General features: G+C 36.0%; 2 long non-coding RNA genes across 4 annotated transcripts; both read left to right on the top strand.

Moving 5' to 3' along the window:
* Positions 1-38,738: 38,738 nt before the first annotated feature.
* LOC141621616 (uncharacterized) lies at positions 38,739-41,548 on the top strand. 3 transcript variants are annotated; one of them, XR_012532501.1, is made up of 5 exons: positions 38,739-38,918; positions 39,029-39,113; positions 39,203-39,909; positions 40,037-40,159; positions 41,476-41,548. It is a non-coding gene; the product is annotated as an uncharacterized LOC141621616 (long non-coding RNA). The 3 variants fall into 3 exon arrangements; XR_012532502.1 differs by having other exon boundaries at positions 39,235-39,909; positions 41,088-41,532; XR_012532500.1 differs by having other exon boundaries at positions 41,088-41,532.
* A 4-nt stretch (positions 41,549-41,552) lies between these two features.
* Positions 41,553-42,353, top strand: LOC141621617 (uncharacterized). Its single transcript, XR_012532503.1, has 2 exons — positions 41,553-41,589; positions 42,156-42,353. It is a non-coding gene; the product is annotated as an uncharacterized LOC141621617 (long non-coding RNA).
* Positions 42,354-72,089: the final 29,736 nt, after the last annotated feature.

Raw genomic sequence — 72,089 nt, 5'->3', positions numbered from 1 at the left:
ACATAAACTGTGGGCTAACCCGCGCCTAAACAGGTCTTCCATTTCTAATTTTCAAAACCAGATGGAGGCTCTTTGTATCGCCGGCTGGCTCGCGCCTCATATAGCCACCTGATACAGGGTCTGTTCCCTTCCAGCGTTAGTCTAGGACGATCCCGACTCCGGTTAACCCGGATATAGGACGGATCAGATGACTATTCAAAATCATATTTGCGAAATGCCTTACTACGACAAATGGATCTTGTTATGCACCCTAAACCTAATACGGTAAATGGATGTTTAATTTCCGTCTTGCATGCAAATCAATCATTAATCCAACTCGACATCTTATACTTGATACTTGGATTAAATCAACCGACTTAGAAAGCTCTCACATGTTAGGTTTAAATTATTGGATGCGCATTCATGCATTTAAACCGTTTTATCAACTTTTGCATTCAACCAACCAAGATCGATCAGTAGAGGCCGCTAACGCGGGCGGGATCGGGTGTCTGATTAAAGGGCTTCCCAATACGTACCTTCACCTCTTACTCAGAAACTTTGGATAGTGGACGACCTTATCCAGGGCGTACGAGAGTCATTCTAGAGATAGGATGCTAAAGAGGGATGATTTCCTTATCTTTAGTACCTATGTCAAACGCTGCTTTGTGCTTCGATTTGACCAAGGTATAAAGTGGATTTCGAACGGGTTCCAGGCATCCCACAAATGCTTGGTGGCGACTCCGAACATCTCTAATCGTTTCGAGACCCTTACCGAGACGAAACCGACCGATCTAAAACGATCTGGTCGAAAGCATTTTTTAACGCCGCCGAGCGTGGCTTTCAAAAAGACCGATGTGCATCCACGGATCGAGGTGGGCACGCAGGTGGGCCATGTCCACAAACGTCATCACGACCATTGGGAGTGAATTTCCCTTCTTCTACCTCCTGCAATACCTTCTCATATAATATATTAAATAAACTTTAAATTATATTTGTGACTAAAATAATAAAGTTATTAATGAACTCGTCTTAATAAAATAATGCTTACTATGTTGGCCAACACTTCCTGATCATATTTGTCAGACGGCCAGGATCCTTTAGGCGTTTGCCCTTCTTTATAAGTTACATGCCGATCCAAGTCGGTCACTCCCTTTGCCACCTACACATTAACATGGTAACAGTTATATTTAAATGTGTATCAAGTCCAAGTGTGATTAAAAAAATCAAATAAACAGGGGGATAATGCATGCTACTTACGAGGTTGTTTTTTATCAATCTGTAACCGCCTCGAGAACCATACCATTTACCCTTCTTGCATGAAATGTTAGCACAATTTCTTTTGCTAACGGCCTTTAAATTATATAAAAGTGCAAGTAGATGAGATAGTAAAAAAATTACAGAGAACTCATTAATTAAAAAAATGATAGGTAAATCATTAAAAGGCGAGGATATTTAACCTGAAACTTCTCACTAGTTTGAACCGCTTTGAAAAGATCCCATTGTTCCTGACTGATGGTGGGACACTTTTTTCCGGTGGGCTCTTACGCATCTCCCCCGTTGCCTTGTCCACATACAACCAATACTTAGCAACCTCAAACTTCCACTGCCTTAAGACACTCCATGCCTTCTGTATTAAATACTTATCATAGCATTCGGCAATATCAAAGGCTCCCTTTATACGATCCAAGTATAACTTCGCCAATTTTGGATTCAAATTCCTAATTTTATCTAAATGGATTGGCACAAACTGTCTTGTGCAACATCCAATCCAAGTGGATAAATGCCCCGCATTTGGACCAGTAGGGAAACCCTTCGCGTTCCATTTTATTTTAAGCGGCTTTTTAGCCGCTATAGCTGCAAGGGCTGCAGGGCACTTCGTAGCATCCCTCTCACCAGGCTTATTATCCCTAGGCTTATTATTCTTTTGACTTCTTTTCCATTTTTCACCCATGATAATCCTAAAATCCAAATATGAATGAAATAGGAAATGAACAACTTAACAATGTCATGCAAAGTATTATCTAAAACCTAAAGAGGAATGAAAATTTAAAATAACAGTTTGAGCTTCTAAAATCCTAAAACCCTAATAAGAGGAATGAAGTAGATGATGCGGGACGATAAAGATAACAAAGACGACGAAAAACAAAAAGATGATCTTAAAACCCTAATGACGAAACACAAAAGTGAACATACCTGATGATGATGATGATGATAAAGAGAACAAGCAGGATGATAAAGGAAGGCAACAAAATCTGGGCGTCAAAAAATGGGCGACAGCCGGCAACGAGAATGTAGAAAGCGGGGGAGAGAGAATAAACTTAGGATACCAACGGTTGAACTGATGTTGTGTGTGTTTGTGTGGTATGCTGTATGTGTTTGTAAATTAGTTTTTTATTAAGACAAACTATTGACAACGGGTCCTTAAAATAAAACCGTTGTGATATGTTAATAACAACGGGTCAATAAAAGTCAACCGTTGTCATAACGTTATTATAACGGTTAAAATATACCCGTTGTAATATATTTTCACCCAATTTGCGCCAAAATGAAATATGTCTAAAAAAGCAATGACAACGGGTAGAAGTACTACACCTTTTATTGAAAATAATAACAACGGGTAGTGTCACTATAACCGTTGTTGATAGTAATAGCAACAGGTAATTTCAATGTAACCGTTGTTGAAAGTATTAACAACGGGTAATGTCAATATAACCGTTGTTATTGTTTAACACTTTTTTTTAAAAAAATTACTGTAATTCCATTACAGACCAAACCTGTAACAATACATACTGTAAAAGCAGAAGTACTATATACTATAACATTAGTCAGCAATTTCAACAACCGCATCCACATCTAATAATAAGATCAAGAAAATAAGACAACAACACCAGCATGCATGCATACTGCATATCTACAGGATTTACCATGCCATGCAAATTTGGGAATCTTTAACATTGACCATTGCTTCTATTGGCTTTTTAAAGCTACCAAAAGCTAAAGACAACATACATACACTCCACCAACGCATCTCAAACTTGCTATAAATTCAGAAAAGAGGCATCCCATTATCTCCCCACAACTCACAAATAAACCATCAAATTACTGGTCTGAAAATGACTCAAAATGTTGGTCGTCCATATCATTGTGTCTTGATGAATGCCCCAGGCCACATAGATATAGACAATGGAAAATTTGCTGCCAAAAGCTTTAATCCTTTGAGGAATAAGCTTATTGAGCTAGGATACTCGGTCGGCAAAGTTAAGCCACAATGGGGGACATGGGGATTCAAAGGGAGTCTAGTCATTCAGTTTGGAACATCACCTGCACATGCAGAATCAGCATTTAAGCTTGACATGATGTTTTAACTCAGAGGCCATGGCAGGAACGACTGGAATGCTCCGAATAGATCAACACTCGAACCATACCTGCAGGTAGCCACATTTAGGATCTTTGAGCTTCTAAAGAATACCGTGGACTATGTCCAAGTGCCGTATGCGACCATCTTTGATGTGTAGCAGTCGGCTAGGTCAGAAAGCGTCGATGCCTACAACCAGGTTGTGATTGTTTTCCAAGCAATGTACCCCTAAAACCCCTACAAAATGTGTCCCTGTCTATGGCTGAAACTTCCAAGCAACGTCGTGTGTTATTTGTTGAGTGTCAAACTGTGTGTGTCTGTATCCGCTTATCATAAGCAGTGTCATGGGCTGGTATGAAAAGGCAACTTAAATAAAGGTAGTGTAACCGTGTGGTCTTGTAAGATTTCCAGTACTGCTGTATAAGTAGCATCGAGAGTATCAGTGCTTTATGTTTGTATTAAATATGCAGTTCCTTCTACTAATCTGTTCAGTGGAGATAGTTATTTTTAGAAAAAAAACTAAAAGGAAGATATATATATATATATATATATATATATATATATATATATATATATATATATATATATATATATATATATATATATATATATAAAATAAAAATAAAAATAAAAGCTAATAACTTACATTATAGACCATTTCAGGATCGGGGACGTTTCTTGGATGTCATAGTTTCTTCGTTAACCCAAATACCTTCACCCTGGTCATCACGCATATAGATGCTTTCAGTGTCCTCATGATCAGTGTCAACATCGTCGAAATAAGATACAGTGGTAGAGTGGTCCATTCCCTCAAAAACGACATCCTGATCATCATCACCATTATCAGATGGACTACTCCTTTTACTCCTTATAGACAATACAACAGACCACTTCTTATCCATATGATCGGTGACATAGAACACTTGTTTAGATTGGGATGCCATTATGAAAGGATCATCCTTATTATTGCCAATCTTACCCAGATTGACCAACGTAAATCCCATCTTATCCTTTCGGACACAATGGATGTTGTTATCAACCCATTTACATCGAAACAAAGGCATTGTGAAATCAATGTAATCTGGTACCAATATTTCTTGAATAACACCATAATAAAGGTATTTTCCCCAAATAGACTTTTTATCTTTTGAAGTAGCAAAGTGCATTGCCTCAAATTCAGAACTCACACCACTATTTTGCATTGTGCTCAACTCATCTTGCTCGCGGGTGTAAAAAGTATATCCATTAATGGCAAAACTGCTGTAAAAGGCCACCTTGACATTCGGACCTAAACCAAGACGTAGTAACCTAGGAGAGATGTCATCACCAGTTTGATTCGTACACTCAGAGATAATATTCCTAAACCACTCTACAAACGTCTTCGTATGCTCATTTGCAATCCACTTCTCGGTCTTGTTTGGGTGATCGTATTTGAGCTCATCTTTGTGTTGTTGAATATAAGGTTACACCTCATCTTCGTTGTTTAGCACATACGTATGTGCTAAATGCAACATTTCACGTGTCATAATTTTCTCAACCCGGCCCCTAATACCTTTTCCGGTCATCCAGTCACTATGACGATTCTTAGGAACGCCAATTAAATCCTCAAGGGAGAGATGAGCGTAACGATATGAAAGAGCTTCATCTAAAATAGCGCGTTCAGCAATACAACCTTCCGGACGATACCGTTTAGATGTATATTCCTTGTAGACTTTCATAAATCTTTCGAAAGGATACTACTATCTCAAGTAAACGGGCGCAAGGTACAAAATCTCCCTAACCAAGTGAATGGTCAGATGAATCATGATAGTGAAGAAAGAAGGTGGAAAATACATTTCCAACTGACAAAGAGAGGTTACAACGAGGTTCTGCAATGAATTCGTGTCATCGGGATCGATGACTTTCTCGCATATGGACTGGAAGAAGAGACAGAATCTAGTTATAGCATATCTTACCTTTTCAGGTAAAATGGAACGAATAGCCACAGGTAGTAATTGTTGCATCAAAGTGTGACAATCATGTGACTTTAACCCGGTGAGTTTTAGGTCTTGCATCGACACTAGGCTTTTGATGTTCGACGAAAAACCATGTGGCACTTTAATTCCATTCAAGCATGCACAGAACTCTTTTTTCTCATTCCGTTAAAGGGTATATGCTGCTGGCGGTAAAAATGTACGATTACCTCTCTTCTGTGGCGCCAACTCTAGCCTAATACCCAACATTTTCATATCTTCCCTAGTTGGGGCGTTATCCTATGTTTTACAGGGAACATTCAGAAGGGTATTGATAATATTATCACAAACATTTTTCTCAATGTGCATGAAATCGAGGCAATGCCTGACCTCCAGGTCAGGCCAATATGGAAGTTTATCAAAAAAACATGGATCTTTTCTTATACCCACGAGTAGATAATTTAGAGCGCTCTTCTTCGCATAATCTATCTCAATATGCTTTCCTTTCTGATAAACTTCATGCCCACTTAAAATTCTAGGAGGTTGACGAAGTTCTTGTCTTCCATTGAATGCTTTCTGCATCTTCTGATAACAATGGTCATGATATAAGAACCTCTTATTTCCCATATACACATACTTACGAGAAGACTTCAAGTCTTCAGACTCGATATCCTCCCCACACAATGGACAAACCTCTTTCCCATGAACTGTGTGCCCAGAAAGGTCGCCAAAAGTCGGATAGTCAGATATTGTACACAATAACATCGCTCTCAAATTGAAAGTTTCGTTCTTATATGCATCAAATACTTCTATCCCACTATCCCACAACATTCGCAAATCATCTAGAAGAGGTTCCAAATAGACATCTATATCATTTCCAGGTTGTTTAGGGCCGGAAATTATCAACGACAACATCAAATACATTCTTTTCATGCACACATATGGAGGTAAGTTATAAATACCCAACACTACTAGCCAAGTACTGTTGGAATATGTGTCCTCCGACAATAGTGCGATCACAACTGTCGATCATGATGATCACATGTTTAAGTCTCATTTTAAGAATACATATGGGAAGTAATATTTTACAGTTAACTGGTCCACACATATCGGTAATGATTGGCTGACTAGAGTTTGACATTATTGTCGTGCGACGGTGGTGATCAGTTGATCCCCTTAGGTCATACCTAAAGGGTAACACTCTTAATTCATTATTTAATTGATCGTATAACGATACGGGTTAATTAAATTACTTAAAATTGACGGACAGTTTTGGAAGTAATATTTACGTGTCTCATTGTAATTTGATTAAATAAGATGCGGTCTAAGTAATAGAATTGTTTTATTACTTAGATGAAATTTTTGTTTACGGAAACAATTAAAACGGAATGAATAAATTATTATAAATACAGAATGTTGTAGTTTATAATTCGGAAATACTTTTTGGTACAAGTAATTATGAATTACTAGGTTAATTTTATAAGTGACATATTTTATTAATATGTTGATTTTTAATTGTTAAAAATATATTTTATACACATAATGTCTTGGAACATGTTACATGTGACAAATTGACAAAATAATGTGTAAAATGGACTTTCCATTTTACACAATATGTGCCAAAAATAAGGAGGGAGTATTAAGCTTAATTATGTTAATTATGTTAAGTGGAAAGCATAATCATAAGACCTAATACATAGCCTTGCATGCCTATAATTCTTGGGAAGAATTGAAGCTCATGCATTGGCCATACCCCCTTCCCCATACCCGGTTTCCCAACCATGTAAGCAAAGGGTTTTTACCCTTTATAATCACTATAATGCACATAATATCATTACTAGTGTGTGCATTATTTTTGTTCATCCAAAAAAAAACAACTTATAGAAGTTTAGAAAGAGAAATAAATACTCCAAAATTCATCTTCTCTTGGCCGAAAATTCAAGAGGACAAAAACAATATTTTTGGGTCAATTTTTATTAAGATTAGTATTGTTCTAGTAATAATAATATTAATCTTTTAAGAGGTTATCTTGGGTATTCATCTTTGGGAGAGATTCTAAGCTTGAATCTTTGTTCTTCTATATAAGGAAAGCTCAAGAACAAGTAAGAAGGAGATCTTACTTGTGCCCAAAATCCGAAACTTTCAAAGTAAGAATGACGATTTCTTCCCTTTTTCTAATTATGTTTGCATGCATAAGATCACAATTTATTTTATGACTACATAGATTATCACATATATGAATATGTTGTAAAACGAGATTAATAATTTCTAACAAGCGGTATTATGAGCTTTAGGTTGTTTGCATGCAAATCGGTTATTGTTTTTCCGAGTTATACGATTAACAAATAAAACTTATAAATTTGTGTTTATTATGATATATCACGAAATTTATTATGCATGTTAAAGTTTCTGGTCCTAAAATTTTTTTAGGATATTTTGGTTTATTTATGGATTTTATTGTTCATTTTTATTAACAATGGCATTAAAATGTGATTTTTATGATTAAAATATCATTTTTGGACTAAAAATAGCTAAACTTCGATTTTTTCAGTGTTTTTTGGATATGTTTTCACATATATTATCTACTGATGGCCTGTAAATTTTCATAATAATATGAGTTGTTATGCTCGAAATATGGATTTTTCAAGATAAAATCGTATTTTAATGAGAAAATAGGTTAATATGAGTTATATTTCGAATCTGGTCATAGAAATTTAGTATATTGTCACATGAAATTTTACAGGATGTGTGTGAAATATTTGGCTATAATGAAGTCTTTATGCATGATTTATGAATTTTTGATGAAAAATAACATAAATAGTGACTTTAATTAGTAAAAATTGCTAAAACATACTTCATGACTAAGGAAAAACGTCACATGTTGCATTTTATCACATATTTCAGATCTAAAAGTGAAAAGTTAATAAAAATAATTGTTCACATATTTTTATGGTAATAATTGATAAATCCGATAAACCGCAACATTGTTTTTCTCGATAAATTTTCGAAATTTTTAACCTATGTTTTGAGCATTATGAGTGTCATGGTATTTTTCCAGAATGTTCATGAGTTTAAATTTCAAATTTCAAATTTATTTGAAATTTTTAATGATTTATTTGAAGTTTATGATATAATATTGTATTTTTTGAGTCCGTTTATGAACAATTTTAAGAAATATAAGTTAATTATTGTCAATATGTTAGTGGAGACTAATTTTGAGTCCTAAGTTGGTTAGGGTAATTAACTTGTACATAAATATGAATTTATGTAATTATTGTGATTATAAAAGGTTAAATCACGCAAATCCGTAAAAACCGATTAATATACGATATTGGCTCCTTAAAGGCGATTTAGCATAAAATTGGGCATGTTCATACATATTATAATGCTGCATTTCATTTATGATTGTCATAATTTTAGTTTTAATTTTATGTAATTTTGAATTATGTAATTTTACTTAGTATGGCCGTAGTTTTTAATTGGTATTACCCGAAATGTATGGGAATATCGATTCGGTTGTAATTTATTGTGATCTCGTATCACCTTTTTTTAATTTAATAGATTTAAATTTTAATTACAAATTTATAATAGGAAATTATGTAATTCATTTACAATTTTATTTATTACTTTGTAATTTCCCGGAGTTTCCATGAAGACGGTGTTACCTCGAGATGCGTGCCAAGACCGAAGTTCAAAGGACCAAAGGAGTTGGTTTCCGAATTTGTAATAGTTTATTAGATTTACTATTCTAGGAAGGCCATACTAGGATTTTATTTATGCTTTGCATTTTATTTTATATGTTGCATGCATCGCTAAATCGCCATAACAAAAAACATGTATTATCATTCTAATCGAGTTTATCGACCGTGTCAATTACAATTATCGTAGTTCACCGCTTTAGTTCACTTAAAACGTGATAGATAATAAATTGACATGACCTCTCGCTAAAACAAACAATTGAGATTTAGCCTTACCAAAAAGTAGAAACCATGAAAACCTATTTCGTGAGGGAGTGCACTAGGCCACACCGGGGTACAAACCTTGTTACGTAGGGGAAGTGGGTGATAAATGTCTATCCACCGAATTTATGTTAATAAAGGGTATTTCGGCACACCGTGCCCTAAGTTAATATAAATTTGGATCATGGACACATTTATTCGAAATTTGGGTTGAACTCAACGAAAGTATTCACGACGATTTCCGGATGTGTTTCGGGCTAGAGATAAATATTAATGTAATTTTATCGACCAAGAGTTCTAAAAGTAGAATCGATTAAAAGGTTAATCCACCAAGTTATGTTAATAAAGGGTATTTCGGCACACCGTGCCCTAAGTTGATATGAATTTGGGTCTTGGAATCATTTATCAAGTTGGGTAGAGGTCACTAGATAAATGCAATAAAACTTGTTTAAATTAAATTTACAAGTATTATTATTATTATTATTGTGAAAACGACAAATGTTTTTATTTCTTCTATTTTTCGTTTTGTAGACCACTTTTATTTCTCATAAAAAATGGCCGCACCAACGCCGCACCTCTCACTAATGCTTCATGGCTCCAATCCTTCATGGATCGTTGTAAACTTGAAAAGAATGGGTCAAATTTCTCCGATTGGGATGCCCAACTAAAATTAGCCGCCCAAGGTGACGACAAGCTTCGTTACCTCACCGAGGCCTCTCCACCCGAACCTAATGCTAGGTCGAGTGCCGCCAGGGAAGCATATGAGGCTTACCACAAAGAATCCGCCGCAATGAAAAATGTGTTGATTTTTGCGATGGAGGCGGATCTCCAAAGGAGAGCCTTTAAAATGGGCACCGCTAATGAAATCTATTCTAAACTTGTGACAATGTTTTCACAAACTCCGAGGATCATCCAATATGAGGCGGCCTCGGCATTCTTTGATCTCGATTTCAAGGAGGGCCAAAAGGTTAGCCCTCACGTGCTCAAATTGTTGGAGCTAGTCGAGACTTTGAAGATTCAAAAAGTTCAAATACCCAAAGAACTCATTGTATATAGGATTCTACACTCCTTATCCAAAGTCAAAGCGTATGTTCAATTCCGGGTGAATTTTAACATGCAAGACAATGACGTGTCTCTTGAAGAGTTGCACAAGTTACTTGTGCAAGCCGAAAGAGACATGGGGTTAAATGTTAACCCACCTAAGGATGTGCTTAACATAAGCACCAAGAGTAAGAGGAAGTTCAAGAAGAATGGGAAAAAGGGTAAGAGGCAAGCTCCCATATCCACCAAGGCTAAGACTTTTGAAGCTAGCACTTCCAAGACCAAGAAGGGTCCTCTTGATAAATGCCATTATTGTAATGGTGTTGGACATTGGAAAAGGAATTGTTCCAAGTACCTTGGTGACATTAAAGCTGGAAAGATCACTCCAGTAGGTAAATGACTATCCTTTCTTTTATGTTTCTAATTCAACTATGGTATTTTGATACAAAGTTGTGATAATGTATCCCCTTTTTATTGTAAATAGGGCCTCCTCCAAGCAAAGACAAGGAAAAGGAAAAGCAAGCTTAAGATATCATCAAGGAGCTAGGAGTAGCCTCCAATGAAGCTTGGCTTTTTATTATTGTCTTATTTTAAGTTATGTTTCGGGTTTTTAGAACTATTTTGATTTCCGTGTTCGACATGGAAATAGTTGATCCTTTCTAAACGATTTTTGTGATGCGTGTCCTTTATATGATGTTTTACATCCCATTTTACACGCATTTCAGAGCTCATTCATGTAGTTTATGCTACATTTCTCCCGATTTCCGTCTACTTCCGTATTTTTGTACATTATTGCAGAAATGTGAAGAATCCAGCGGAAATTGAGCTAAATCCGTCCCTGAGTATCCTGCATTGCATATGACGTGAAGTATTCACCCGAGGAACGAGCTTGGTGCGCAATTCAAGGCCCAAAAGACAAGTCCACGAGTTTATAGAAGCCAAGTAGCAGCTCAAGCAGTCGATCGACCACTGCCATCAGTCGATCGACCAGCCATCGGGTTCCAGAAGCTACTGTTTACTGAAGACCAGTCGATCGACCAGTCCTAGCAGTCGATCGACCAAATTGCTATTCCAGACGAGAATTAAAAGACCGTGAATCTTGAAGCCCAAAGTTATGTTAGGTTTAGGAAATAAGGTTACGTTAGTTGCTATATAACGTAACCTAGAAACATCAGTTTAGCATTCAGTTTTACATCGAAGTTTTTATCATTCAGTTTACTAGTTCAATAATCAGTAATTTAGGGTTCTTAATTTTGTTCTACACGAAATCGGTTTTCGGATCTTTCTTCTGCAAATTCGTTCGGTACTATTCTGTTCTTATTTTAATTTATTGCTTTATTATTGTTGATAGATATAGAATTTCTAGTTAGTATCCCTAAAGCCAATATATTGTTTTATGTTATTTGTTTATTTTACCGCATTAATCATGAATTCAGTAATTTTATGCCCTAGTATTATTGTTGTTATTACTTTCAGCATGAGTAGCTAAATAGTTTGTGCTAGGATATAGGCGAATTATGGCGTAGGCGGCTAGTATTAAATTGGACTGAATTCGCGTGTCAGTCGATCGACCGCCATACCTGGTCGATCGACTGACCATGTGAGTTACCTTTCGTTTTAATTGATTTTAATGTTGTATTTAACGAATCGAATGCATGCGACCAGTTAGATGCTTAATTTATGACTGACCCATTAGATCGAAAGATAGGGGAAGTTATTTGATCACCAATTAAGATGACTAAACTGTGCTGAGATCGAAAGATAGGTACAGTTTAGACCGTTAGTCACTTTTCAGGACGAGAGTCAGTATTAGTGATATTAGGGACCTATAGCGAGATCGAAAGATGCTATTTGTTAAGAGTGGACCGAGAGGACCTCTTGTTTCCCGCCTCATTTGTGTTCGATTTAGACCTGTTTAGTATGCCGCCGCCGAAGCTGTAATGAACCAACCATCCTAGTGCCCCTTCTTTATCTGTTTAATCCGTCTTTTTAGTTTATTGTCTTTATTTTTAGCTATAGACCAATCCAATCAAACCCCCCATCTTATTGTTACCTTAGACTGAATTTAAACAACTAGAATTTACATCTGCCTCTCTGTGGTTCGACCCGACTGCCGCTAGCTATAGTTGTAGTTGGAAATTATAAATCTTATTTTTGACACCTCACGACGGGTATCATGTTGTATTTTGGATATTGGCGGCTTGGTTTGCAACCCAAGTCACCCCTTTTATCGTATATCCTTGTTCTAAAAATTCATCTTTATATGCTTGCACATAGAAACATATGATCATCTACTTAAAGTGATCCAATAGACAACTATAATGATGGGATTCATTATATGTCCACAAGCTTAAGGATTGTGTATGATCAATTATAAAGTGATGCTGCGTTAATGAACTCTCCTAAAGGAATGTCAATCACCAAGTACACTCATCAAATCTAAAAGTATTATTCAATCCATGAGATACTCCTCCTTGTACTTCAAAATCATTATTTGTGTCTCATAAGCTATCTTTGAATATCTAGTGTATTTATTCTAAAGATAGAGTGAGAGAAAAATGAAGACACAAACAGACACAAAGAATACAAAGATAATTTGTATACTTGAGTAAATGAGATCTACGAAAGAAAGAATGATTTGTATACCTAATAGATGAGATCTATGGTCTCGAATAGATGAGATCTACATGACAAAAGAGACCAAGTGAAGTAATCAAAAGAATATGTTCTTAAGATAACTACACGAGGAGATCAAAAGAAAGTTTTGGAAGAAAATGACTAATGAAAAGACTTAACAAGAGATTTGGCTAGTTTATGAACAACATTTGACCAAGAGTTTCAACATTGATATAAGAGCCTAAATGAAACAAAGTTGCATCCTTGAAAATAAATGAGATTTATTACTAAAAGTTGCAAAGAAAGATATGCCGATATCTACAAGAGCTAAGTTAATTGTTAACCATGCTAGTGTCATTAATTAACCTCATTATGAAAATGAAATGGTTAAAACTCCTTCCGGAAAAGGGTATTTTGAGAAGGACGTGTATTAAAAGAAATTCACATTTAAATAATGGCATTGCTACGCATCATTATAAAATGAATGAGTTAGAGATTAAAAATCTCTTTCCATAAGTTTAAGATTGAAACCTTTTCTAAATAAGTATTTTGAAAGGATATGCTGGGAACATATATGGTTTTAATCTTAATAACTTGGAAAAGCAAAATGTATTTCAATTCTTGAAATGTTTCGATTGAGTAGTCAATTGCGAAACATGTGGAATTCAGCGGGAGTTTGAAATTATCATGTGAAGACATGGAATTTAGTGGGAGCCATCATCTTGTAAAATTTATAACTCATTACTCATTGAGAATGACGAGCTAATACTATCTTTCACAAAGACATGTTTGAGTTTTCAAATCTGGATGAAAATGGACTATGATGAATCCAATCACATCATGGGATGTTGGATAGGTATTGAGATATACACATCAAATCAACGAGAAATGTAGGTTATTCATATCGATGAAAATGGAATTACCATAAGCAGTCATGGTCATTCATTGAACCTAAGAATGGTTGATCACATAATTATAAATTACTAATGTTTCCGCCATTAGAATAATCATGAACATGTCCAATAATGAATAATATGCTTAAGAACATGATGACTCACTGGTAAGCCATAGAAGAATCGTCATGAATTCTCGAGCAGAACTAATGAGCTATTCTAGTGTTTAACAGAACACTCTGTTATGTGACAAGAAGTTGCACATATTGAAGTTCGAACACACGTAAGGATTTATGAAAATCCTAAGCTATTCAAGCTAAAAGGAGAAATAAGAAGTTGGAAAGATTTAGTTATATTAAGAAGTTACTCAAAACTAATATTTTCTAATATTCTAGGACTTATGAGAAATGCTAGGCTAATCATCTTGACAATTGTTGCAAGACCCTACAAAACGTATACCTAGTACATTGCGAGTTGGTAGAACACTTGACCAGTGCAAGTTATATCATCCACCATAATTCGTTGGTTATGTGATAAACAACAAGAAAGTTCTTTCAAGATAAAGAACTAGAACCTAGGTCAGGAATCTAGATGTGTACTTGATAAGGTTCATGCTATGTGAGACAAACATGAAAATGAAGGAAAATGCAATTCAAGAGTTTGAACACATGGACACATGGTATGTTAAACTCATGTTACAAACGACTAGTGTTTGCACACTTACGATTTACATCACAAGGTTGTAATATGGTATTGACTACCCGAATGTGATGTCGACATTCGTCGTTTGAGTTATTATTAACTCACATTATACTTTGTTACATCCAAACGGGTTGTAGAGATAATTGAACCCCGTTAAAGTGAACACGGATTAGCATTGTATTCGCCCATAGTCACTTACATGGGTGACGTCTCGAAGTGACTAGAGTGTGATGTGATTGATGGCAAGTTCAAGTGCCATGGAGTCATGTGAGATGACTAGTCGATCACATAGGCAGACTGTTAGAAACACTTTGTCGGGCCTAATGACCGCTTATAGAGTTCTGGCAAATTTATATAGCCTGGTCGTGGCGAGAGCTACTATAGTATTCTAATGAGTCGATTCTTTTGACTAAAGACTGTTCGCCTAAGGTGGCACAGTTTCAGATTAACTTTGATTTATGTTACTACGACCTTCGTAAATGGAGTCAAATGGGCATATTTTGGGTTATGATGGTTGTGGCTAGTCAAAGGGAATAACTGCGATAGGAATTGTCCACCCCTTTTCAGGGTTATAACAATATCTCAGGGCCACTCGAGGAGTAATGAACTGGAAATGCGTGGCCACGCTCGGAAGGTATCTATGGTAGATAAATCCGGTCAATCAGTTATTCTCCAGATCGAGGAAATCACTTTCGATATGATCACTTGCAAGTACGACCCGAAAGACACCTTGCATTGAGTGGGAGATAGTAATAGGACAAGAGAATTGGTGACGCACACTTGTCGAGGACAAGTGGGAGATTGTTGGAATATGTGTCCTCCGACAATAATGCGATCACAACTGTCGATCATGATGATCACATGTCTAAGTCTCATTTTAAGAATACATATGGGAAGTAATATTTTACAGTCAACTGGTCTACACATATCGGTAATGATTGGCTGACTAGAGTTTGACATTACTGTCGTGCGACGGTGGTGATCAGTTGATCCCCTTAGGTCATACCTAAAGGGTAACACTCTTAATTGATTATTTAATTGATCGTATAACGATACGAGTTAATTAAATTATTTAAAATTGACGGACGATTTTGGAAGTAATATTTACGTGTCTCATTGTAATTTGATTAAATAAGATGCGGTCTAAGTAATAGAATTGTTTTATTACTTAGATGAAATTTTTGTTTACGGAAACAATTAAAACGGAATGAATAAATTATTATAAATACAGAATATTGTAGTTTATAATTCGGAAACACTTTTTGGTACAAGTAATTATGAATTACGAGGTTAATTTTATAAGTGACATATTTTATTAATATGTTGATTTTTAATTGTTAAAAATACATTTTATACACATAATGTCTTGGAACATGTTACATGTGACAAATTGACAAAATAATGTGTAAAATGGACTTTCCATTTTACACAATATGTGCCAAAAATAAGGAGGGAGTATTAAGCTTAATTATGTTAATTGGAAAGCATAATCATAAGACCTAATACATAGCCTTGCATGCCTATAATTCTTGGGAAGAATTGAAGCTCATGCATTGGCCATAACCCCTTCCCCATACCCGGTTTCCAAACCATGCAAGCAAAGGGTTTTTACCCTTTATAATCACTATAATGCACATAATATCATTACTAGTGTGTGTGCATTATTTTTGTTCATCCAAAAAAAAAAACAACTTATAGAAGTTTAGAAAGAGAACTAAATACTCCAAAATTCATCTTCTCTTGGCTGAAAATTCAAGAGGACAAAAACAATATTTTTGGGTCAATTTTTATTAAGATTAGTATTGTTCTAGTAATAGTAATATTAATCTTTTAAGAGGTATCTTGGGTATTCATCTTTGGGAGAGATTTTAAGCTTGAATCTTTGTTCTTCCATATAAGAAAAGCTCAAGAACAAGTAAGAAGGAGATCTTACTTGTGCCCATAATTCGAAACTTTCATAGTAAGAATGACGATTTCTTCCCCTTTTCTAATTATGTTTGCATGCATAAGATCACAATTTATTTTATGACTAAATAGATTATCACATATATGAATATGTTGTAAAACGAGATTAATAATTTCTAACAAGTACTATGTTGGCTACTCATGTTTCCTTGTGGGTTCATTCCATCAGTGGACAGCGTTAGACGTAAGTTTCTAGGTTCATTGCCGAACTCGGGATACTTAGCTTCGAACGATTTCCATTGCATACCATCTGCCGGGTGTCTTAGCTTTCCATCATTTATTCTTCCTGTTTCATGCCAAGTTAACATTTTTTAATCATCGGGATTCGCATAAATCCTTATGAATCTTGGTATCACTGGAAAATACCACAACACCTTAGCCGAGATCCCTTCCTTATCCTTACAACGCCACTCCAAATATTTAGGGCAATTGGTTAAGTTTTGATATAATTTCCGATACAATATGCAATAATTTGGACATGCATGTATTTTCTCATATTTCATACCCACTCGTCTTATTAGTTTTTTCGCCTCATATGTCTTAACAGGTAGAATATTACCATCTGGAAGCAACTCCTTTATCAAGGCTAAAAAAACTAGTGAAACACGTGTCACTCACACCATTTGCCGCCTTGATATTATACAACTTCACCACAACTGACATTTTTGTGAACTTACAACCAGGATACAGAGGTGCTTCAGACTTACACAGCTTCTCATACATGTTGTTAAGGTCATCCCAATTAATAGTGTCATCACCTACATCTTCAAAAGCATTTGACTTATCATCATTCTCTTCATTATCTATCGACCCAACATTCAACTTCTCTGCTTCCAACTCTTCCAACTCAAAAAACTCGGGAAACTCAAAATCATCAGTTAGCCTTTCGTATACCTCAACATCATTTTCTTCAAAGCTATTCTCGTCCTCTAATGATTCCCCATGAAAAATCCAACGTGTATAGGATCGACTAAATCTCCACTTTTCTAGGTGTATTTTAACGTCCGGAAAAGCCATTACCTAATATTACCATATCTTTCACAAGGACATGAAATACTAGAAGAACCTTTGAAATTGTTCGAAACGACTTCATAAAATTCAGCTAAACCATCCTTATAGTTGGGGTCACTCATATTTGCATCAATCATCCAAGTTCGAGTCATTTTTCTACATTCGTAATATATAGGCAACTAAGTCAGAAAATCCAATAATAGGCAAACAAATAAACGAAATTCAGGAAATCAATTAAGCTAAATTATCAACAAATTAGATAATAACCCAGAAAATTCACAAATTCAAAAATAATCGACATTCATAGGCCAGGAAATTGAACATACAATCCTATATCTATATATAGCTTGAAAACCTTAATAAGAAATAGTTAATAAGCTAAGAAACATATATACCTGATTGATAAACACGATGAGGGAGAGAATAGTGTGACAACAGTGACGGAGATGAAGACAGACAGAGACGATCATGGAGGAATGGAGGATGATATTTGTGTATAGTAGCAGTATTAGATTGTGTTTGTGTTTTGTAGCATATAACAGAATAAAGTAATCTGTTGTTCTTTAGATTTTCATAACTTTAATAACAACGGTTATTGAGTCTACAACCGTAGTTACAACCTAATAACAACGGTTTCTAACATAACCGTTGTAATTACTTTTCACTAATTTTGCGCCAAATTATTAACAACGGTTAAAATGTATTACAGAGTAAACTGTTGTTATTAGTTTTTATATTAACAACGGTTGTGAATGTTTGACCCGTTGTTAAAATGAATAACAACGGTTAACAACACATAATCGTTGTAATTAAGTTTAGTAAAATTTCACAAGAAGATAATTATCCATTCTACAACGTCTTTTGGTGATTTTCGTGAATAAGCGTTGTTAAAGGGCCGTTGTAGTTGCCTGTATTTGTAGTAGTGCTTCTTACTTATATTTTTAATTTCATTGCATTTGCACTTTACTTCCTTATAGCACGATTTTAGCATGAGAGTTAGTGAGGGAGTGCTACTAATCTTGTTTGACGAGTGAAGGATATGACGATTCAAGTGTGGGGAAGCACCCTTGTCAATTCCTAAAAGAGGGAAAAAGAAGAGCAAAAAGGAGGATCCCCACGGGCTAGGCTCGGCTCGTGGGAGTTGTGAAGAAGTTGGATCAAGGATTCTACGTTGTTCTAAAATTCGGGTGTCCTACTATTGGGACGGGGGTCCTGAGATCCAAGACGGGCGAGCTGACAGCAATCCGCGCGTCCCTGACTACTTTGCCAAAGAAGTTTTCCCTGGAAAAGAATCTGTGCGGACTAACAACAGGACTAACGTCCCCGCTATCCCTTCAGATGAAGATTTTCTCGCTGTTTCAAAATCCGGGCGCCCTGAAATGAGGACGGGCATCCCAAGATCCAAGACGCTTGAGCCGACTCCAATCCTCGCGTCCCTACCTGCTCGTATAATTTTTCTACAGAAAGGGAAACACTCGTCCCGATACTCAACCCGCGCGTCTCCCTCCCGTTCCACCCTTCTATTTTCGAAAACATACCTTTCTTTCCACCACACACATTAAGACACATCATCCTTTCCTCCACAAAAAAAATAAAGAATCATCTCCCAAACACTCAAAACACCCAATTGCATCTTCAAACAAAAATACCCAAAACCTAGGGTTTCAAAAAGGGTCTACAATACAAAGATTAATCTCCCATCTTAGACAAGCAAAACTTTTGATCTACATTCAAGATGAGGACAAGAGGATCCTTACCAAAAGAAAAGATAGAACAAGGGTCATAGGGAGTTCTTCAACCTCTTATCTCAACACATTGAGAAGGGAAAACGAAGAAATCATCGATCTTTCAAGGTTAAAAGCGTTCCCAAACATCGAATTTGTTAATGATGCTCAGAGAATCATCTTCCACCATCTCTTAGGTAAGAATATTCTCCCAACAAAATTTGTTTGCCATCACACATTAAGGAAATTAGGGATATACCACCAAACCGAGGCACTTTTCGAACTTTTTGGTCTTTCAACATTATTCCACATGCATGAGCTTACGTATCGACCATTAGTTCTTGAATGACTACGTTTCCTAAAAATCTCCACCCTAAACCAGACGATTTGCGTTGAATTCCGACTTGAGAACACAACAAGAATGATGACCCTTGTAGAATTTGCGGATGTATTTGGACTTGATGTATCTCCTACGCGTTCCTCAAAACCCCGGAACTATAGTGTAGCATCGCTTTGGCGAGCATTGACGGGTCATGATTTATGCAAAATCAAAGATTGTTCGGCCTCTTTTATACAAAATCCTATCATCCGGCTTACTTATCGGTTTATAGCAAGCACTCTACTTGCTCGTCGCGGCCCCTCAACTGTAAACAAGCGTGACCACACCTTCATGGAATCCTACTTGAAGATACAAGGAAAGAGTGGCTATCATTTCAATGCCCCATTAGTACTCCTTGAAAGGTGGGCGCAATTCCGGAATGGAGATGATAGTGAAATGATTCACATTGTCAATGGTGGGTTAGTAACTAGACTTGCCAAGTTCTTTAACCCAAATTTCAACAACAGCAACACGTATGTACCTCTTCCGGGTTCTACTAAGATCAATGAAATGCTACTCTTCCAACATCATCATTGGATTGCCTATGAAGGCTATGAACGAAGAATCAAGTGGTTAACCAAGGGAAGCACCCCTCTTTCCCTTCCAATGGAAGGTCTATCAAGAGTTTCACCTAGAAGGGGTCCCCTTTCCCGAGTGCAATCCTACCTTGTACCCACTAATTCAAGACAAGCAAACCAAGCACCACCTTGCACTCAACACCAACCGAGTGAGCCCCAAGTGAACGGTCAAGAAAAGATTACGATCCCACCATACCCCTTTCCATATCAATCTTACAATCATCCTAACCCATTCACCCTTCCTCAAGATGATTTTGCAACGGGTCTACTCCAAGCCTTTCACCGCCAACAATATGAAGATAGAGTGGACAACTATTATGTTGTTTATCCTCAATTCCACCGGAAGGCTCATCAAGGGCACATTAACGAAGAGGGAATGCTTCCCTCTTGGGCTCAAATAGAAATTCTCTTTCCAAATTCGGAGCATGCAAATAATGGAGCACATGGTAATGGAGATGGGGAAGGAGCGGAGTCAAGTGCTGGCAACACGGTGGAGGTCAATAGCGATGGTGACGAATTTATGGATTTCTATGAAAGTGATGAATCAAGAACACAATGGGATGACGATCTTGGAGGAGAGGATGACAACTAGTGAAGATGTTCATTGGCTTGGTGGAGCGGGCAAGAGGCACCTACCATGGCTTAGGTGAAGCTCTTCAATTCCCTCTCACTTTTTCATGTCAAAATTTCACATGTTTTTCTAACTTAGTTTATCATTAATTAATTCGGTTCTATCGGTGTCCTTGTAAAATTTAAGGACTATTTTCCACCTTAGCAACACCAAGGTGATGATAAATATTTTGTTCCCATTTGCAAAATCCAAAATGACAAATTAGAATTCATACATTACATTCTTGCCTTGTGCATGAACTTCCCCTCTTTTTACACTAGAAATAGTGTTTTGTTTGGTTTAGGAAAGTGCACTCACAAGGAATGCGAGTCAATTCAAATTGGCTCTCCAACTAATCGAGAGCATGCATCATATAGGGTAGATTAGATTGCATCACTTTTTATATATGTCATATAGTTTGCATACTAGTTTAGAAATTATGCATTTTCATATAGGTTGCATTCATAATTTCCTATCGTATTGGTCATTGAGGACAATGCCCATACTAGTGTGGGGATGGGAAATTCTAACCTAACTTTCAAAAATCGAAAAATGATAAAAATTGAAAAATTCTCAAAAATTCAAAAACATGTTCACTCCTTTGTAGTGTAGAATAGTACATATTGTATATATTTGTGTTTGTTTGTCACTCTTATCACATTAGACCGACTACGCCACATTCGAGGCATGAAGGAAATAGAAGACAACATGGTACAATCTTTCCAAATCTCCTTCCTCCTTTTATATGTTAATTACAATGTGTCTTTATATTGGTTGATGCGGTACAAACCAATGTGTTGTTAAGAGCTTGCATTTAGTTTATATGGCATACTAGTTGATAGAAGCATTTGCATTAGGTTGTATATATGTTAGTTGCATCATGGCATGTAGTTGCATTCTAGGAAAATTTTGTGAAAAGATCTATTTGGGAAGCTTGATAAGCGTATATAATGCCCTTGTAGATACTTTTTCTTCTTGAAACTTTGCTTATTAGAATACCTTTAAAACACCCTAGCATGTGTCATGCTAGTATCCTTTGACCCATGGATTAAGGCGTAGTTAAGAGTACCTTGTGGTGTGAAAACTCCTTGGCTACCGTTTATTAAAAGGTGACCCTTGAAACCATGCAACCATCTTCCACTTCTATCACATCTATCACGCAAAAAGGGAATGGGCACAAAAATTCTCAATTTGAGTTCAAGCATCAAACTGAAAATCAAAAAGTTTGCACAAAAATTGCATCACAGAAATGAGGAGTACAAAAATGAGAACTCCTATGCTTCAATAAAAGCACCCTCGTTACAAATTAGGGTGACTTTGAAAAATGTTCAAACAATACAAAATTGAAAAAAATTGCCAAGTTTCAAAATGCCAAACAACGAAGAAATGGGAAGAAATTGTTCTCAAAATGTCAAATGCCACAAGAAATTGGGGGGAATAACAAATCAAAAGCAAACTCCCATTATGAAACTCAAAATCATATTGCTCCATTTATCCATTGATTTCACTTTTATGCATGGTGGAGAGGGGACGACCCTTCTTCTTGTCAAGGCAAGAAGGGGAATTCCGCGATCCTACAGTGTTTCTAACACCATAGGGAGTCTACTCTTGACAAAACCATTTAGCAATTGAGGACAAAGGTACCCAAACTTGACACAACTTGGAGGTGATTTGTTGGTATCCTCCTAGGCTTAGTAACTTGAAGAGACCATATCTATAATGGAGTGTGTACCTTTAGATTGCTTCCCCTTTTAGATAATTTACGCCACTTAGATGAGGAAAGTGGCTTGCTTGTTGTTATTTCAACCTATGCACATTTTATGTTTAATGAAATGTTAGACTATGAAACCTTGCATTTTTTACCCATCTCTTATCTTTTCAATGAGGCTTGTAAGATATAAGCCAACTCAAGCCTTGTTAGACCATGCATAAAGTTGAATAGGAAGAGACTAAGTCGACTTGTAGGTGTTGTAAAGTCTTGATCGACTCGGCTCCGGGGCCTAAATCTTCCTAGGAATTGTAAGATATACACTAACTCGATTCCATCACAACAATAAGTTGCTTGCATCTATTTGAGAACATGTTTGTATGATCTATTTTCATGATTCCCTTATGAACCCATGACACCCTAGTGCCCTTAATCAATTGTTTACAAACCCTTTTATTACTTTACTTTGTTTTCATTCATCTTATTGATTAGTTTAGATTACATCTCATCTCAACCTAAAATTGTGACACCCTAAGACATAACTACTGCAATTGAAATCTTAAATCGATACCCGTCTCTTGGGATCCGACCTTTTCTTATCACTCTACTAAGAGTAGTTTGTAAAGATATAAATATTGTCTTGGTTGAAATAACGACTACACACCAACTTGTCCAATTGGTGGGTCAATTTAGGGTTTGAGTCCCTTGATTCCAAACCCGCATAGCCCTAACCCGCCACCTTTAACAGCAACAAAAACCAACCCAGAATGGTCAACGACGGTCAATGAAGGGTCAGGTCAAAGTCACGGTGGTCGAAGGTCGTCGTAGGTCAAATTCACAATTCCTATGGTTGCTCCTATGGTGATGTACGGTGGTTGTAAAAGTCACGGTTACAAGCTATAAAGAGATTAATTAAGTTTAAGACGGTTTTACCTTTTATCGCTAATTGCTCGTTCCGTCTCTTAAATCTCCTTCTTCTCTCTTTTATGAATTATTTTTCAGATTACCTTTGTATTTATAGTCTAGGTTTAGAGAGTATAAGATACCAATTAGGAAAGTATTGCCTTATTGCAATTATTATAAGAGTTACCATTATTAATACTCTTATTATTATTATTATTATTATTATTATTATTATTATTATTATTATTATTATTATTATTATTATTATTATTATTATTATTATTATTATCATTATTATTATCATTATCATTATCATTATCATTATCATTATCATTATCATTATCATTATCATTATCATTATCATTATCATTATCATTATCATTATCATTATTATTATATCCCGATACAATTCCCGACCATCATACATACTAGGCCAATAAAATCGATCCAGCTATCTATGGCACACGACCAAAAGCCTTATTGCCTTTAAGTCCAATTCCTGATTTGCTTACTTATTTTATTATTTAATTAACGTCTTATTTGCAATTATTACTATAAATGCCATTAATTAATTATTTGAACTACATAAATTATTCTTATAAATATTATTAATTTACGGGGTATTACACATGGCCACTTTGCTCTCGGGTTTGAGTAGTGGGGCCGTGAATAATGGGGTTAGTAATGACGATGTGTTGGCTTGGATGAGGGGTTTGGAAGGGCGTCTTAAGATGATGGAGAAGGGTGTGAGTGAGCTTTGTCATGAGGTGATCCGTCAAGGTTACCATATGGACTTTTAGGTAACTCAAGGTGGCTCGCTGATGAAGTATGGAAAAAGTGTTCGGTAGGAAGTAGCTACGGTGTTAGAGGCTACGAAAGCATTGTCTTTGAAAGTGGTTACTTTAGACACTTGCCTCACCGCTCAAGCTATTAATGTTCGTGCATGCTTTGATCTTCTTGACACTCTTGAATTTCGCACTAGGCCCGTTTATGTTAATCCACATGTGGTGAACCACAACATTCCTTGAGCCCATTCTCGTCCTATCATATGCCCCATCTCCTTTACTTTTTATTGAACCGTATTTTTATACTAAACGCTTATTCGGCCCATTGACATACTACTTTTTATCTTGGTTTGTATTTTTCGTATTATATTTTGTATGCTTGTCGTAGAATAATTTCTCGCTTTATAATATGTGTTTGCGTTTATATTTCTTTCCTCGGTCTATATTATCCTAGTCATTTTATGTTTGTTCTCCTCTTTTTGATGATGTCAAGAGGGGTAAGAACTGACCATGATTTGAGTATTTGCCTAAGTTTGCTCCTTGTCAAGACCTTTTGTCTCTTAAAGTCCTTAGGTGCTATAACTTTGAAAACGATTGTTTAAGTTCTTGCGTTCAATTTAGTATAACTTTGATATCGTTTTTTAGAGGGGGAACATGATTTTAATCACAAATCATTAGAGATTTGTCATCATAAAAAAAGGGGGGAATTTGTTGGACCATATAGTTATATGTTCATGTTTTGATAATCACAAGTATGCTTCACGATATATAAATATATATATATATATATATATATATATATATATATATAGGGTCAGGATCCGGTGAGAACCACTAACATAATGAGAACCGTGAGAACCCTTACTAATTCTACAACAAATTTTATTTCGAAAGTTTAGATGAATCATTTAACGTTAGTTTAGTTTATTCAAATACATTCTTTAGTATAACTAAGTAAAATTTATTGATTTTTTTAACAAAATATAAACTTAATGTAAATAAATAAAACTAGGTATACTAAAACGGCTATAGATGCGATTACGAATTCTAGGTGCATGAAAATTGTTACAAGCATAAAAATGATTACTAGGTGCATGAAAATAACTGGCTCAAGGTGTACGGAAATGAGTTCTAGGTGCGTGAAAATTGTCAGATACATGAAAATTAATAGTAGGTGCATGAAAATTAATAAAATGTATCTCGCCTCGATTTCCGTTACTACTTTATACTTTTTTCACCAAGAAATATGATATCTAGCCATAAGATTCTATGCTGAATCCAAATATGACATTATTTTTTTTTTAAAAAAAATTCCCTAAGGTGGAGTTCTCATGGTTCTCATTATGTTGGTGGTTCTCACCTCGATCCCAAATCTATATATATATATATATATATATATATATATATATATATATATATATATATATATATATATATATATATATATATACTTCCTCCATTCAACTCCACTCTACCTATTTCTAATTTTTACACTATTCACAAATGCACATTCAATCTCGATTTTCTTTCAATACATAAGTGAAAATATATTCATGTGGGATCTTGTTTGATTCGTCTTTACGAGTACATTAAAAATATCTAACTTTTATAATTTTTGCAAATACGTAGTTAACGATATTTACCGTGTAAAACACGCGTTGAGAGTCCGTGAGTCCATGATACAATATCACACTTTATATTAAACAACATCACAGCTTATATTCAAAAAAAAAAAATAGAAAAAAAAATTTGAAAAAAAAAATTCCATAAAAAAAGTCGTGATATTGTTTTGTAATACAATATCACACGTTACACTAAACAATATCACAGCTTACATTAAAATAAAAAAAAAAAAAAAAAAAAAACAAACAAACAAAACAAACAAAAACTTTTTCAAAAAAAAAAAATTGAAACAAAAAATCGTGATATTGTTTTGTAATACAATATCACACGTTATACTAAACAATATCACATCTTACATTAAAAAAAAAAAAAAAAAAAAAAAAAAACTTTTTCGAAAAAAGAATAAAAAAAAAAATCGTGATATTGTTTTGTAATACAATATCACACGTTATACTAAACAATATCACAGCTTAAAAAAAAACAAAAAAAAAAATTTGAAAACAAAAAATTTGAAAAAAAAAAATTTCCGAAAAAAAAAATCGAAAAAAAAATTTTGAAAAAAAAAAATTTCGAAAAAAAATTTGAAAAAAAAATTCGTGATATTGTTTTGTATAGTGCGTGATATTGTTTTATGGACTCATGGACTCAAATATATAGGTGGACTCACCGGATCTTGCTTCTATATATATATATATATAGAGAGAGAGAGAGAGAGAGAGAGAGAGAGAGACTACATCAGGTTAGTCCAGATATCCTAGGTGAGTCCGTCCCGTTAATCTCCACCATTAGATCTAACACAAATCATGGGCTTACATTACAACAACGGTAGATAGGCGCATAATACTAAGGGCAAAATTGTCAAATTATCCAGCACTATATAATCTTATCCGATCACCGCATCTTTTATTTTACATTATTAATTTTCTATCTCTACCTATTCCGTGTCTCCAACTCTCCTCCTTTCATCAACCTCATATATGAACAAAAAATCCCCAATCAAACAAACATCAACAATAGTAAACCCTAATTCAAATCTATTTATCTATCATTAAGTTCTTCAACAATGGAGATTGATCAGGTTACAAGCTAGAAATCGCGATCGCCGCCATGTCAATCGTGCTCTTTCATGCCTCAAGCTCGCCGTCGCCGTCGTGGATGTTCAGCCACCATGCTCTGTTTTCGCTCTCCGGTTCCTTTATCGTCGACGACCTCTCTTGAACCTGTTGGGAAATTAGCGCCTATCTTCCATGCGCAACGGAAGCAACCAATCGACAAGTAAACCGTAAAAGTAAATAAATGTAAGCAATAATAAGATGAGACAATATTTAGGGTCAAACCCAGGGCAAAACCTTCCAAACCGGAAGTAAAACCCACTAGCCAAAACGACTAGAATCCACTATAATAATATAGTACCAGTACAACGTAACCGTCCCGAATTAATACCAATTCGAAACCCACAATAATATAAGATAACAACCTCTAGCCCTCCAGTAATATTAGTCAATGCCACTAATATCACCCCTAGAATAACCTCCTAAATTATTGTATTATAACACCCGTTATACTGTCTCTCACTCTCAAACCCGACTTGCTATTTTCTACCAAGCTAAGTCACCTTATTTGATATTTGTTGTGAGATATGTTTTCCAAACAAATTGCATCCTTTATATAGCATGTGAAAGTGACGTTATAACTTAACATCATAAAGTCACTTCACGTTATCAGAACAAATGAATTAAACACAATTCATTTGTTTTCTGCACATTCTTACGCAAATGAATTCACATTCATTTAACTCCAACATGTTACATGTGCATTGTAACATTGTTCATTAAACTTTGTTGTGTAACTTGTGTTGGATTAATTTACCCAATAAATCTCCCCCTCCAACACAAGTGACAACCACCGAGGAATCAACCATTGGCCTTTTTAAATTACCAGTTGCACACCCGAGTTAGTATCTGGTCCTCACCCTAACTCACTATCACGGCCAATGCACCGTGTACAGCCTAAACCCAGTCAATGACGTTACTTGACTCCGGAGAGAAACCTCTTGCTCTCCACCTTTCTACCAGCAGGAATTTTATCTTTGCGCCCGTCTGTAACCTGAAAACAATCTACCTTCGTCGCCTCTTCCGCGAACGAAACACGTGCACGACTTTTCCGTTTCCAGCTATCCTTTGACGTTTTTTCTGCATATGCATCCAGACGGTATAAACCACGACGTAGCTCCCCCTTCATGAGGACCATATAACCCTTAGTCACTTTCATTACTCCCCCATGAGCTTTACACCCATAACCTTCGGTGTCCAGTTGACTAAGTGAAATTAAATTATGCCGCAACTTTGGAACATATGCAACCTTGTCTAAAGTGTGCACCACCCCATTTGACAATTTTATTTTTACCACCCCAACACCCATGACATTAACTGTTGAGTTATCAGCCAAACTCAACTTCCTAGCCACGCCTTCTTGGAGCTCATCAAAATTATCTTTCCGGGTGCAAACATGGTTGACACAACCAGAATCTAATATCCATTCTTCCTTGGAAGGCACGTCGTTCACATCCGTGACCGCAAATATGTCACTATCATCGGCAAGGAAACAACCACTACTTCCTTCACCGGCAACCAAGTTGGTGTCGCCCTTGTTTTCTTCATTCCCGCATTTGTTAGGACAGAACCGCCTAATATGCCCAAGGTTACCACACTTGAAACACTTCACATCATTATTCCTAGAAGCGTTCCTTGACCGAGACCTGCCATGATTCGATCCATCCTCCCTGTTAAACGATCGACCTCTCCCATCTCGAGCAACCGCAAATCGTGTACCCGCATCATCAATCCGTCAATCCAGTGACCTTGTCCTTCTTCCTCGCATCAAAGGACAATAAAGCTGTTTGTGCTTGCTCCACCGTGATGGTGTCTTTACCGCACAAAATAGTATCCACATAAGTCTCATATGTGTCCGGGAGAGAATTGAGGAGTAATAACGCCTTATCTTCCTCCTCAAGCTTCACCTCGATCTTCTTTAACTCGTCTAACAGTCCACTGAACAAATTCACATGTCCAATTAAATTTTCATCTTCATCCATCCTTAACCAATATAACCGTCGCTTTAAAAGCAACTTGTTGGTCAAACTTTTCGCCATGTAGAGCTTCTCCAAGTTTTCCCATCACCGATGGAGAGTCGTCATCAAGAACACAATTAATGACTGAATCCGAGATGCACAACCTAATAGTACTTGCACACTTGGTGCAAACCTCTTCCCAGTTGTCATCACTCATCTTCTCCGGCTTACCATCATCTCCTTTCAAGGCTCTAGCCAAGCCAAGATGTACCAAAAGATCCTTCATCCTTCTCTGCCAAAGGGTGAAACTACTTTTACCATCAAATTTTGGTACTGCAAATTGAGACTCCAAATTTGACATCCTTGCCAATTATAAACCAGCCACCGGACCGAGCCTAGTGTCTCTGATACCACTGTTGGGAAATTAGCGCCTATCTCCCACGCGCAACGGAAGCAACCAATCGACAAGTAAACCGTAAAAGTAAATAAATGTAAGCAATAATAAGATGAGACAATATTTAGGGTCAAACCCAGGGCAAAACCTTCCAAACCGGAAGTAAAACCCACTAGCCAAAACGACTAGAATCCACTATAATAATATAGTACCAGTACAACGTAACCGTCCCGAATTAATACCAATTCGAAACCCACAATAATATAAGATAACAACCTCTAGCCCTCCAGTAATATTAGTCAATGCCACTAATATCACCCCTAGAGTAACCTCCTAAATTATTGTATTATAACACCCGTTATACTGTCTCTCACTCTCAAACCCGACTTGCTATTTTCTACCAAGCTAAGTCACCTTGTTTGATATTTGTTGTGAGATATGTTTTCCAAAGAAATTGCATCCTTTATATAGCATGTGAAAGTGACGTTATAACTTAACATCATAAAGTCACTTCACGTTATCACAACAAATGAATTAAACACAATTCATTTGTTTTATTCACATTCTTATGCAAATGAATTCACATTCAATTAACTCCAACATGTTACATGTGCATTGTAACATTGTTCATTAAACTTTGTTGTGTAACTTGTGTTGGATTAATTTACCCAACAGAACCTTCATGATTCATCGAGTTAGGCTTGAGTGGTGCAATGTACATTTCTCTTAATATTTTTTTTTTTAGTTGTTGATACCAATTGTAATGGTGTAACCATATTAGTATGTTACTGTATTGGTGTAACCATGTTATTGTGATTTTGCAAGTGTAACCATGTTACTGTAATAGTATACCTGTTGACTATACTGCTTCAACTATAATTTCGCATATTTATTTTCAATTGATTTTAAGAGTAATAATTATCATAGTATTAGTTCTATTACATCATTGATTCATTATAGAAACTTGAGACAAGCGAATATTATGTCGCGAATTAGAGTGTATTTTATACGGAAGCGTAATGAAAAATATTATGTGAAAAGAGTAAGACGATAATAATAAATTGCACTCTTACAATAATTTTATTATCACTCAAATAAATTGGAAATATACCAATTACAAATAAACACTCACACTCTTAACTCACTAATATTTCTACGACTCACAAACTCTCACAAACTCTCTTATTGTTTGTTTTGTTTTTGTGTGTTCTGAGTACATTGCACATCACAAAGCTATCCTATTTATACTACACAATACACTATTGAAATAATGGCTTGATTGGCTTCTACACACAAAGTCTTACACACATGTGTAAAATAAGTAAGGTAGGTGAATGCTATTCACTTCTTTGACTTAGTTACCATACTTTTGCTGCTACCTTGTTTTATTACTTTGCCATGGACGGTGGAATAGCTAAGCTAGTGAGTAGGAGTTGATTAGTTTTAACACTCCCCCTCAACGACTACTCTCATATCAGAGTTAGTCTAGAAGTCATACCAAGCTGCATTCGGAACTTCTCAAATTTTGGTCCACTCAGACCCTTGGTAAAGATATCTGCCACTTGATCATCGGTCTTGACATAGTCCAGATGAATCTCACCCCTTAGAACCTTTTCTCGTACAAAATGGTAATGTACTTCAACATGTTTTGTTCTAGCATGAAAAACTGGATTTTCTGCTAATCTCATTGCTGACATGTTGTCACAATAAACCTTCACTCCAGAATAAACTGGTTGATATAGATCCTTCAGCAGTTGTGTTAGCCATACACACTCTTGTGCTGCCATCGCTGCTGCCCTATACTCTGCCTCTGTACTCGACAATGATACAGTAAGTTGCCTCTTACTACACCACGAAACAGCACCGGAACCAAGACTAAACGCATACCCGGTAGTTGATCGACGTGTGTCGTGATCACCGGCATAATCAGCATCACAATACCCGTGAATTTCAGACAATTCACCACTTGGGTACAATATTCCATAGTCAACTGTTCCTTTAATATACCTCAGTATACGTCGTATTGCTTCCAAATGAGACTTCTTTGGATTTTGCATGAAACGACTAACCACACTTTCCGCATAAGCGACATCAGGTCGAGTCAATGTGAGATATATAAGACTTCCCACGAGTTGTCTATACATCGTCACATCCTCTAAATCTTTTCCCTCTGTAGAACACAATCTAACATTGATCTCGCTTGGAGTCGACACTGGTTTGCAATCGAGCATCCCGTACTTCTCCAACATATCCTGGGCATATTTCTGTTGACAAAGAAATATCCCACCTTTGGTTCTGTCTACCTCTAGACCAAGAAAATGCTTAAACTCTCCAAGCTCTTTCATATGAAACCTTATTGAGAGATTTGATCTTATTTGATGAATCTCTCTATCATCATCTTCAGTGATGATAAGATCATCCACATAAACAAGGACAAACTGATAACTTTTCATCTCGAGCTTTCACGAACAAGCTCGAATCTGCAGGGGCAACTGAATAACCACTTTGCAATAAGAATTCAGCTATCTTACCATACCATGATAGGAGATGAATTTCCCTCCAAACTTGGATACACTTTCACATCATTAGGCCCAAAAACCACATGGTTTCCCGAAGCTACTAGTTATGACACCGATATTATATTTTTCGTCATACCTGATACATGATAGACATTATCAAGATGAACTTGCTTGTTACTATATCTTGGGATAACCATGGCCTTGCCAATATAAGTGATTGGCAACTCTGAGTTATTTGCAGTGACAACAACTCGTCCACGCTTGTACTCTGACATGCTAAGAAACTTTTCTTTGTCTCCCGTCATATGATTCGAACAACCTGAATCAATTATCCAATCATCTTTATAATTGATTAAGTTGTCACTTTCTGCGACTAATGCCATTGATTCGTGCACTGTCGACTTCTTGCTTGAACCTTCTTGTTCAACTGAATATGAAGCTTGAACATCCCATTCAACTTCATTATTTTTGTGCTCGTTTGATGTTGCGACATTGCCTTCTGCCGATTTTGACCAACAATCTCGAGCATAATGTCCCTTTTTACTACACTTGTAGCAAACAACATTTGGGCGCACCTGACATCTTTGATGGTCTGGTTGTCGATCTTGATGCGCTCCTCCTCGTTGGAAGCCTCCTCTTCCTTGGCTTTTTATGAATCCTCCTGGCTTTTTATTTGATCCGCCTTGAGAACTCGACCCAGAATTTCTCTTGTCACCTCCTTGGTATGACTTTTTATTACCAAAGAGAGCCTTTTCTTCTTCCTTGATGGATGCTCCAGATATTTGCTTATCTAGAGCTTCTTGGTTGGCTAACATATTTTCAAACTCAATAAGAGTTGGTTGTGTAGCCCAACCTCGAATTGCTACGACAAGAGTACTGAATCCCGGCCTTAAACCGAAGATAATAATTCTTCGCATCCTGGTATCCGTGATTGGATTTTCAGGATCCAACTTTGTGATTTGCTCACACAGAGTTTTGACTTTGGTAAACCATTCGTTTACCGACATGGTATTTTGTCGAACCGACATTAGCTCATTCTCGAGCAACTGGAGTTGAGAATCATTCTTCTTTGAGAACAACTCTTTTAAAGTGTCCCATGCCTCTTTTGGTGTTTCTACATCTTTGATGCGATACAGCATATCGTCCCCGACGGTTGCCGTTAACACGTACATAGCCTTTCCGGCTTTGACCTTCCACTTCTTCAGCTCTTCTCCTCTAGCTGGTTTGGCGGTTTCACCACCGCCAACAATGCTCCAAAGATCTTGTCCCAACAGATAGAATTGCATACGTGTGCTCCACGTACTATAATTTCCACTGTTTAATTTCTCAATACCACTAGTTGAAAAGTTGATATCTCCCATGGTGACTTGATGACGCCCGGCTCAATCAAGTAAGCTTGATCCCCGACCAATTTGATTCACAGTCCCGGACTGTGCACACTAAGATAATATTGATCCCGGATCAATATTTGGACAAGATAAATAACACTCCGCCTTACTGGCTCTGATGCCAAATGTAGCGAATTAGAGTGTATTTAATACGGAAGCGTAATGAAAAATATTATGTGAAAAGAGTAAGACGATAATAATAAATTGCACTCTTACAATAATTTTATTATCACTCAAATAAATTGGAAATATACCAATTACAAATAAACACTCACACTCTTAACTCACTAATATTTCTACGACTCACAAACTCTCACAAACTCTCTTATTGTTTGTTTTGTTTTTGTGTGTTCTGAGTACATTGCACATCACAAAGCTATCCTATTTATACTACACAATATACTATTGAAATAATGGCTTGATTGGCTTCTACACACAAAGTCTTACACACATGTGTAAAATAAGTAAGGTAGGTGAATGCTATTCACTTCTTTGACTTAGTTACCATACTTTTGCTGCTACCTTGTTTTATTGCGTTGCCATGGACGGTGGAATAGCTAAGCTAGTGAGTAGGAGTTGATTAGTTTTAACATATTATCTAGCCTAGTTTATTACGAAGTATATAGTAACATTATTGTTGTAACATCATTTATTCATTACTGATAGTAACACTTACACCATCAATCCTTATTCCCCCTACATCATAGTTATAGTAACAGTGTTACTGTAACGTCATTCCTTCATCAGAGTAACGTAGTGTTAAATTAACATCTTTGTTTGACTTAAAAAAAAAAAAAAATTAACATCTTCGTTTTATTTCATACATCAAAGACGGATTAATATTAGAGTAACAATATTACATAAACAACATTGATTCATTAAATTAACATGGAAACAATGTTACAATAATAATTGTGTAATTCATCTACTCCCTTCGTCCCGGTATTTTGGCAGAAAGACCAACGATAGGGGAGGGCACGATTTCGGGTATTCGTAAACAAATAACCGGAACGGAGAGGTACTATGTAACAATGATACTATAACACCTTTTACTCATTATAGTAACATTGATACAGTAATTAGGTTACTGTAACATCATTTATCCATCAAAGTAACACGGAATTAATGTTAAAGTTCCAATTTTAGTTAGTTCAAGTTTCAATTTTACTTCATTCCAACTAAAAATGAACATTATGTTACTTTGTAAAATAACATTATTTATTCTATGCGGTAACACCAGGTATTCTTAGTTTTTGCAGTGACACTAATTATTTTATTTAGACAAAATAATTATGCCATTGGATAATACTTATAATTATATATAGAGTGCCACTTATACTATATAAAGAAACATTACTTGATCTAAAAGTAACACTACTTGCAACGAAAAATTAGGCTATGTGAAAATCGAACCCACATCTTTGTACAAGATTGTACATTATTCTACCATTGAGCTAATAGCCTTCCAATACTCGAGAAATGGCAAATTACATCGCAAACACCAAATGAATTGAGGAGACTCGGATTTTTTAGAGCTGATCAATTCGGTATTATAAACATGCCACAAATAAGTCAACAAAGAACAACACATAGTGGTAGCACATGTGTCCTCCACTCTACAAAAAACAATCAATTACAAGTTACAACTGCTACATGAAAGCTACTATAAATGAGCAACAAAATCATTGAAATTCAAGAAATCACATTGGATTTATCATATAACATTAAATTAAAGACCGACTATTGACTAATAATTTGTTTACATACAAAGAACAATCCTCTGAATTCCATACTCAAAGAAATATTTGTGATTTTGATAATTCACCTCGTCAATATTAAGGTTGGAGATTTTAACAAAATAACGATCAAAAGAAATCGTGAACCTTGATCAATCATCGCGCTGTTGATGTGACTCATATTTGAGCACATTTAGTCCCCGAATTAGCCTCGTTCCCATGCTTTCTAGCACCTATTAGGGTCATTTCTTATCTTTAGTTTCCCATTTTGCATATTCTTCGAGGTTTTGTGTCCTTGGTAGGAGAGGATTACTAGCCTTGTATTTATGGAGCAAAATGGAGCTAAATGGATCACATCTAATGACCAAGCATCGAAGAGGAGACCGACACTAGAAGCCTAAGCAAATAAATGAAGTGAAATGGGCAATGATGAATGATCCATGCGTCCCTAAGACAGTCCCCACGGATTGTTAGGGAGCCAAGAACAAGAGATGAACCCTGTCCCAGTATCCGAGCGTCCTGAGCTCAGGACGAGCGTTCCAGAGCCAGGATCTGAGCATCCCGACTGTCAGCCCGAGCGGATCACCTCACAGGACCAAGCGTGCTTCAGCTAAATCCGCGCGTGTCCCTGGGGAGTTGCTACTCAATCCGCGCATGTCCCTCGGGAGTTTCAAATTATCAAGCTTCTCTTAGGGTCTTAATCGTCATTTAAGCCCTTAGTAACCCTAATCCTTGTACTTAATTTTAGTATAAATACCCTATTGTACTAGCTTAGAATCATCTTATCATAATCATTCCCTTAATTTAGTCCTAATCAAAGTTGTAATACACATATCAATATTAATCACATCTAAATCTTTCCTTAATTCTCTCAATTGTTCTTAGTTTAGTTGGGTAATTAGAAGATTATTTGGGGTTTATTGGAGGATTGACAACCTTCCATCAATCATCAAGTTTACTTCTATTATTCTTTGATTATTATTTGGATCATCTCAAGTAGGTATACTCCCTTTTTTTACCTTTGCTTAATTATTGTTAAATCACATCATTTATTCATCATATTTTGCTTTCTTAGTATGATTGACAACCTTATTAGCATGTTAAACTTGATCATGAATGAGTAGTCCTTTAGCTAGGGTTAATGGAGTTAAGGCAAAAAATCATGGAAATTAATCTATGCTTAATCTAATATGCTTTCATAATCACTTGCTTGCTTGGTGAGATTTCAACCTATGCACATGTTATGTTTGATGAAATGCGAGACTATGAATCCTTGTATTTTTTACCCATCTCTTATCTCTTCAATGAGCCTTGTAAGATATAAGCCAACTCGAGCCTTGTTAGACCATGCATAGAGTTGAATAGGAAGAGACTAAGTCGACTTGTAGGTGTTGTAAAGTCTTCATCGACTCGGCTCCGGGACCTAAATCTTCCTAGGAATTTGAAGATATATACACTAACTCTATTCCATCACAACAATATGTTGCATGCATCTATTTGAGAATATGTTTGTATGATCTATTTCCATGATTCCCTTATGAACCCATGACACCCTAGTGCCTTTAATCATTTGTTTTTTTTTGGTAGAATGTAAGAATTCTATTAATAATAATGAGCTATTACAAACTAGTTTATCAACCAAACAACAATTTAATAGAGTGCAAATTGCACCTCTACACAACAATTCCTGAATTATAATACTCAACTACTTATGGAATTCCAAATCAACTTCTTCCTAGTCTTGTTCTTACTATCAATATGGGCCGGAACCTCATGTATAATACGAGTTCCAACAATCTCTAGTCGCCATACCACCTGCTGGAACCTGCAGTGATTACGAGCCCACCAGATATGATATACCAGTGCCATCACTACCAAGGAAGTGAAAGTCCCCCTATTCTTGGCTTGAGCCTGCCACTAACTCAAAACATGCAATTCAGGGATATTTAAATTACTCCATTCTTGTACCAACTTCAGACATTTCCTACTATAAGGACAGAGGAAAAACAAATGTTCGTGGTTTTCATCCTCCTCACCACACAAAGCACAAACTGTATCACTGCACTGAAACAATCTATGAAACCTATCCATGGTTAGAACACGATCCTGTACAAATAACCAGCTAATAAACTGATGTTTAGGAATACCATCAGTAATCCAAACTTGACTGTACCAGGTCTCATTAGTTGCCTCACTGCCAAGCCATTTATAGCCACTAGAAATCGAATAGGATGCATCTTTTTCTAACCAGTCATGCTGTACATAACCAGGTAGAAGGGTATCCTTAACTCTGCAAATTCTTTTCCAAGCCCAACTGCTGCCTTGGGAGGGTTTATATTCAGACCAGGGCATACTTTTTAAGTAGGTACTATGCACCCACTTAACCCAGAGGTGGTCTTTCTTATCCATCAACCACCAAACATACTTTCCCACTACAGCAACATTCCACCTTCTGATATCACACACACCAAAACCTCCTTGTTCTTTTGGCAGACAGACTTGCTTCCAGGACACAAGAGCATTAGAATGTGAGTTAGCTTCTCCTTTTCATAAGAAATTTCTGCAAGTACTCTCTATCTTAGCCATAACACTGGACGGAATAATGTAGATCCTTGCCCAGTAACTATGGAGAGTACCAAGGACACTTTTAATCAGAACTAACCTTCCTGCATAGGATAGTTTTTTTGCCCCCAAGGCTCTAATTCTATCCACAATCCTTTCCACCAGAAGGTTACAATCAAGAGCAGATAACTTCTTAGCAGAGATAGGCACCTCAAGATATTTAAAAGGGAGTTGACCTATCTTTAAACCAGTAAAATTAGCAAATTTCTCCAACAGTCCACTCTCCAACCCATTGCCATACACATTGGACTTCAATTTGTTCATATGTAAACCTGAAGCAGCAGTAAAAGTGGATATAGCTCTCATCACAGAAATCATAGAATCCCAATCCCCTCTACAAAAGACTAATAGATCATCAGCAAAGAAAAGATGAGTAAGATTCAATTTCCTGCAGAGTGGATGATGTTTAAAGCCTTCCAATTCAGTCAATCTATTCAAAATCCTTGACAAGTATTCCAAGAAAATAGTGAATAATAGAGGAGACAGAGGGTCACCCTGTCTTAGACCTCTTTTACCTTGAAAAAAACCAAATAACTCTCCATTCAGTGAAAGGGAAAATTGAGGAGTAGTGACACACTCCATCAGGAGGTTAGTAAAATGACTTGGAAATTTCAGAGCTATAAGCATTTCTTTCAGAAATGACCATTCTATGGAGTCATAGGCTTTTTGCAGGTCTAATTTCATGAGCACTCTAGGAGAACATATCTTCCTATTATAGAGCTTGGTAAGATCTTGGCAGATAAGGATATTCAACACAATATCCCTATCCTTAATAAAGGCACTCTGGTTAGAACTTATGATGTCAGGAAGAATAAGGCTCAATCTGTTGCACAGTACCTTAGCTATGCACTTATAAACACTAGTAGAAAAAACCCCTATTATGACGCAGATATCGTGGCGGTTCTAATAGAAACGACGCGAAAAGCCCAATTAATTGGCGGGAACGAAATTTTTATGTAGGTAGGAGGTATATAGTGGCGGTTTAAGTAAGAACCGACGTGATAACATAAGCTTTTTATGGCGGTTCCAAATAGGAAACGCCACCATAAGTCAATTGTGGCGGTTCTATTTAGAACCGACGTTAAGAATGACGTTAAAAGTTAATAGAAAGTGACAATTTTTTGAGTAAAAAACCGCCATGATAAGCTTTTGTGTCGGTTTTTAATTAAAACTGACTTTAATAGAAAAAATAAAAGAAAATCTCCAAAACCCTTTAGATTATACGGAGTATTGATTGATCAAAGTTCCTTCTGCTGCTTCTTCATTTCCACAACGCCAAACCCTCACAATCCAATCCGGCAACCGAAAACATACTTTCCTCACGCCGCCCTCGACAACCCTTCATTTCCTTCTCACGCTGCCGTCGATACAAAGCCACCGTCCCTTACCCGCAAAAACTTCAAAAGGTACTTTTGTCCATATTTAATTGAAATTACAGTATCTTCATTTAAATCTTTATCAATTTAATCATATTGATTGTTATTGTATTATTGTATTGTTGAATTATAGAAAGTAGCATCATCACCATCAAATGCGACGCCACTTCCCTTTCTCCCTCATTCGTATTCCCTTTCTATGCCACCGTTGTCCGCCAATTTCTGGTAAGTTTACATACCCAATCAGTTTTTGAAATTTCATTTTCCCCCAATTTCCCAATCCCTAATCCAATTGATTATATTTGTGAATCAAGTCTACTTCAATATCTAGCATATTGAAATGCAGAGAATCATACAACTTGCTATGTTTTATGGAGGCCGATTGTGCTGCTTTGAATGTTCAGAGTTATACTTCTTCAAAACCAAATACATCCTTCTCATCAAAACTGTAAGTTTTATATTCGTCTCTTGCTTCTATTGTTTCGTCAAAGTCATTATGTTTTGGCAGTATGGCATTATTAATTTACATCTTTTTTGCTTGCTTCGTGGAAAATACTTTTCATACGACTTGCAAAGATTCATTTACTCTATGTTTGTCGGGTACCCTACTCTAAATCACAATGGAAATTGTAAAACTTGTTGTTTTCTAAATCTTTAGATTCATTTACTCTATATTTTTGGCACACACTCTAGTATGCTGAGATGAACAGAATATGTATTGTGGGTTTCTTCTCCATTTCATGATTTTCCTCTCTACTAGGGAATTACTTTGTCATTTCTTATGGTAATTATAGAAATCTACTCGTAATTACTCCGTATGTTTTCCCTTCTAACTATATTCCTTTTCAATAAGGCAAAGGTGAATAAGATGGTCGTATTATAAGAATAGGTTTTACCTTTCGTTTTTATTTTAAGGTCCGAGTCAAATACTTACTTCTAAGCCTTGAAAGCTTATCATATCTCACATTTGCATGGTTTTGTGGAAGATGGACTGCTTCATGATTCCTTTGCTTATGTATAGGTATTTCATAATACTAAATCAAAATACATAAATACGGAGTATTAAGTGTAAATTTGGCATTACTTCGTATAATTCTAATTAAGACCAATGTTTTTTTTTCCTTTTTCATTTTTGTTCGGGACTACAGTGCAAAAAATATCTTGAGGCTCCGCTTTACAATGGAGGAATCCTCCAAGACTACAAGGAATTGATGCAGCTTCGCCCACATTTTTGCTGCACAATCTCTCTAGTGGATTCTATACATTCACTGGTACTTTTCCCTTCTTATCATATTTACGATACAACATTACCCTGGTAACCATTCAGCTGTTTTTCAGGACCTCGTCACTTATTTGGTCCTTCATGGCTTTATAGCAAACGACAAACTAAGAGGTCGGGCTGATACATCCTCGTTCTCTTCTGATACTTATGCTCATAATAGTGATCAATTTTACGATTTTGAATTGACTTTGCGCATGTTCATATACGACATTTCACGGGTAAACTTTCTTATTGAGCAAACTTATCCTCTTCAGGTACTAATATACATAACTCTCTGCCCCATTCCCACTGCCCAATTGCGTAGAAGTTAGAAACCCTTTAAAAAAAAAACATCCCCTGTTTTCATCAGTTCTTATCAATTCATAATTAACAAAAAATGATTTAATCAGTACGGTTTTCTCGTCAACTATCTTTTTAACGTTGTCAATCTTCCACTCACAATGTATAATTCATTGGTTTTTCGTATTATAAATTGGGGATTCCTTTATTATGGGCTCGATTACTTAAATTTTTGGTCTTTCTCCTTGTTTTTCCTGATTTTATGAATAACATCCTGGATATTAAGCTTTATTTAACACCATTGTTCCACCAGTTCAATAACTTTGTAACTATAACATCAACTAAAAAATAGGTGTTGTTGTGTTTCAGCTTGCTGGTCATAGATATAACAATTGTCCTCACTGCAAAAGCCAAATTGCAGTAGCTTATGCTTCACATTTAACCCATTCTGTAGTGTCAACCTGGTCATGAAAGAGTGCTTTGGGTATGCCCACCCATTCCACACTTGCTTGTGCCAGTTAACTCTACTACCGTTGTCCCTGATCCAGTCATAGCCATCTCTAATATTACATAGATTCCCTGCAACATTCCACTGACCATTGCTGTAGCCCTGTCTGAATTCATCATTTGTTTTGCAGATTTTTTAGCTAGAGTACCAACAAAATTAATAGCAGAAGGTTGTATTATAGTTGTCATTTGCTGTGCTGCACCTGCATTCTGATTTTGATCAATATCCTTAGCAGGCTGACGCTGACCTATTTTCTGGATTGGTTGCCACACTTTCTTAACTGGTATTTTTACTAGTTCCTTCCTCGCAATTTTACGATTTTCCCCTTGTGTGTCCAATTCCCTTACACTTGTGACGCAGAGTGCTTTTTGATTAGTTAATTCAATGCTTTTTGATTGGTTTTTTCGTTGGAGCATGTGGTACTCTCGATTATGTGTTTATTTGTTGGGTTGCATAAAAAAGAATATGTCTACCATCAGGCTTATTCAAGATAATGTCATTATGCATTTTTGTTTAAGGTGTGAACATTCAGGGAGGTGACATAGAAACTGGTTTTTACACTAAGGGAGGTGACATACAAGTGACTAGAAGCGCCGAGGTGACATACAAGCTGGCCAGTTTGAAGATTTCAGGTACTTAATTTTGCTAATAGTGACCTTAAGCTGTAGGACTCAACTCTGACCATGAGTATATCCAAGTAGGGAAGGGACGAGATGTTGGTCAAAACCAAATCTTATTGTTTGAAACAAAATTGCCATGTGGCAAATTAGAGGAGAGCAAACACCCTCAGTCCAGATGTCAGATGTGCACAGATAGGCCAACGTTTTGAGTTTTTTCGCATGCTTTTGCTACACTTGCAGTCGCTATTTTATGAAACTGTGATGTGACATTTTTAGTTTGAGTATATTATCTCGGTGAAAATTTCAAGAACTTGTAATATAGTATCAGTGTATTATTATGCCTTATTACTTGTACTTAAATTCAATGAAAAGTTGTAGATGATCACACATTATTGTTTATTCTTGGAACATATTTATTATGTATATAGCCAACGTGCATTTGAGTTAATGCTAATCATAAGGTGGATTGATAGTTAAATGTTTATTGACTCTTAGGTTAATTTTTAGTAAAGTTAGACGGTTTAATAATGTTTGGTTTGCTTTTCTTACTATTGGTTTTGCTAAATGTATCTTTGCAGATTTAAGAATGTCAATTGACGAGATGAAGGATGTTAAAGAGGCGTAGGCTACCAACTATTTAGGGAATATGTAATGTTGATTAGTCTATTAACTAAGACGTGTATGTGATTATTTATACACTTGAATGTATAATTTTGAACATGACATTATTGTTCTGTTGGATGATATGCAAGTTTGTTGGCCGGCATTCTTTTGTATGTATTTTTTGTTTATTTCGCTATTTGGCTTGTCAAAGCTATAGGACATCGCTTCCGTATTTTTGGTAGAAAATATTTTTTTTTAAAAAAAATATCTATCTATAGTGGCGGTTCTTAAGTATGAAACGCCATTATTAGTTTACCTCTAGTGGCGGTTCTTTACTAACAACCGACGTCATAATTATCTTTAGTGGCGGTTTTTTAACAACAACCGACGTTATATAAAACATGTAGTCGCGGGTTGTGGTACAAAGTTCTTATTGAAATATCTATGGTGGCGGTTTTCAAAAGACAACCGCCACTGTAGATGAGTTATAGTGGCGGTTCATTGGTAACAACCGACGTTTTTTCTAAGTCTATAATGGCGGTTTTTATAACAACCGCCGCTATAGGAGAGCTATAGCGGCGGTTTTACAACCGTCTACAACCGCCGTATAGTTTATACGACGCCGTGATAAACGACGAACCCTAAATCTCTAAAAACCGCCACAAAAGGTCATTTATAACCGCCATCGTAGAAGGTTTTTCTACTAGTGAAAGTGTATTGCAACAAGCAATAGGTCTGAACTGGCTCACATTCGTAGGAAAATCAGTCTTAGGAATAAGAGTGAGAGTGGTGCTATTCAGTTGCTTCAAAAGTTTTCCAGACTGAAAAAAATCCTGAACTGCTTTGATAACATCATTCCCAGTCACTGCCCAAGTATCTTTAAAAAATTGTGAATTAAATCCATCAGGTCCAGGAGATTTAGTACTTGGAATATAATAGAAAAGATAGCCATTTTAATCTCCTCTCCAGTGACTGACTTATTTAGCATAGCAATATGATCACCATTGAGCACATTCCCTTTTCTTACAGTAGGAATATGCACACTCTTCACACTATTGCTTATAATAATTTTCAAAAGCCTCATTGATGTCCTGAACCTGTGTCATAACCTTACCATCAGAATCCTCAATTTGCACAACCTTATTAGCAGCTCTTCTCTTTTTAATCACAGAGTGAAAATAAGCTGTGTTATCATAGCCTCCTCTAACTGCCTATATCCATCAGCAGCTTGTCTTTCAGCTTCAATGAGGGATGCATCATGAGGTTGAATTCTTAATTCAGCTTGTAGAGACATAAGCATAATGTGAGCATTTTTCTCAATATCATGAAAATTATCCCTATTTAACTTCTTCAAGTCACCCTTCATAGCTTTCAATCTCTTCACCACAGTATACATAGGAGTACCATAAATGCCAGCACTCTAGTGCTTTGTCACAATATTCATAAATTCAGGAGCCTTTGCCCACTTATTAAAATATCTGAATGGGATGTTCCTCTTCCTATTGTCCTCATCAAGTTGTACAATACAAGGGCAATGATCATACAAACCTTCTGGAAGAAAGTTTGCAAAAGATTCAGGGAACATATTGATCCAATCATCATTAGTCATGACTCTGTCTATTCTGCTGTAAACCCTTTGTGAAGCCTCTTGCTTATTCGTCCATGTGAAAAAAGATCCCACTGCTTTAAGATCCTCCACACCACAGTAATGCACACAATCCTGAAAGGGTGTTATCTAGCAGAAGTAATCTGAGACCCAACTCTCTCATTAGGAAATAGAAGATTATTGAAATCTCCTCCAATAAGCCAGGCTCCAGTAGTCCGCTTCTGATATGTTTTCAAACTATTCCAGAGACTCCTCCTATCAGCAGCCTTATTAAATCCATAAACAAAAGTAATCCAAAATTCTATTTTTCTGACTCTATCAGTTAACCTAGCATGAATAGTTTGTGAAGATACATGCTGGATATCCACTTGATATGCCTGAGGATTCCATAACATCCAAATTCTCCCTCCTTTGTGACTTTGATGATTAGTGCAAATAGCCCAATTATTACAAATATTATTGCTAACTTTCAACCAATTATTGCTTTTAACCCTAGTTTCTATTAGACCAAAAACATCTACTTTATTCATATGCAGGAAACGTCTAATATCCATCTGCTTATTCACTTTATTGAGGCCTCTAATATTCCAGAATCCAACACTACCCATTACTACTAGTTTGGCCTGTATCCATTCCCACCTCCTTATTTCCAACTACACTTTTTTTTTCAGAGATTGAGTTACTGCTTCCAAATAAGAGTGTCCCCCTGGAGTAATAACAGGAGGATGTGTTTCCTGTCTGCTCAAATGAGAAACATGCTGACCAGGAGTTAACACTCTCCTATCCCCAATGACACCCACTCAAGGAGTAACTATAGTCTGTACTACAGATTCATTTGATTTCTTACGCCATACCTGAGTGACCTTAGAGCCCTGTTTTGGCGCTTCTTTCTTCCTACACTGACCGGTAGCATGCCCTATACCATTGCAGGTATTGCAAGTTATAGGGAGCCAGTCATACTCAAGTCTAATTTTCTTTTCCACCCCTTCCTCATCCAAGAAACTAATTGACTCAGGGTATCTTTGATTAACTTTCACCACTATCATTAGGCGAGCATATCCCAGGAATGTCTTCTTTTCAGTGGCTTCATCTCTTCTTATCACTTTTCCTATCAATCCACCAATTTTGGTCAGACAGTTCTTGCCCCAAAACTTAAGATCAAGACCCATCAATTTAACCCAAATTGGCAGATATTCCATTCTTTGTTTCACAAGTGCAGTACCCACAGTCCATTCTTTTATCACAACTGGCTTGTTATCAAACATAACAAACCCATGTTGCAAAACTCTTTGCTGAATTGCCTTAGTCTTAAACCGCACCAAAAAAATTCCATTAGGCAAAAACGAAACCTTGTCATACTCATCCTCTTTCCACATTCGCTCAACAAATCCCTCAAGAACATTCCATGGAGGCTTTGCGCCAACTACATACCCAAAGACAGAGGTAGACCAAAATTTTATCTCATCCTTAACATCATCTACCGTAAGCTTACGCAAAGGAGACGCAGTTACCTAAGGAGCATTCCTAGAAACCATCGTCCATTCCTGTTCGTTCTCAGGATTAACCTCCTGATCTGGTTCAGGTATGTCATCCTGACCCGATTCACGAATGTCTTCCAGAGCATCATCAAATTCCTCATCCAAATCGTAAGGCTCAAGAGTTTCCACAGTAAACTCCAAAACCCTAGCATGGGTTCCATTACTCTGACCTTCAGCTGCAGTAGTACTCGAAGTTTCAGTCTCCTTATTTAATGGAGAAGAATTAGTATCAGTATTACGAGATTCAGTAACTTTTTTATTTATTTTTGATGTATTTAATGCAGGTTTTTTTGCTTTTGCCATCTTTTCACAGATCCCTAAATTGATTGAGTTTTTCAGATTTTTTTAGAGCTTTCTCACTCTCCCACTTTTTTATCTATGTTTTAGTTTTAATCATTTGTTTACAACCCCTTTAATTGCTTTACTTTGTTTTCATTGCTTTACCTTCATCTTGTTGATTAGTTTAGATTACATCTCATCTCAACCCATAATTTGTGACACCCTAAGACATAAACTACTTGCAATTGAAATCCTAAATCAATACCCGTCCCTTGGGATCCGACCTTTACTTACCACTCCACTAAAGAGTAGTTTGTAGAGTTAGAAATATTATTTTGGTTGGTAGCTTTGACGACGCGATTTACCACGACCAGCTGTGTTGTTTGTTTAGCGGAATTTAATGTTTATGCTCTGCAAATTGTTGATTTCTTACACAATGGGGGAGATATTCAAAGGAAGAGAGAAAATAAATTTGGAAAGCAGATATAAGGGGCAGATATAAGGGAGATAGTCAACAAAAATTTGTCACCGAATATTCATCACGACCGTCAATATTAGCAGATCTAACGGTCCAAAAATATAGGACTGACTCACCTAAGAAGCTGGATTCACCGGATGCTCTCTCTCTCTCTTTATATATATATATATATATATATATATATATATATATATATATATATATATATATATATATATATATATACAGAGAGAGAGAGAGAGAGAGAGAGAGAGAGATAGGATCTTGTGAGTTTGGTTTCTTATGGTGAGTTGTGAGTTTGTGCTTTGAAATCTCAACCACTAGATTAGAAATCAATGGTCAAGATCTAATCTTATATGTCATATAGAACCACTGTCATTTACTTAATTTTTTTTTTCTAGTATTACTTTTTTTTTTACTTTAATTTTTTTATCTCTTTCTTTTTTTATCTCTTTTCTCTTATGTTTTTCTTTAATTTGAGTTACCTTTTTTTTTACCTTTTTTTCTTTTTCTTTTTGTACCATTTTTTTTTACTTTAATTTTTTGTACTCTTATTTTTTTACCTCGTGTTATTATGCTGTTATTGTACTTTTTTTTACTTTGAGTTTTTTTACGACTTTGATTTTTTTTTTCTTCTTTTTTTACCACGTGTTATTGTGTTGTTATTGTGATGTTATTCTGCTGTCACTTTGACTTTTTTTACGACTTGTTTTTTACCACGTGTTATTGTGCTGTTATTGTTATTCCACTGTTATTGTGATGTTATTCTGCTGTTACTCTGATTTTTTTTACGATTTTGATTTTTTTCTCTTTTTTTACCACGTATTATTGTGGTGTTATTGTTATTCCGCTGTTATTGTGATGTTATTCTGCTGTCACTTTGATTTTTTTTTTTACGACTTTGATTTTTTTTCTCTTTTTTTTTTACCACATGTTATTGTGCTGTTATTCTACTGTTATTCTGTTGTTATTGTGATGTTATTCCGGTGTCACTTTGATTTTTTTAATTACTTTGAATTTTCTCTCTTTTTTTTTTTTTTTTTTTTTTTTACCATGTGTTATTGTGCTGTTATTCTGGTGTTATTGTGATGTTATTATGGTGTCACTTTGATTTTTTTACTCTTGATTTTTTTACCTTTTTTTAACACATGTTATTGTGCTGTTATTCTGGTGTTATTGTGTTGTTATTCCGGTGTCATTTTGATTTTTTTTAACTACTCTGATTTTTTTACTCTTTTTTTTTACCATGTGTTATTGTGCTGTTATTGTAGTGTTATTATGTTATTATTGTAGTTTTTTTCGTGTGTTATTGGAGTATTATTCATCAAAGTGTCTTGCTTGTTACGCGCTAATCCCGTCACAAGCTGAAAACCTCTCACAAAAAGGGAGAGAGGATAAGGTAGGGCACCCCCCATGTGCTTCCCCACTCACCTCTCATGGGTATTTTGTGAGAGGAAATGGTATCCGTCACAAGCTTGTGACAGATATCGCCGTCTTCAATGAGATTTTGTGATTATTCATTACTTGGATAGTCAATTAACACAGGCCAATCAATAATCACATTATTAACATGCTCGAATTGACAATCCTAACACAAGAATTGTACATAATATTTGTCAAATTCAATGAAACTAAGCTAACATATGTCACTAAAGTCCGCCAATGTCGACATAAAACAGATATGGAGTAATTAAGTTCATAATTCTTAACAAAAAAACTCAATGTTTGATTCTATTTAATCACAATCTAACACGTAAAATCCACAATAACCAATACCCGATCAATTATCACAACCTAAGATACTCGAACTGACAATCCTAGACAAGATTAATATACAAGATTTGTCAAATTCAAAGAAATCTATCTATTACGATTTACGAGTATATGTTATTACAGTCCACCAAAATTAAACAAAAAACCTCAACGATTCGTTCAGCCTCATCATAATCTAACGCCTCAAATCCACAAAAGTCAACACCGGTCAATCAATAATCACAATGTTAAGATGCTACAATTGACAATCCTAAAACAACACTTATACACAAGCTCCTAACTTGTTGTTATTGCCAACCCGCATCTCAGTTTCGCGCTACCAACCTAGGAGCAGCCACCATTGCCATTCATTGCTTGGCCTTTGTTTCGGTTTCGAAACCCGTCAACTAACCTGCCAACTCGCACCACAACCAACAGCGGCATCGGACTGCACATTTGGCAGCTGCTTTTGATTAATGGAAAGGTTGAAGCTCATTCCAAAAGACGTAATCCGGAGAACCATAAAATCAAAATATGATACTTATTTGCAAAAGTATGATACCTTCAAGTGAGTGACTAGAGCTCCTCGGGAATCAAGAAAAGTAAAACCATCCTAAACTGATCTACTGTGCAAATCATGTCCGACAAGGGAATTTTAACCCAATTAAAATCCAAAAATTTACACCTAAGGATTAAGGGAAATCAACGGATCTCGTGCACAAACTCACCATAACCGAACCCAATTCAGAAGCAACTCCACCATATGGCATGAACTGGAACATCGAGCTTCCGCCACGGTCACTACTCTCCTCCCTTCTTCAAGTTCGAGTACAGATCCAACGACCACCGAGCACCATCTTCAATTGTCGGATGTTTGAGAAGTAGCAGCAATTTGCATTTACTTGAGTCAAATCGGGTTGACCCGATTAAACGATGGTGTTGGTGATTTCTGAAGAGAACGATTGAATGAAAGTATAATAAAAAGTCGTCGTTGCCCTGCAGATCTGTTGAATTTGATGGTAGAATTCATGGAATCCAAAAGATATCATTTCAGCTGTAGTTTTTTTTGAATGAAAATCTAGGTATTTTTCTGTATCAATCGGGTATTCACACAAATTTGTGTTTTTTTTTTTGGGATGTAGAGACACGATGAATGTACAATTTTTATGGCCATTAGTTTTCAGCGTAGAAGTACTGTATGTTTTATTGCTGACTTTATTTGTTATGTTTTTAGATTTAATCTCAGCCCTTAGTTTCTTTTGATCTAATGGCTGAGATTTTCCAAACTCACAACTCACCGTAAGAATCAAACTCACGAGATCCCGCCTATATATATATATATATATATATATATATATATATATATATATATATATATATATATTTTAAAAGTATAATAGAGAAACCACTAGACATTATACTTGACACGTGTCTTATTTTCCTTGATTCTTTTACCGCCCAAGCGCTCACCACAGAGTCTAACCTAAACATTTACTCTCTAATCCGACTGTAACACCCCTATCTTACAAGGAGCCTTAACAAGACCTTCCCCAGCAGATAAGGGCATTAACATCTCGGTTGCCCGAAGAATAGTAAATATCCTAACGTCAAAAAAAGAACAATTAAGTTTATTACAAGTTTAACTCAACAAAAGAAAAGGTACAAATGATAACAACAACTATCAACTACGGTGATACTATCCATGCCATGACTCGGTGATAGACTCGTCCCTCCAAAGCACCCATCTATGCTCTACATATCAACACCTGCAAGACTGACTGCTCACCATAATGGATCACGGTAGACACATAACAAGAAGAAAGATTGACAACACCACACAAGGTCAGTAACTAAAGACAACTAATAACATAAGATACAACACACAAACAAAATTCCCCAACACCGTCACACCACTAATCATCTGACTACACACTAAAGTGTGTAGCCCTGCCAGAATACCTATCACAACAGGTATTCCACGCCGCCAGTGGGGGACTGTAGCCGTTCCCACCTAAGCCCCGCTCATCTCCATCGAGTGAATAACCCATGCCCATTAATGTGCACATCCCACTTGTGACGGGAACCACAAGGGGCGAATTAAGGGCGTGAAGCCATTCCCAAGATGACTCCACTCAGCCAGGGACGCACCCCGTATACAAACATAATATCACTAACACAATCAACAATACCGTACATCACACAAGCCAAGCAATCAATAGTACTGAGTAAGAAAGCCTACCTTTAGCAATCAGCATCAACACCGCATACCACCGTACGAAGACAACGCAGCTACCATAGACACCTATCAAAAGAGTAGGGAAAATCCTATTACTAAGAACCCTAATCATAAAAAACCTAGGCATGATGATGATGATGACGACTTGCCTATACTCGGCATTCCGGCAACAAGACCGCTACCCGACTCTAGTATCCATCCCCATGGTGTCTCCAAGTAAAAAGTAATCTTAAGGTTGAAGGTGGGTGAAGGAGAGAAGTGTCGTCGATTAGGTTTAGAAGAAAAATAAATGAAAAACTGATTTGGGGTTTACGACTTCACGATATATAATTTACCACTGAAACTGCCATACTCGATCGAGTGGCCTCTACTCGATCGAGTAACAAGATTACTCGATCGAGTATCCTAATCTAGATCGAGTTCCCCAATTCTAATGGTCACCAAGTGCTAAGTCCGTCTGTATGAAAGGTTCTCAAGGCTCTACCAACTGTCTATGGTCGGTCAACGGCTAGTCAACGGGTCCCTAATGGGACGGGTCTTACAGTCTTCCCCCCTTAAAAGTAACTTCGTCCCCGAAGTTCAACTCATCATCTCCCGCAACCTAAGGTGTATACTAAGCCAAGGTAAATAACACAACTTAACCTGACGAGGACCTTTATAGTCATACCCAACATACCACTCATTCCCATTCCGGCTAATCATCATCATTTACCTTCATGCATATGGCCATCAAACACAAATCCACTTCAAGCCATCACTTGCATGCTAACAGTTAAAGATACACCAACACAACTAACACTTCCCTTTTACCGGACGAAATATAACACCATACAACGTCATACAAATTATCACAATCAACTTACTATTTACAAACAATTAACTAATTAAACCTTCAATGCATAAATTACCAACTACATCACTCAATGTCCGTTTAAATCATTCACGCAACAATTACATTACTTAGCAAACATTTGAATTACTTGAACAACAATTATACAGCAGAAATAACAATTAGATTACCAGCGAAGTACTTAAAAGACGACATTTTAGGCATTTTTCATTCGCAACATTACTTTTCCCCTCTTAAAAGGAACTTTGTCCCCCGAAGTTCACCTTCAAGACGAGTTAGAAATATTACAAGAAATGAAATCATCATCCAACGTTGACATTACGAGATGAATCAAAATATTATGAACCAACGATTACAATCCAACCTTCTTTGACATTACTTGTACAACATATATGTATGTGGGTACATTGAATAAATTAACATACAAAATATTAAATTATGCGCAGCGATACCAAGCCAAAATATGTGAAAATTAAAGTGATTGTTTATGTGACACTATGAAAACATGATCACTCGACATACTATCTTGAAATTATTATCAACAACTATATAAACTTAACGACCATTTGGAATGATACTTAAACAAATTAGTAACCACATAGGATGAAAACTAATGTATACCGTCTTGATATCACATGTATTGCAATGAAAAGCATAAGAATCGTGAATAAAAGCCATGAAAATAATATATAAATCCACTAAGTACTCCCATGATCACAAGAAAACGGATTACAAGGATAAACCAGGGGCGGCAATGGAATATGGTGGCCCCGTTCTAAATATTAGGTGGAGGCCCTACCGATAATTGTCGTATACTTTTTAATAGTACCATATGCAAACATAATATTTGAGGATAATTATGATTAAAGGAGACGGACGTTTTGAAGATCTCAAATGCTACTAAAAGTAATTAAACTGGTAAAAGTGTTGACCAGAATCTTAGAATTATAACTCCCTACCTTGTTACCATACGTTTATTATCTTGTAATTTGTAGATAGAGATTTCTTCTAGTTTTTCATTTAACTTATTATTTACACTAGAGAAAATTGGAAAAATAAAGCTACAAGGAAAAATTTCGTAGTTTAAGTGCGTTATCATAGCAAAATTTGTGTAAAAATCGTCCTTTTGTAAGGAAAACTTATATGGTCAAGGAAATTATTTGTTCGAAAATAAGTTTGACAAAGTTAAGAAGCCATTTACATTACTAAACTAAAATAATGGATTTGTATTAAAGTACAAATACTCCATACAATTTTTTAAACTATAAAGAAGAAAGACCTTAGACTCCCCACGAAATAAGGATAAGGAAAAGTAGTGGAAAAACAATCAAAAATTAAAAATATAGAGTGCTGGTAGTCGATCCCCTGACCTTCAATGCACATAGGCACCCTATTAGTCCTACTTCCTACCGTTGCACCACATGCTTAAAGACAATGATTATCAACGTTCATTAATACTTATAGGGTTTTGCTTTCCAGATGAGGCCCCGTACTTACTTGGGCTCCGGTTCGGACAACGGAACTGCTCATACTTTGGGCCGCCCCTGGGATAAACAGGGGCACTCGATCGAGTTAAAGCTACTCGATCAAGTTCAGGTCAGGCTACTCGATCGAGTTAAGCGTACTCGATCGAGTATTTATAGATCAGAATGCTCTCTAAATGGTCATAAGCAGGTACTCGATCAAGTTCAGGGCACTCGATCGAGTAACTGCAGGTCAGAATGATCCCACAGATGTGATATCAAGCTAAGAAAGTATACTAATCTCCAGGGTTTCATCCCCGATGTCACATACCTGCATAACAAGTTCAAAAAATCAAACAAAATACGGCCTTATGGCCAAATAAAAATCGAGATAAATTCAAGTACGATCAAAACAAATGTAAAAAATAAACATAAGCCTTCTAACATAACACAGCCAAGACAAAAGTCACTTGAGGTTGCCACCTCGATCCGCCTCCATCTCCTCATCTCCTCCTCCTCCTGATGTGTCGGCTCCTAACGTGCCTCCCCCGATGGTCGCTCTTGTGCCGGGGTTTCCTCCTACTCTCCATGCTGCAAGGCACCCATAGGGGTAGCTCGAGGGATCTCCCCATATAGCCGGTTCAACTCCGTAGGAATGAAAGACGTCGCTATCATTCCCCACGCCTCTCCACCAAACCGGATGGGCCAAATCGGTCCCAATACCCTGCACATACGCCATCTCATGGAGGTTCTAAAGCACTAAGGCGTTGGAAACTCTCTCCGTAAGCTCGCTAACCTGCATCTGAGGGCTGAAGGAAGATGGGTAGCTGGGATACTGGTACTGGGGCGGTCCAGGCTACACATGCTGGGACTCTCCAACAACCTCTCTCACTCTCCTGGGGCCTCTCCCCACCCTGGGCACCTGGTCCTCTTTCCTAGCGTGGTCTCCCCCGACCGGCTCAGGCATCTCCTCTAGGAGGTCGTCTATGATCAAATAGGTCTGCTCGAAGAGGTCACTCTCAGCCAATGGCTCAGTCACTAGACGATGGTCCAGGTCGGGCACTCTCATCCAACTCCTACCTCTCACCCTCCAAGCTAACCCACCATCATCCAACACTCTCAGCTACTTCTGAGAGATGAAGTAAGCCCTGTCCAAATTCGGGACAACCGGAACCAAGGGTTTGAGAGCCGAAGAGGCCTCAAAACTAGTGAACCTCTCTGCTAGGCGGGTGATAATAGCACCGCAGGTAAGGTAACGGGTCGTAGACTTGGCCATTAAGGCCAAATTGGCACACACGATGGCCGGGGCACCATAAGAAACGCGCTTCTGACGGGTGGGGTCCAGGTAAGCAACCAACAATATGACCTCATGTGAGTTGAGCTTACTCACATATTTCCTACCATAGAGCAAACAGGTCAGGGCTCGGAGGAAAATCTTCAAAGTCACATGCTGAACGTCATTAATCAACATGTTACTCGAAGTAGGGGCAGGTCTACCAGTGAACAAAGGCATGTAGCCGCTGGCACCACACTCAGTAGGGACATCTCTAAGATATCCCTTCTTGGCCCGCGAAAGCCTCAGGTGATCGGCGAACTGATCCAGGGTCAGGTAAAACTAGTGTTCATCAACCAGAAACCTACCATCTTCTTAGCCACATCATAAGTGAAGACACTCATGAACTCTAAGGTCAAAAAGGCATAAGAGTGTTTCCGCAGGTGGTACAACCCCTCCAAGCCCAGAGTCTCAAAGATATGTCGAACATCTACTTCTATTTTCAGCTCCTCTAAAACATTTGTGTCTATGCGCCTAGTGGGTTTCATGGTGCGACTCAGCAACTCTACAAAAACATCTCTTTGTTTAAAATCAGCATAGCCTAACGCAGGGTACCCAGGAACTACTGGAACAGTACGTCCCTGGCTTCCTTCCCCTACCTCTGGCTCAGCGGCACGTGACCTCTTGCTTTGTCAGGTTGCAGCAGCAGCTCTCGGCTTCTTTTTCAACATAGTTTAGCCACACATCGGTTTTTTACAAACTTAAAATAGAACTTTCAAATACTTTATATACGATGAAGATGATATTTAAGATGAATTCCTTGTAAAGTTTTGAGGCAAAACACAATTTTACCAATTCCTCTTATCTTTCACAATCCTTAAAAGATGGTTTAAAAGTTTCAAAATATGAAGTTTAAACAAGCTATGGAAGCAACAGGATTGAATGTCTACCAAAACAAGCTTAATAAGTCGGTCATGGTAGAGAAGTTTTGGGCAAAATTCAGATATGTGCACTTTTAAGACGGAGTTTGAAGACAAAATTTTTGATGAGAAGAATCAAAATCAAGCACTAAATTGTAGGATTCATTAATCTCTTATTAGACACTTCTAATAACTATGTCTTTATTAGCTAAGTCATAAACTAAAAAGAACTTATGCATGCATAACAAAAATACAAAGTAAGAAGAAAAACGATTATTCTTACAATGAGGGCCGAATGGTATATACTAAATTGGTCTCCTACCAAGTTAGTCTTCTTAAGAAAAATCCAAATGCCCAACAAAACCCTAGATCCAGTGATGGGATCTACTCCTTAAGGATTTGTACCAAGGAAACACTCTTAATACAAATATTAATTTTGTTACTAGAAATTAGTATTTATGTCCTTAAATTATTACTAATATTATTAGTATACTACTTCTAGTATGAGAGAATAATATTAGAGATGATGTGAGTTCTTGTAGTGTGTTCACAACCAAAAACTAGAGAGAGGGTGAAAAATTATCAATATAATTATATAATAATGAATAATGAATTAAAGAGAGAAAAACTTCTCCTCTTTTGCATAGGTGTGGCCGGGTGGTATGGGGTAGGATGCCCAATACTTTTGCAAGTTTCTCTTATCAAGAGTTTAGGCATGCAAATCTATCATTAGTAGGTTATGATTATGCCTTCCACTTAAATAAAATAACAATGCACAATTTCTTCTTATCCTCCCACTTACACGGCTCAACCAATTATTATGGGTCCATTTTATGTTTGTCAAATGTTAATTAATTTGTATAGTGTGACATATTCGCCATGTTACTAGACATGTTGTTTAATAATGCATTTTTAGCTAATTAAAAATCATTATACATAAACAAAATAAATCACATACAAACTTAACTAGTAATTCACAATTACAAGTACTTAAAATGGGTCATAGAATTATAAATCACAACTGCTTGTATTTATAATAAACCATTCATTCTTATATTAATTGTTTTATAAACAATAAATAAACTTAAATAATAAAACAATTTAATTACTTAATATGAACCTTATATAATCGAATTAAAATAAGATCAGTAATTTCACTCACAAAATCATTTGTTCAATTTTAAGGAATTATTTAACTCGTATCGTCATACAATTAATTAATTAATCAATTAAGAATGTTTCCCTAAAGGTATGACCTTAAGGGATCAACTGATCACCACCGTCATATGACAGTAATGTCAAACTCTAGTCAGCCAATCATTACCGATTAGTGTGGATCAGTTGACAATAAAATTTCTTTCCCTTATGTATTCTGAATATGAGATTTAAACATGTGATCGCATTATTATCGAGGACACATACTCCAACACAAATATGATACTACAAACATCCCTTACCCTTTTTAACACTTTAAGATGAATTTGATGAACAAAAATCGAAATTTGGGGCAAACCCTAGAAAAATCCGGGTTGGACATAGTTGCTAACTTGATTTAATTTTGCAATTCCTAACACGAATAACAACGATTCAAGGTGATTTCTATCAAAATACAACAATTATAATGCAAAAACATTGGATATAAACCAAAATCTCATAAAATCCAACACCATTACATACTACAAATTAATTAAAATCAAATAAAAGAGTAGATGTTTACCTTGAATAATTTTCAAATGGTTTAAGTTGATGAACTTAAGGAGATGCGAAATGAATCAAAAAACAAAATCACCAGGGCTTTGTAAGGATGAAAATTGAAGAGAGAATTTAGGTTTTGAAAGTGGGAAATAATAAGAAAGAATGAAGGAATTGGGGTTTATAAGCCCCGAAAAATTTTAAGAGCCCGTGTTACTGTAACAGGGGTACTCGATCGAGTTGAGGTTGCTCGGTCGAGTTTTGACGCTGGCAGATTTAGCATGGATTCTGTTTTCTATCAAACTTGATCGAGTGACTCTCCTACTCAGTCGGGTAAGGCTTACTGGGTCGAGTTGTCCCTCGTACTCGGTCGAGTAAGTCAAAACTAGCGACAAAAGATTACGAGTCCAATTAGTCGTTCCTGCAAAATAACAATTCGTTCGGAGTCTAAGGCTTACTAAGAATTCGTCACTAGTTATGTCTATACCATCACTATCGATTAACACTACTTACATATAACACATTCACCGTAACCAAGACATTATAATTTCTATTTTACAACATCTCACACAACATACGATTCAGTTTGATCACTTCGTACCTTAATTCACATAACTGTACAGATCAATAACGATATTCTATTCCATACTTATGCATATCAGATTCTACCACATAGTATATTCATACCCTTTTATTAGACATTACCAATCTGTAAATCTATTATCACTTATATGTCACCATATAATCTCATGTATACTTACAACACATCTTACCATCTATCCACACACTTATGCATATATGACTATATAAACAGTTACGCATCACATGCTCCTATCATCCATGCCCACAAGATATTACTCTTATAACACATATATGTCAAACAATTGCATATTACTAATTCGGTCAATATTTTGTCTATACTCCTAATCAAAAAATATTTATATTCTCAACAAACTACTCTTAGTAGAGCGGTAAGTAAAGGTCGGATCCCAAGGGACGGGTATTATTGGTCGGGTCGCTTTCTTAGCTTAGATTTCGGTTACTTGTCGTTAGGAGCACCTAGACCAAAACCATATTTATAACTTCACAAACAACTTTACTACTAGTAAAGAGGTAAGTAAAGGTCGGATCCCAAAGGACGGGTATTGATGTAGGATTTTCGATTGCAAGTAGTGGTGTCTAGGGGTGTCACAATTTGGGTTGAGATAAGAAGATCACTAAACTAGATAACAATAAAAATAAACAAGCAAAATGACTAACTTGAGATGTAAACAATTAATTAAAAGCACTAGGGTGTCATGGGTTCATCGGGGATTCATGGGAATTGATCATACAAACATATTCTCAAATTATAAACAAGCAATTATTGTTGTGATAGGATCGAGTTGGTTTATCTCTTACAATCCTAAGAAGGTTTGGGTCCCGGAGCCGAATCGATTAGATTGTACAACACCTACAAGTCGACTTAATCCTCCCTACTACACTATATGCATTATGCATGGTCTAATGAGACTCGAGTTGGTTTATGTCTTACAAGTCTCATTGAAAAGGTAAGTGATGGGTAAAAAATACAAGGATTCATAGGCTCGCATTTCATCAAATATAACATGTGCATAAGTTGAGATCACAAGAAGCAAGCAAATAAATTATATAAATATATTAAATTAAGCATGAATCATCCCCCATGTTGGTTTCCCCTAATTCCCCATTAACCCTACTTAAGGAAACTACTCACTCATTATCAAGTTTAACATGTTAACAAGGTTGTCAATCATATTAACAAAGCAAAACATGATGAATAAATGAAGATGATTAACAATAATTAAAAAGGGATTAAGAGAATTATACCTAATGATGATTCCAAAATAATAATGCAAAGAATAATAGAAGTACCTGATGATTGATGGAAGGTTGTCAATCTCCCAATAAACCCAACTAATCTTCAATTACCCAAAATAAAAGATGAACAATAGAGAAAATAAGGAAATGAGATTTGTATTAATACTTGATTAGAAGTTGATTACCAGATTAAAGAGAGATTAGAATAATATAAACTACTTTAAAGATTGATAAGAAGAACATGATAATCTAATTAGACTAATGGGGTATTTATAGTGGGGATTAGGTGCGCAAATTAGGGTACTAAGGGCTTAAATGACGATTAAGTCCTTGAGGAATCGCTCCTCTCAAGAAAAGATGCGGGTCTCCTTTTAGCTAATCTTCCAAAAATATGCGCATCTCGAATGAAGAAAGAAGAGGATGTTTTTCTTTGGAAGACAATCCGAGCGTCCAAGGGTCGGGACGGGCGGATTGGGGAGCTTCTGGACGAGCGGCCTGGCGGTAAGGACGAGCGTCCTGGGGTGTTGCTGGACGGGCATCCCGATGGTTGAGACGAGCGGATCTTAGCTCAGCTTCCATTTCTTCTTTTCTTCTTCCAACAATCCTCCGGGATTTTGTCGGGGATGCAAGGATCTTCTTCATCATTGCCCATCTACTACATTATGTACAAAGGCCTTCTAGTCTTGTCTTGTCTTTGATGCTTGGTCATTAGATTCGATTAATTTAGCTCTATTTTGCCATGAAAATGCAAGGTTTGCACTCCTCTCCTACCAAGGAAACAAAACCTCAAAGAATATGCAAAATAAAGGAATAAAGATAGTAAATGACCTAAATATGCACTAAAAAGCATAGGAACGAGGCTAATTCGGGGACTAAATATGCTCAAATATTGATCAAATCAAATATCCCCAAACCGAACCTTTGATCGTCCCGAGTAAAGAGATGACAAAACTAGGACCCTTATTTAAACTATCCTACTAATATAGCCGATATGAGACAATTAGCGGGTCTCACTCCGCCCCTTCAACTCACAACAAGACAACCATAAGGTAGGATGCCTTCTTGCAAGGCAAGGTGGGTCTTGCCAAAATGGCGACACATCCAACCATTAAAGCACACAAAATCAAGTAATGGATGCATCTACAAAAAGAATAGCCACTTTCCTCATCTAAGTGGCAGAAATTATCTAAAGGGGAAGAAATTCAAGGGTACATACTCCTTCATAGATATGGTTTCTTCAAACTACTAAGCCTAGAAGGATACCAATAAATCACCTCCAAGTTGTGTCAAGCTAGGGTACCTTTGTCCTCAATCGTTAAATGCTTTTGACAAGAATAGACTCCCTATGGTGTTAGAAACACTGGAGGATCGCGGAATTCCCTTTCTTGCCTAGACAAGAAGAAGGGTCGTCCCCTCTCTACCATGCACAAAAATAGATACGATGGATAAAGGGATCAATAGTATTTGAGTTTCATGTGGGAGTTTGCTTTTGTTGTTGTTCCCCCCCCAATTTCTTGTGGCAAATAACATTTGAGAACACTGTCTTTTTGCCATTTCTTTTGATGTTTGGCTTTTCAATACTTGACAACTTTTCAACTTTTGCATTTTCTTTTGAATATTTTCAAAGTCACCCCAATTAGTAACGAGGGTGCCTTATATTTGAAGCATAGGAGTTTTCATTTTTGTTACTCCTCTTTTGTTTTGATGCAATTTTCAAACTTTTTGACTTTTCATTTCATTTCTTGAACTCAAATTTTGAACAATTTTCGTGCCCATTCCCTTTAATGACAAAATGTGATAGAACATGGATGATAGATGCATGGTTTCAAGGGTCACCTTGGAATAAACGGTAACCAAGGAGTTATCACTCCACAAGGAACTCTTCACTAGGCCTTAATCCATGGGTCAAAGGATACTAGCATGACACATCCTAGGGTGTTTTACAAGTATTCTAACAAGTAAAGTCTTAAGAAAAAAAGCATCTACTAGGGCCTATATACACTTGTCAAGCTTACCAAATAGACGGTTTCACAAAATTTTTCCTAAATGAAACTACATGCCATGATGCAACTAACATTTATACATCCTAATGCATATTCTTCTACCAACTAATATGCCAAATAATCTAAATGCAAGTCCTAAATTCACATTGTTTATACCGCATCAATCAAAATAAAGCCACATAGTCATTAACATAAAGAGGAAAAAGGAGATTGGAAAGATCATACCATGCGGTCTTCAATATCCTCATGTCTCGGATGTGGCGTAGTCAATCAATGTGAACAAGGATGAACAAACACAATATATACAAAACAATATATACAAGTCTATACTACAAAGGAAATGAACTTGTTTGTGGATTTTTAATTTTTCAATTTTTTCGGGTTTTTTTTTCAATTTTTGATTTTTTTGGATTTTGAATAAAAGTCAAGTTATAATTTCCCATCCCTACACTAGTATGGGCATTGTCATCAAGGGCCAATACGATAGGAAATTATGCAATGAATATGCATGATTTCTAAACTAAATGCAAACTATACTAAGCTACACTACATAATGCATGTGTTTTTGTTATGGCGGAGAGCATAATTTAAATTAGCTCCCAATGCATATAAATGGACTTCTCCAAACCAAAATAGACATTATTTCTAATGTCATGAACTTCGGGGGAGTTTATGCACATGGAATGCAATGCATGAAACTAAAGATTGTCATTTTGGATTTTACAAGTCGGGAACAATGATAAAGAACACCTTAATGAAGCCAAGGTGTTAGTCCTCCAATGTTCCTAGGACTCCACAAAATGATCAAGAAAAATAAAGACAAGAAAAGTAGACAAACCATAAGGGAGGTGTAAGAATGTAGGAGCCTCGAAAGTTTGCTAATCCCCACCCATTGTATCATCATAATCATCATCATCTTCTCTTGAGGCATCATCAACCTCCATAGATGTGGAATCATGTCCACTCTCACTTTCACTTGCTTGTTCTTCCTTACTTTCCTCTTCCTCTTCTTGAACTTCTTCTTCTTGAACCTCTTCTTCTTCTCCTCCTTCTTGGTCACCACCCTCTTCAACAACCATCTCCTCTCCACCCGGTCTACCACTACTAGGAATGCTAGGAAAGAATACTTCCCTATCCGCCCAAGTAGGCAAAGGACAAGACGGATCAAGAAGTCCTTGCCTAACTAGATGTAGGAGGGGCGGATATTGGGCCTTGTAAGCATCCACTCTATCATTGTTGTTGGAGTAAGTGTCCTCCGACAATAATGTGATCATAATTGTTGATCATATTAATCACATATTTAAATCTCATACCAAGAATACGAAAGGGATGATACATTACATATATAGTCAACTGGTCCACACATATCGGTAATGATTGGCTGGCTAGAGTTTGACATTACTGTCGTGCGACGGTGGTGATCAGTTGATCCCTTGAGGTCACACCTAAAGGACGATTCCCTTAATTGAAAAGGTTAATTAATTGTATGCCGATACAGATTAATTAATTCCTTAAAATTGAACAAATTATTATCATAAGAGAGAAAATGACATCTTATTATAATGTGATTAGATGAGATTTTATTTAGTAATTTAAGAAGTTATATTACTAAAAGTAATCGGTGTTTGCGAAACACGCGAGATGAGAATGATAAGTTAGTTATAATTACAAGATGTTGTGAATTATACTAACTAGTAATTAAATGACCATTTTATGAGAAAGTAATTTTATATTACTAGTCAATTTGTTAAATATGATTTATTTAATTTGTAAATGATATTTAATTTGTTAAATATGCATTTTAAATTAAAACATGACATAAGACATGTCACATGTCACATGACATACAATTGTACAATTGACAAAAATAAAATGGACTCCATATTACACTATAGAAACCGAAATATTGAAGGTAGCATGGGTGAGTGGGTGTTTTGTTTAATGGATAAATAAAACACTATGATTACCTACAATGTAGGATAGTGTTACACCTACTTTACTTAATAAGAACAAAAGTAAAAAGGAAAGACCATGCATTGGTCTTACACACTCCTCCAACCGGTTTTGTGAGCATGCATAGAGAATTTTATTCTCTTAATTTTATTATCATTCAATTCTAATATGACATGAAATAGGTTCATGTATTTTCTCTCTTCTCTCTCTTTAATCTTCATAAAAAAGATGAGATTTCAATTCAAATTGTTCATGAAAGATTACTAAAATTATAAATGTAATATATGAGTATTAGTAATCGATTTTAAGGTAAACTACATTACAAACATCTAGTACATGTTAGTTTGTGGGATTAAGGGATAGTTTTGGGTGCTACTAATTGGAGGGCTTCTAATTTGAAGTCATGAATGTTCATCCATTTATGGAAAGCTCAAGAACTAACAAAAAGGAGATCTTGTTGGTGCCCATATGATGACCGAAATTATCATAGTAAGGAACATGATTTCTTCTCTTACCTTTTTAGTTTGCATGCATAAGATCTAGAATTTATTTTATGACTAAATAAATTTAAAACATATAAGAATATGTTAAGTTATGAGATATAGATTTCCAACAAGCGGTATCATGAGCACGAGGTTGTTTGCATGCAAATCGGTTATTGTTTTTCCGAGTTATACGATTAACATATAAAACTTATAAATTTGTGTTATTATGATATATCACGAAAATAATTTATGCATGTTAAAGTTTCTGATCCTAAAATGTATTTAGGATATTTTGGTTAATTTACGGATTTTTATTGTTCATTTTATTTAATATTGGCATTAAAATGTGATTTTTATGATAAAAATGTCATCTTTGGACGAAAATTAGCTAAACTTCGAATTTTCCAGTGGTTTTTGGATATGTTTTCACATATATTATTTTTAGATGATCTGGAAATTTTCAGAATTTTTTGAGTTTTTATGCTCGAAATATGGATTTTTCATGATAAAAATCGGATTTAAATGAAAAATAGGTTAATATGAGAAATATTTCGAATATGGTTATAGAAATTTAGTATGTTGTCACATGCAATTTTACAAGATGTGTGTAAAATAATAGGCTATAATGAAGTCTTCATGCATGATTTATGAATTTTTGATGAAAAATAGCATAAATAGTGACTTAATTAGTGAAAAATTGCTAAAACATACTTCATGACTAAGGAAAAACGTCACATGTTACATTTTATTATCTATTTCAGATCTAAAATTGAAAAGTTGGTGAATATAATTTTTCTCGTGTTTTTATGATTATAAATGTTAAATCCGATAAACCGCAACATTGTTTTTCCCGATAATTTTCGAAATTTTTAACCTAAGTTTTTGAACATTATGTGTGTCATGGTATTTTTCCAGAATTTTCATAAGTTTAAATTTCATATTTTGAATTTATTTGAAATTTTTGTGATTTATTTGAAGTTTATGGCATTTTATTGTAATTTTGAGTCCTTTAATGAACAATTTTAAGAAATAAAAGTTAATTATAGTCAAATGGTTAGTGGAGACTAATTTTGAGTCCTAAGATGGTTAGGGTAATTAACTTGTGCATAAATATGAATTTATGTAATTTATTGTGATTTTAAAAGGTTGAATCACGCAAATCCGTAAAAACCGATTAATATACGATATTGGCTCCTTAAAGGCGATTTAGCATAAAATTGGGCATGTTCATACATATTATAATGCTGCATTTTATTTATGATTGTCATAATTTTTATTTTATGTAATTTTGAATTATGTAATTTTTACTTAGTATGGCCTTAGTTTTTAATTGGTATTACCCGAAATGTATGGGAATATCGATTCGGTTGTAATTTATTGTGATCTCGTATCACCGTTTTGTAATTTAATAGATTTATTTTATTTTAATTACAAATGTATAATAGGAAATTATGTAATTTGTTATGTAGTTTTATTATTTCGGAGTTCCTTGAAGACGGTGTCACTCAAGGAAGACGATACATAAAGACGGTGTTACCTCGAGATGCGTGCCTCAACCGAAGTTCAAGGGACCAATGGAGTTGGTTTCCGAATATGTAATAGTTAAATAGTTTTTCTATTTTAGGAAGGCCATACTAGGATTTATTTTTATGCTTTGCATTTTATTTATATGTTGTATGCATCGCTAAATCGCCATAACTAAAACATGCATTGTCATTTTAATCGAGTTTATCGACCGTGTCAATTAGAATTATCGTAGTTCACCGCTTTAGTTCACTTAAAACGTGATAGATAATAAATTGACATGACCTCTCGCTAAAATAATCAATTGAGACATAGCCTTACCAAAAAGTAGAAACCATGAAAACCTATTTCGCGAGGGAGTGCACTCGGCCCTACCGGGGTACAAACCTTGTTACGTAGGGGAAGTGGGTGATAAATGTCTATCCACCGAATTCATGTTGATGAGGGTTTCATTGGCCCTACCGTGCCCAAGTTGATGTGGATTTGGATCATGGACACATTTATTCGAAATTTGGATTGAGCTTAACGGAAGTATTCGTGACCGTAGTCGCATGTGTTCCGGGCTAAAGATAAAGGTTAATGTAATTTTATCGACCAAGAGTTCTAGAAGTAGAATCGATTAAAGCGTTAATCCACCGAGTTATATTGATAAGGGTTTCATCGGCCCTACCGTGCCCAAGTTAATATGAATTTGGATCTTGGAATCATTTATCATAGTTGGGTAGAGGTCACTATGTAAATGCTTTACTTGTTATTTACAAGTATTAATAAAACGATAAATGTTAAGTTTTCCACTATTCCGTTATCATATTATTCTATTTCTTTACCACAATTCATATAGGATATCATTTCGATTCTAGTTCAAATCTCCATTAAAACATCGTAACTAAAGACAAAATATGAATTTGCTTCTAAATCCTCAAATGAACCATTGCTAAGGATCTCTTGTAAAGAGTATAGATAAAAGTTATTCATTATCAAACAGGTATTTGATTCTTGACTAACACATCTACTTACAATGGATTGTTTTTCATATACTTAATTGAATTAAGTACCTTGAAGCGATAATTGTTTTGGTAATTAGATTTGTCAGAATTCGTAATTGACCAAAACAACGCAACCACTTCAATGAAAGTTTTAAGACTAAAACGAACAAATGAAGAATAATCTTCATAAATTCAATTTTGCTTCTCAAAGCAAAGACTCATTGAAATGAGTGGGAGCATTCTCTTAAACCGTAAAGAAAAGGACGAGGTTTAAGAAGTAAAGATTATAATGGAATTGATACAAGGTAATGTTAAAAGTAAAGTTGTTGAGAATAGCGATACTAAACCTATCAATCCCGACCAATAAAGTTTCCACTGTCTTAAATGTTGGACACTAGAAAGGAAACTACCCCAAATTATTAAAGAATCAACAAGTTAGTTGTGGGACATCTAATGGGACCTTCTTCTTTAAATGGCTATTTGATTGACATAAAATTTTGCTAGTACTACTTCGTCAATATTAGAAACCGGTGGTGGTTTTCATCATTATGTTTGATACATAAGATGATTAGAATATGACGACTAGCAACAATAATGTCGAGAGATAGAGTAATTGTGTACTCAATCTAGTTTTTGGATTTAAAGTCGTACTTAATTGTGACTGTTAAGGGCATAAACTCTAAATAAGAATATAATCTTGTTAAGATACAAAAGAGGTTTCACTTTTGTGACCCTATATACCACGGTTTGATGTATGGCTAGCCCATTATAAAGGTGAGTATATTCTAAACCAAACTAGAATAATATATCATATAGATGATGTACGACTCAAATTGGTAACCCAAGATTAAACCTTAAATTTTGGAATGATGCACGCAAAGAGTTATCGAGTACTCTTGAAACCTTAGATTGTTAATGGTTTATGCGTATCTTGTATTCAAAGCAAGATATCTCGTGCCTTTTGGTTGAAAAGGAGATCGAGGTTGTAAATCATTGATCCATAAGAGGTTGATCATTTTCTTTTACCAACGATTTAGGTTGACACTAATGTGTTCACTTAATAAGGTAAATAGAGAAATCCTTGAAGAAGTTCAAAAGTTCAAAGAAGCACGATTTAGTCGTGATGGGATTATCAAAGTGAAGACTTTGATATAAGCCAAAGGAAATGTGATATAGTATCACAAGTTAATCTCTCTTAGCACGCATTATGGAATAATGTGTTGTTGGATAAAGAATTCAAACGCTATTCGATATGGTTTGGACTTCAATCAAGTTACTTTGAGTTACTTGATCCTTTTGGGGATATTATCATTTTTGTCTAAATTATTTTTCCACTAAATCTAAAACGAATCATATAAGATATGAAATGGTAAAGTACCATATTTATAAGTTTTCACAAGAAACAAATGCTCATTTTTCCCTTTCAATTATCACGAGTACGACGCGTTTGCGGCTCGTGAAGCTGTCTTTCTAAAATACAAGTTTATTTCTAGAAGACAGAGTGGGAGAAATTATTCAAGAGCCACAAAGAATGCCACAGAGAATGTTATGTCGGAAGAAACTGGTCTTTCTTGACTACATGAGACGTTTTGTGTAATATGTTGTTTCTTTAAAACCTAGGAGGTTAAATTCGACACTTGTTGAAAATGATGAATTCATGCTACTTTTATGAAAGTAAAGAGCTTATAACTTACAAAAGAAATCGTTTGATTCAAGTTGATTACTTCTAGAAAGTAATGAACATATGACTTACATGAGAGTGTTTAAAGTCACAACTCAATACAAGGAATCCGAAATAAAAGGGCTTGATTAGTGACAAAGGGTTTTGCACTAATAAAGAGAGATTTCAAAGCAAGGATTGGTGGCAAAGTATTTTTGCAATGGTTGAAATGCTTAAGTCTATTTGGATCTTCTTAGGGATTGTGTTTCATTATTATGAAATACATAGTGAGTGAATCTAAAACCCACTTCTTCAATTAAAAGGAATGTATTCAATACATGTCTTGAGTTTTGTAGATTCTTGCAATCCTAAGATAATGTGAAACTTAAGAGAGGGTCTTAAGTAGGACTTCAATGAGTTGGAATCAATGATTTGATCATGGTATAAAAATTTTCTCGATAAGTCGAGAAGTTGTGTTTATACATGAAGTTTAGTGGGAGTTACGGAAATTTTAATTAGTCTTATATGTGGATGACATATTGATCATTAAGGATGATTTAAGACTTTTGGAGTATTATAATACATCTTGAATATCCGGATTTATGAAGATAAATCCACATGATATTAGCGTCAAATAAGAAGTCTTATGTTGATAAGATTCATGACTAGTTGTATCAAGTAGAACATATTTGATTGATTCCATTTGCTTCCGCTGCCGAATCAATTAAATAGGAAATGATGTATAACACTTCATATACTTTGAGTATGATGAATTGTTTTCAAAATCGAATTTAAGTAATCTTTACCAACTAAGCCATAAAGATTACCCATAAGTGCCTGCAGAAGCATTAAGGAAGTAAAGCAAAGTGTTTATGATGCAATTTTGTGTAAGTGCGTTACACAAGTGACAATTGACAATTGAGATTGCGCATGGTTTCTGACAAAACCATAATCAAAACACATTAGGATGGTTAAGATACCATTGTGGCTATGTTAATTAAGAAGTAGATTTTCTAGAATCGTTCTAGGCAATAAAGAACAATGAGAAATATTTACAACGGAAATTGAGTACACTTGCAATCATGGGATGTGCAAGAAGGATGAGTCCCGAACACTGTGAAAACAGTGGGAGCTATTCTAAGGCTAGAAGGCCTATGTCTTGATTGGATCTCGACACGTACTCAGAAAGTTTTGTGATGCAAATGTATACATTACAAAGGAAAACGAGTATGTAGTAAGGTTGAGTAAGGTACAAGAAGTTGATAAAACCTACTAACAAAAGCCTTCTCATAGGCTTAACATGATGAGTCATGTCATTTCAATTAAATTGAGATGAACAACTACATTCAAGATCAAATTAGATTATAGAATATGAAATAGTAATCAGGCATTGACTATTCATATGTGATAATCGCATTTGTCGTTCGAGTTTTTACTTTAAAAACTCTTTTATTACACTTTGTTACATCCAAACCGGTTGTAGAGACAACATTGAACCCCGTTAAAGTGAACCCGGATTAACATGGTATTCGCCCATAGTCACTTGTATGAGGTGACGTCTCGAAGTGACTAGAGTGTGATGCGATTGATGGCAAGTTCAAGTGCCATAGAGTCATGTGAGATGACTAGTCGATCACATAGGCAGACTGTTAGGAACACTTTGTCGGGCAGTGACCGCTTATAGAGTTCTGGCAAATTTATATAGCCTGGTCGTGGCGAGAGCTACTATAGTATTCTAATGATTCGATTCTTTTGACTAAAGACTTTTCGCCTAAGATGGCACAATTTCAGATTAACTTTTATTTGTGTTACTACGACCTTCGTAAATGGGGTCAAATGGGCATATTTTGAGTTATGATGGCTGTGGCTAGTCGAAGGGAATAAGTGCGATAGGAATTGTCCACCCCTTGTTAGGGTTAAAACAATATCTCAGGGCCACTCGAGGAGTAATGAACTGGAAATGCGTGGCCACGCTCGGATGGTATCTATGGTAGATAACTCCGGTCAATCAGTTATTCTCCAGATCGAGGAAACCACTCTCGATATGATCACTTGCAAGTACGACCCGAAAGACACCTTGCATTGAGTGGGAGATAGTAATAAGACAAGAGAATTGGTGACGCACACTTGTCGAGGACAAGTGGGAGATTGTTGGAGTAAGTGTCCTCCGACAATAATGCGATCACAATTGTTGATCATATTGATCACATATTTAAATCTCATACCAAGAATACGAAAGGGATGATACATTACATATATAGTCAACTGGTCCACACATATCGGTAATGATTGGCTGGCTAGAGTTTGACATTGCTGTCGTGCAACGGTGGTGATCAGTTGATCCCTTGAGGTCACACCTAAAGGACGATTCCCTTAATTGAAAAGGTTAATTAATTGTATGCCGATACAGATTAATTAATTCCCTAAAATTGAACAAATTATTATCATAAGAGAGAAAATGACATCTTATTATAATGTGATTAGATGAGATTTATTTAGTAATTTAAGAAGTTATATTACTAAAAGTAATCGGTGTTTGCGAAACACGCGAGATGAGAATGATAAGTTAGTTATAATTACAAGATGTTGTGAATTATACTAACTAGTAATTAAATGACCATTTTATGAGAAAGTAATTTTATATTACTAGTCAATTTGTTAAATATGATTTATTTAATTTGTAAATGATATATAATTTGTTAAATATGCATTTTAAATTAAAACATGACATAAGACATGTCACATGTTACATGACATACAATTGTACAATTGACAAAAATAAAATGGACTCCATATTACACTATAGAAACCGAAATATTGGAGGTAGTATGGGTGAGTGGGTGTTTTGTTTAATGGATAAATAAAACACTATGATTACCTACAATGTAGGGTAGTCTTACACCTACTTTACTTAATAAGAACAAAAGTAAAAAGGAAAGACCATGCATTGGTCTTACACACTCCTCCAACCGGTTTTGTGAGCATGCATAGAGAATTTTATTTTCTTAATTTTGTTATCATTCATTTCTAATATGACATGAAATAGGTTCATGTATTTTCTCTCTTCTCTCTCTTTAATCTTCATCAAAAAGATGAGATTTTAATTCAAATTGTTCATGAAAGATTACTAAAATTATCAATGTAATATATGAGTATTAGTAATCGATTTTAAGGTAAACTACATTACAAACATCTAGTACATGTTAGTTTGTGGGATTAAGGGATAGTTTTGGGTGCTACTAATTGGAGGGCTTCTAATTTGAAGTTATGAATGTTCATCCATTTATGAAAAGCTCAAGAACTAACAAGAAGGAGATCTTGTTGGTGCCCATATGATGACCGAAATTATCATAGTAAGGAACATGATTTCTTCTCTTACCTTTTTAGTTTGCATGCATAAGATCTAGAATTTATTTTATGACTAAATAAATTTGAAACATATAAGAATATGTTAAGTTATGAGATATAGATTTCCAACAATTGTAAGCTTGCTTGTGCATTTCCCTCATGAGTAGTGGCAAATAATCATTTCCCACTTCGACATCCTTGGGTGTGAACTCGTGGTATTCGAATGGGTAAGGTGGGGTGATAATGGAGGAGGAGGGCTCGGAAATTACGCCCCTTTGTTGTTGAATGATATACTCGGTCTCTTCGGAGAGTGAGAGAAGGTAGTTCGGTCGGTGAACATTCAATCGGCAAATTTTGGAAGGCAGGGTGAAGGATCTAGCTTCATTTGTTAACCACCCATATTTGTCGTCAAGAGTGTCATGCTTGACCCACTTGAACTTGTGAATCATGGTGTCCATATCAATAAGATGGCCTTATTTAACCGGAACGTAAGTGTTGTTGTTGTTGAAATCCCGGTTAAAATGCTTAGCCAAATGGGTAACTAGTCCTCCATTGACAATAAAGGCGGTGCCTTCTTTGCCACAATCGACATTAAGCCATCGTTCAACCAAAAGTCTTAGAGCATTGTATGGCTTGGTAAATTCCCTCCCAATGTTCAAGGCCGACTCAAGAAGAATACAATCGAGTTTGGTAAGATGGTTTGTGCCATTTCTAGCTATCAAAGTATTCCCAATGACCTTATGCCATACTCTAATGCCCAGATGGTGGACTAAGAGAGCACGACAATCATAAAAGCGTATGAATTTCTTTCCGGAAATTGCCATCCAAAGAGGAGCGTGGTCATACTTGATAGGAGTCTTTGTATATTTCAGGTTATCACTAAGGCCTAATATCTTAGCCAATTCGCCATAAGTTATGCGTTTAACAACGTTTTCAAGACGACACTCGATGTTGGTTCGAGTCTCCACCCTTGTGACTTTCAAAGAACTTACAAATTCCAAGGTGAGGGAGGGGTATGTCAATTCTTTCATTGTAAACAATTTACCCAATCTCATAGACTCAAAGAAGGTTTTGGTTTGTTCAAGAACACCCAATTTTGACAATGCATCTTCACAAATAAACTTAGTAGGCATGATGGTTTTCTTAGCAAAGAGAATGAATTTCTCCTTATGAGAGTCGGAAGTGAAAGTTACCTCCGGATAATTTGATAATTGTTCAATGACCGGAGTTGTTGATGTTGTAGCTTCCATAGGGGGATCTTGTTGTTGAACCTCCAACCTTGCCTCATGGACTACCAATGCCTTTGACAATTGTTTTGCTTGAAGAGCTAGTTGCCTTTTGGAAGGTGTCTTCTTTTGGGGTGCCTTGTTACCTCCTTTAGTTCTTGCCATTCTCCTTTGCTTGATTACACCAATGAAAGATTGAAATCTTCAATTTTAGTGATACCCAAATCGATTTAGGATGAATGAATGTTGCTTTGTATCCTAAAAATCGACTCAGAGGTTGAAGATTTTGGTGTTTGAATCACTTGTTGTTGCAAAAGGAGTGATTATTTTTTGTTGTGAGGAAGTTTGGATTTGATTTGGTTGAGTTTGGTTAAGGAAATTTGATTTTGTTGATGGAGAGGATGAGGGTTTTTGGGGTTTTGGGTTTTGGGTTTTGGGTAGTGTTTGTATGTTGAAGAAATGAGAATGAATGGGAGAAAAAGGGTTTAAAACACCCGTTATTTTTGAAAATGCAGTGGAGGACGAGCGGACCAGGTGTCGGGACGCTCGGATTCTTCAATGTTTGGCTCAGGAAAAGACGCCACAGGATGAGCGTCTTGCTTCTAAGACGAGCGGATTCTTTGTGGAGGGACGAGCGTCTTTCTGGGTGGACGCTCGGATTCCTTTACAGAGAAAATCCAAGATTTTTGCTATTGAAAAGACGAGTGTCTTTTGTGAAGGACGACCGTCCAGCATGAGACTAGCGGATTCTGAGCTGAGTCGCTCGGATTCTTTTACAGACCAGATTTTTTATTTCTA

This window comes from Silene latifolia, chromosome X (assembly GCF_048544455.1).
Source record: "Silene latifolia isolate original U9 population chromosome X, ASM4854445v1, whole genome shotgun sequence".
NCBI lineage: Eukaryota > Viridiplantae > Streptophyta > Magnoliopsida > Caryophyllales > Caryophyllaceae > Silene > Silene latifolia.
Note: the sequence above shows the minus strand (reverse complement) of the source record. Positions and strands in the feature narration are given on the sequence as shown.